A 72089-nucleotide genomic window follows, 5' to 3' on the forward strand; every position below is an offset into this window, starting at 1 on the left:
ATGCTCTTCTCTGAGAACATTGGACTCTGGCGTCTCCATCCCATGGAACTCCACCGTGGACCTTCCTCTCCTACCAACTCAGAATCTGCCTTAACCTGGGAGTATTTTTGGTTTTGTCTTCACTTTTCTTTTTTGCTAACTCATCATGACAACCTCGAGAAGTCTCCAGTCATCTTTTCCTTATTTTCAACAATGGGGTATTGTCCTCTCAGGTTTTGCCTGTAGCTTTGAGAATAATTGGTTTGACGCCCAGGGAGTCTCTTTGAGGGATCATTTTAGTAGATTACAGGGTAACGAGTTACTTGTTTCCCTTCAAAGGCCACCCAGTTTGGCTTCATTTCTGCTTAACTGATGCTTCCTTTGATGTCACACGTGTAAAAAGAGTGTTATTAAAAACAATCAAAGCATATTTGTACTCCATTTTAAATACCGTTTGATCCATTTTTCATTATCTGACTAAGAGTGTATGTCTTAGGTCAATGCAGATCTCATGATAGAGATCTTTAAGATCTATAAAGATCGCAGATCTTTCAATATAAATCAGATAACCTTAATGAGTTGGCTCTTGTCTTTCTCATCTGATCTAGTGCTTCTTGTACAAACTAATTTGTAAAGAAACTGTTTGATTAGATAAAGATGTGGTTTTCATCTGGGAAAGTACCTTTAGGAAAACGATGTTGTTCTGTCGGGATCACTAGGCGCTGGTTGGAGTATCTCCCTCGGGAGGAGGACCTCACATGGAAAGAGGTGTGAGTCACTGCGGTCAGGGAATGAATGTGTGGAGGGAATGAACGTGCGTCTGGGAGGCCGCACAGACACTGGCCACAAACAAAGTCAAGAAAATCTACTCCTTTATGTGGTTGACTATCCCTGCTCTTGAGAGGCAAGTGCTAAGGGTCATCTCTTGCGGTTGAGTGCTGGGAAGTACCTGATGACTGGGCTTGGTGGCTTTTCTGCTTCTGTTTACCCTCAGTGTGGGCTGAGAGCCTCATTAAAAAAAAAAAAAAATCAGTGTCCACATCCTTCCCATCTCATCTACCCCCGTGGTTCTTAGCAATGGCTACACATTGAAATCACCAGGGAAACTTTGAAATATACTGATATCCAGGCTCCATCCCTAGAGATTCTCATTCAGTTAGTGCCAGGTGGAGCCTGGGATTCTTTATTTTTTCAGATCCAACGAAGTACAAATGCTTCACAGTCCTGCTGTGCCCAGTGTATGAAAACACCTGTTCACCATCAAATGTCCTACAGCCACGTTTGGGTTATTTGTATTTTCATTCTTAAGAGAGGTGGTTATTTCAACCCTTTCTCCTAAGTTCTATGTAGTAGCTTTAGTGACACCTCCCTCTCCCCCTTCCCTACCCCAAACATGTCCGTGTCCCAGATCCTTTAAATGTGACCTTATTTGGAAAAAGGATTTTTGTCAATATAATTAACTAAAAGTAGGCAGCGGGAGGTCAGATCATCCAGGACTACCCAGATGGGCTTCACGTTCAGTAACCAGTGTTCGTGTAAGAGGCAGAAGAGGAGACATAGACTCAGAGAAGAGGGGATGGCTGTGGGGAGATGGAGACAGAGGTGGCGTTTATGCAGTCGTGAGCCAAGCTATGCCTGCAGCCTCCAAAAGCCGGAAGAGGCAAGGAAGGATTCTCCCCTAAAGCCATTGGAGGGAGCACAGCCCCACTGACACCTTGATTTCAGGCTTCTGCCCCCAGGAACCATGAGAAAATTCATTCCTGTTGTTTTAGGTCACCGAGTTTGTGGTCATTTTTTCCAGTGGCCACAGGAAACTAAATACATCCTATTTCCTTTTTCTTTTATTCACCCTTTCTTTGGCTTTTTTCCAAGTGTCTCTTGACTGTTTTTTCCAGAAGCAAGTTTACATATTTTCTGATTTCTCCATACCCTCTCCTGATGGTTGCTTCCTGGCGACAGCTTGTTCCATACACAGCAGCAGCCCGATGCAAACTTGTGGCTGTGGGCCCTGTTTCAGACCCTCATTTTGATGATTCTTCTTTGCAGTGGTGCACTTTTCCCCCTTCACGTGTTTATCCCTCTGCCCACGCTCCTGGATAATGTCTTCTTTACCTGTTTTCCCTGAGGTCTTCGTAGTACTGAGTTGATGCTTTGGGGTGTAGAGAGAGCTGAGGCAGTGGAGATAGGGGGACCTCTAGGATGCGAGGCTAGGGCCAGGACAAGTTTTATGGGCCATATGCATGGTTGGTTTGCAACTATTTGAAAGATATTTGCATCTAAGGACCTTGTGCATTGCCCTAAGGGAAGGTCAGGGGTCTGTTGGAATTTCAGGATCTCAGAATATTCTGGGTCTTCCTTCTTGGTAAGTCTTTCTCATTGTCTTAGGTAGAAAGTAGCTTTTCTTTCAAACAGCTTCTCCTGCTAAAGTGGGCAGAGGGGAGGGGAGGCAGTGACATTACAGGTCAGAATCTCTTAAGCGTTCAGTGGCATTGAATGAAGACTCACGTTAACCTAGCATCTTGCCTGGAATGCCTGATTTGTACCTAGAGATGATGATGCAAAGGAGAAGGGGATCCTCCGCAGGGTCTTGTGAAGTGCCAAGGATGGAGAAGAAGGGTACCACAGGTGGATCCAAGGCGCAGAGCCAAGGGACCCAAGGCAGCCAGCAGGAAGTCTGTAGAAACTATGGTGGCCAAGAATTACTGCAGAGGACCCAAGACCTCCAGAACCAGGGATTCACTGGTGATGCTCTAGAGAGAGCTGGTTCTCTGATGCGGGTATATTTTTTTAGTAAGCTTTTAATTTTATTTTAATAATCTTTTTATATTAGAACAAATCTTATTTTGAGATTGGTAGAATTATTGTAAAGATAGCACAGAGAGTTCCTTCCTACCCCACACCCAGTTTTCCCTTTCATTAACACCTAACATTCATATGGTACATTTGTCATTGATGAATCAGTATTGACGTATTGACGTACTATTTTTAACTAAAGTCCACATCTTTTCAGGCTTCCTTGGTTTTCAGTGTTCCTTTTCTGTTCTCGGATCCCAACCAGAATCAAACATTACATTTAGTCATTATGGTTTTTCAGACTCCCCCTTGGTTGTGACAGTTTCTCAGACATTGTTTTTTATGACTTTGACAGTTTTGAGAGGAACTGATCAGCTATTTCATTAGAATGTCTCTCAGTTGGGATTTGTCTGAAGCTTTTCTCATGACTGGACTGGGGCTGTGGGTTTTGGCGGGGATGACCATAGATGTAAAGTGTGAAATTGGCATCACATCACATCAAGGGTATATATTATCAACATGACTTACCCTGGTGATGTTTGTTAACTTTGATCATCTGGCTGAGGTCGTGAACACTACCATATTTCTACACTATAAAGTTATTCTTTGTCCCCCTTTCCATGCTGTCCTCTTTGGAAGGAAATTGCTGTGTACAACCCCCACTTAGGGTGTACCCCATTCTAGATAAATTATTTGAAATTCCCCTGCACAGGCAGTTTTTTTCTCCCCAATTTATTTATGTATTTAATCATTTATTTATATGATTATGGGCTGATGGATATTCATTTTATACTTGAGTTATATATTCCATTACTATTTTTTTAAATTTTGCTGCTCAAATTGCTCCAGCTTGGCCGTTGAGGGATCTTTCAGTTTTCTCTTGGGTCCCTTTGACCTAGCCCCATGAATGTGGGTTTTGTGGGGGTTTTGAGCATTTCCTTACTTTCTGGGACTACGAGATGCTCCAGGATCATCTTGTATATTTCCTGCCCCAGTTTCAGCATCAGCCATTTCTCCAAGGATCAATAGCTCCTTTGTTGGAGAATGCTCTTATGAATTAAGATCTGGATGGTCACTGCTTCTAGGCCTTCTCAGCTGATAGAGGAAGGAGATAACATGTGTGTGCTAACTTGGTGTATACACACATATAAACGTTTCTATGAGTAACCATCAATATCTGAGCTAAGCTAAACATGAGTTCATACTGATATCCCCAATTTTAACCCATTACTTCATAGATTATTCTAGCCTCTTCCCATTTCTTATCTGTAACCTCCTCCACCAACAGTGAGAAGCCTGGCTCTCACAATCTGTGGTCCATTTACTTAACTGTCCAATCCTGGGATACATATATAGTGATTTTAAAGTTGTGAACCTGTACGCTTGTGGGAAACAACTGTGTCAGCTAGTGTGCAGTGCTGTGCCTACGTACCATTCCTTTGCCCTTAGTCTTACAAGCTCCACTCACTTACAAAGTTACTTTGGTCAAGCACCATATATCCCTGCATTCTGCATTTTGTTCTGGGATCTCCGGACTTCCTAAATGATTTTATTCCAGCTTAAACAGAAAAATACCTGGGAAGGACTTACACTTGCACCAGTACTTGTGGTTAGAATGCTGGGAAGCCTTTATCGTCAGGGTCTATGTCATTTGCTCTCTCAGGTGCTAAGAGATGGTATCGGGCTGCTGGGGTTGACCGTCTATCTGTAAGTACCTGATTGGTATAAAAGAGGAGCAGCTCCTCAAAGAAAATAGGGGCGTTGGACAGATAGAAACAACAGATGTCCACAACATTCCACCCCTTAGTCCCTCAGCACATAGAGCAATCCTTCTTCTCATGTTTATAGTTGAAAATATGCCTTCTTTTAATAAAATTTATGTATCTTCTCTCCCCAAAAAGAGTCAAGATAAAGCCCACATAGCTACCATATCCAGCTGCAAGTTCAGGACCCTGGGTGACATGTTTTAATTTCTTTTCTTTTCTTTTTTTTTTTAATCTTTTTGTACCCATATATTTACTTATTTTTATTGAAGTACAGTCAGTTTACAATGTTGTGTTAATTTCTGGTGTACAGCATAGTGATTCAGTTATACGTGTGTGTGTGTGTGTGTGTGTGTGTGTGTGTGTGTGTGTGTATTCCTTCTCATACTCTTTTCCATTATAGGCTATTACAAGGTATTGAAAATAGTTACCTGTGCTCTACAGTAGGTCCTTGTTATTTAGCTATTTTATATGTAGTAGTTAGTGTCTGCAAATCCTGAATGTCCAGTTTATCCCTCTACCCCTCCTTCCCTCCTTGGTAACCATAAGCTTATTTTCTATGTCTGTGAGTTTGTCTCTGCTTTTTAAAAAGTTCATTTGTGTTACTGTTGAAGATTCCACATATAAGTGATATCATATGATATTCATCTTTCTCTTTCTGGCTTACTTCACTTAGTATGACAATCTCCAGGTCCATCCATGTTTCTGCAAATGGCATTATTTTATTCTTTTTTATGGCTGAGTAGTATTCCACTGTGTGTTATGATATGATATATGTATATATATCTCATAACTTCTTTACCCAATCATCTGTTGATAGACATTTAGGTTGCTTCTATGTCTTGGCTATTATAAATAGTGCTTCTATGAATGTTGGGGTGCATGTGTCTAACTGAATTAGAGTTTCCTCCAGATATATGCCCAGGAGTGGGATTGCTGGATCATATAGTAAGTCTATGTTTAGTTTGTTAAGGAATATTCATACTGTTTTCCATAGTGGCTGCACCAAACTACATCCCCACCAACAGTGTAGGAGGGTTCTCTTTTCTCCACTCCCTCTTCAGTATTTATTGTTTGTGGGCTTTTTAATGTCTAATTTCTTTTAGATTTGAGTGCATCTCCTCAAGTTCTGGCAAATACCCAGAAGTATTTGGATCTTAAAAAAGAAGTAAAAACAGGGTAATACCTAAGATACTAATCTTTGATGGAAAAATGGGGAGAGAGATTTTCTTAGGAATCATTTGTAGTTCTCTTCAGAAAATACCCCATAGGTGCTTAACTAGTCTGTTCCCATGTTAGTCTGGTCCTGTGGAGAAGGCAAACAATGAAGAATATGGATTCATGAGTTTTGGGGACATGAGTTCTTACTCTCAGCATTGCTTAATGCTTGTTCTTATGTCTGCCTACAGGGTTCATTTCTCAGTGCTAATTGAAATTCAAATAAGTATCTTTTATTTTCTCATGACAGTTTCATTTAGTAATCACTTTGTGTCTGTCAAGAATTTAATGTGTATTCTTCTTTAACTCCATTAATCATAGTTGAATTTCAAAGCATTGTAATTAAATTGTATCAAGTTGTTTACTTTGAAAACCTTTTTAAAATGTCAGTGGACTGGAAATAAATTCTATTAATTGGTACAGAGTGCCTGCAAAGGCAGAATGAGAAACGATATGTGACCATTGCTAATATGGTAAGACCAGAGTTGACATTAATGAAAGAACTGTAATAATTTACCCATCTGTTTGATCATCTGATGCTTCTTAGCATATCACAAAATACTCCAGAAAGAAGGCACCTATTATCAATTCATGAAAGGTAATAATGCTGTCTTTCCAAATGGAGGCTCTCAGTGGTTGAGTCTTTATCACTTCCATTCTTTTAGAGATTCGGGTCTATATCACACACACACACACACGCACACACAGTCTCCAAGTTCCCCAAATGGTAGAATATCTTAAGGTATTTACTTTTAAAAGTTAATGTTTTTAATAGAAAAATCCAAGTTTAATATAATTGTATCACTCACGAGATCATTGCAGGATTTACAAAAAGTATAATTTCAGAGGCATTACAGCTTGTGTGGACCAATATTAGAACAAAAGTTAAAAATCAGGTGGATGAACACTGTCTTCTCTCAATTTTATGCAAGTATTACTATGGCAATATGTGTAAGCTCATTTGGAGATAATGTCAAAAATTTCAATCTAAGAGGTTTTATGGATGTGAGATCCTGCCTTCTCTGCCTTCTGACTTCCTGGCCTCCCTGAGATAGACAAACTCTAATGAGTAGCCCATTTTAAAGATCAATCTTTTCATATTTGTGCTGGAAAATCTTCAGTAACTCCTTATTTTTTAGACTTTCCCCTATGGTCTTCCGTAATTTGGCTGTCACCTGCCAATTTTCCCTCATTTCTCACCTCCCCCCCATTCCTATTCTTTACTTTTCCTGGAAAACCATTTCCCAGTTTTGACAAGAAGTTCCTGAGGGCAGTGACCCTGTCATGTTCATGGCACAGATCATGAGTGGTTATAATTTCTCCATGGACATTTACCAATGAATGAATGTCTACTTGCTTAAATTCTACCCAATTTTTCAAGACCCAGCTTGAATAATTCCACATCCAAGAAGTATTCTCTGATTCCTTCATCTGGAACTAACTTCTACCTCCAAGCACTATGATCTATAACCCCCCCTTTTTTTTACAGCACTTTCTACACCCACATGTCCTCTGCTGATGAGTTGTTTATTTCTCTTTGAGAACATGGGGAACAGAGAGAGGAATTTAGAAAAAAAAAAATCACCAGCTAATTTGATGTCTACCACATATTTGCCTCTTCTTTTACAGGTGACAATTGATGTTTTCCTACCAACGTTCACTCTCTCCACTTGTGTTATGGAACCCGCCCTCTCTCCTTTTCTTTTCTCCTTCTCTCCTCTAACATTGATCTCTTTTTCTGTATGGGGTCATTTTCATCAGCACTCAAAAACGTGCTTATATTTCTCTTCTTAAAAAATGATATCTGTTGATGCCACATCCTTTTCTAATCACCACCACATTCTCTCTGCTCCCTTTTACAATAAAACTTCTTCAGTTGTCCATGGTATCTCTCTCTTCTTATTCATCTTTTATTTTTTATGTATCCCATTTAGATTGGGTTTATAACCCCACTACTTCACCATAGTTGCTCCTATCAAAGTCATCAGATTGATCTCCACATTGCCCAATCCTATGGTTATTTTTCTGTCTATATTTATTCAAACTCTGAAGGGCAACACAGTTGATTACTTTTCTTACTGAGATATTTCTTTGTTAATTTTAATGACACCATGCTCACCAGATTTTATTTATATCTCTTTGACTGCTCACTAGTAATAGAGATAAAATAAATCATAAAATACTCTCAATTAATCCAAAAAAGGAAATAAAAGAGGGGAAAAAAGTTTAAAGAACAGATAGGACAAATAGAAAACAAACAGGAAGGTGGTAGATGGAAATTCTACCACATGGATAATTAAATTAAATATAAATGGTCTAAACACCATAATTAAAAGGCAAGGCTTGTCACTGGATAAAAATGCAAGGCCACATCATGTGCTGCCTGCAAGAAACTCTCTTTATATATAAAAACACAGATCGGTTAAAAGTAAAAGGATGGATAAAGTCATACAATGCTAACACTAATGCAGTGGAAGGTGATTTGGCTATATTAAAATCATACAAAGGAGTCTTTAGAACAAAAAGTATTAACAGTGATAAAGAGGGAGAGTTTATAATAATAAATGATCAATTTATCAAGAAAACACAATAATCCTAAATGTATATTCATCAAAAACCAAGCTTCAAAATATATGAAGCAAAAACCAATATATCTAAAAGGAGAAACATAAATTCACAATTATAGGTTAAGACATCAATACTCCTTTCTTTATAATCGATAGAAGAACATCAGAAAACATATAGAAAACTTGAATAGCATATCAGCAATATGATATAATTGACATTTATTTTAAAAATCCCCATGACAATAGGATATATACTCCTTACTTGCATATGAAACATCCATTAAGATAGATCATAAGCTGGGCCATAAAACAAATTTCAATAGTTTAAAAGAAATGAAATCATATAGAATGTGTTCTCTGATGATAATGGAATTAGATTAGAAATCTATGAAAGAGGTCACCCATGGGGAGTGTTCAGAGAGAGAGGAGAGATGGACCAAGGTTAAAACTTTGGGGAATATATACCAGTATGATGGTACCACAGGAGGAGATCTTGAAGAAGATCAGTGAGAAAAGATCAGAAAATAATAAGGAAAACCAAGAAAGAGGAGTCACAGAGGCCAAGGGAGCAGAGAATTCCAAGGAACAATAATGTAAAATGTAGAAGTGTCTGATAAAATGAGGACTGAAAAAAATCCATTGGGTGTGGAGACCTGGAGATTAAGGGTGACCTCAGAGAGAGAGCAGTTGATGAGACTGAGGAAGTGGAGGCAATATCTACCCCTCCCAGGCAGAATTCTTTTCCTCTTGGGAAAGGCAAGAACATTTCAAAGCAGGCAGTAGCTGGAGGGAGACTCAGGGTCAGGGGAGAGGATTTTGTTTTTTTTAAATGTGTTAATTTGCCGTTGTTTTAAAGATAAGGAAGATTTGAGCACATTTGTAGACTGAAGTTAAGAGCTGGTAATAAAGGAGATGAGAAGGAATAGGGTATGACTAGGGGGGCCTTTTCCTTGAATACAGACATGAGAGCTAATAGTGTGAGCGTGAGTGTAAATGTTGACAAATTTGTAGGTGGGACTGGAAATTGTTACACAAAGCACTACCATGGATTCAACTTTTACCTTTGTGCCACTGTCGCTCAAACTTTCTCCCTAACCCCATCTCTTGAGCTCCAAACTCAATTTCCAAGTGCCCTCTGGTCATTTCCTGTTAAATATACCATCACTTTGCACTTCCATGTATGAAAACAACTTCGATTTCTCCCTGATAAGTCCCCTTCCTGTCTCCTTTCTCTTCCCTTTTGTTCCCTCCTGGCACAGGTAACTGGAACCTTAAGTCAACCTGGTGTATAGCATATCTTAACCTTAGGTCAGAGGAAAGCTGGGCTTCACGTGTCAAAAGTTGCAAGGCACGGTGTGTATGGGATGGCCGAGGGAGAGGGATCATAGAAAATGGGTTTTAAGATGATGACAAAACAAAGCCTGTCAGGCTATACCCCCAAATGTCACCAATTCACAGAGGTGAGACAGGAGGGAGACTCTAGATGGAAAGATAGCAAGATGAAGTTTTGCAAGGTTAGAGGAGATCAGAGGGTTTGGAGAATGGGAAGCAGATCCTGGAGAAAGGTCTGAGCTGTTGAAATGCTGATACAAACCCTTTCCGTGATGTTCCTTTGAATCTGAACATGACTGTGGAGATAGTGATTCAAAGCGCCAACCTGGTGCAGAAGCCCCAGCTCCATCAAAGGGTCCAGCATCCCGCCAGACCCCAGTCTTGAAATGTAGACTTTCCCTTGCTTGTTCCTTTTCTTTTCCTCATCCCCATCCCACTATGATTCATTCCTGAGTGCTGGGTATTCTTCTGCAATGTCTCCACTCTGGCCCCCAAAGCATGCCTCTCCTCTTTTTCTCTTTCTCTTGTCAAACCACTGTCTAAATTCCATATACCTCTGTTTCTAGTCAGTTCAAAACTGTTTTTTTTTTTTAAATTTTCCCATAGTTTTCCTACTCTTGGCTAAGTAGACCTGGCTGGCGGCCAGTAGTAGCAATATGCATGAAAATGGAAAAAATATTATATATACATAAAATAATGAAGAAAAACAGAGATCCAACCCTGGAAAAGAACTCCCCTGAAGGTTTAGGTTTATATTCTGGGCCGAGATATCGATTGCTGTTTATTTGCTCTGACCCAGACATAGTGGCTGCAAGCTGCTTGCCTTTCCAGAGGTCTCACAAGACATTACAGCCCCGCACAGCCCTGCGCAGGCCCCCTTCAGAGTAGATGCAATTAGGGTAAATGATAGTAGTATTTTGGCCTGGAAACCGCCACGGTCCATTTGCCGGACTGTGAGATGGAGTCACCACGCTGGGCCATGACTCCGCTCTGTGTCTCCATCAGTTAACTTCGAATTTTGTAAATCCTTGGACGTGCAAACCCTCAGGAAAGTGTCCTCTTTCTTCATTCATCTCGACCACCTGGGATCTCCTGTGGTTTTGGGACCAGTGTATTAATAGCACTATAAATAAAGCTCACAAGCTAGTCGTCACTTCTCTCTTCGACATCACCTTTTTCAAGGACAAACCCTCCATTTTGTGGTAGACATTGCTACTTTTGACCTAGCAGGGTCTGGCAACAGGATCTTGTCAAAATTCAATTCAGATGTGTGGCCACATTTACTCGGGCCTTGGCCCAGTGGCATCCGCATCTGTTCCACAGAGCTGAGCTACCAGTCACGTCAGCCAGCAACTATTTTAGCTTCTCTGCTCACAGAATTAAACTGTTCGTGCACCGTCACATTCAAGAAACTTAAGAATCCACTGGAGCATTTACTGATAATGGCTCTTCCTCATCCCTTGTGCAAAGGAATAGGTGTCCCCAACCATCGTGTAAGGAGAAAGGGCTGTGATGTGGGGGTTGGGTGTCAAATACTGTCATTAAGGCCCATGAGAATCGGGGGAAGGTGACAACATGGCCTGCCACCCAAGCTACCTAGGAATGCTGACCAACCCCAGTGACAAGCTGGCTAGTGAGAATGGCGTGGAGGCAGTTTAGAGGCCTGCCAGGGAAAACCATGGGTTCTACCAAAAGACCCAGATGACCTTTGGGGGATATGTCCTGGATTAATCTGGGGGGCAGGGAGGCTGGGAACAGTTTCCTGCTGACTGTCCAGGGCCCCGGTGTGACTTGGTTAGAGAGGAGACATCGTCCTGGATCCCTAACTCCTCTTGTCCTGGGGTTTTTCTCTGACAGTGTTTCTCACCAGGGCGTGGTACCACCTCCTTTAGTGGGGCCTTTGGAAATACAAGGGGGGCATTTTAGTTTTTACCACTCTGTGGGCACTGGCATGAGGGTCTGAACCAGGATGCAAAACTGGGCGAGGCCTGGGATGGTGGCCCCAAACCGAGACTTGTTCTGTTGGGATGTGTCCCAATGGGAAACACTCAGAACTCAAGGCCTTCCCAGGAGGCTCCCGCCATGTCAGACAGACCAAATGTTGGCTTTTGTGTGAGGCTCAGCCCCTCATTTGCTTGACTGAAGGGCATTACCTGCCACAGCACAGAGCTCTGAGCACCGAAGAGAAGGCCCGGCAGTTCAGCCTTTCCGGGGGCTGGCACTGTCCCAGCTTCAGCTAAGGACTCAGTGTATCTATGGAGGTTGGAAGATGATGTGAGTGCAGATCTGGCAAGCCCCCGCAGGTGGCAGCGAGACCCCGCCTTCACCAACACCATGGTGAAAAATGTAATAGAGATTGTCTTCTCTGAGAGTAGACCTGAATTCTCTGGCAGGATTCGTAAGGAGACTGACTTTAGAAGGGTGGGTGGAAAACAGTTTTAATTTACTCCACCACCTGCAGCCCTCAGAGAACAAAGGTATCCCCAGAGATGTCAGTCCATTCAGCATCTAGAAGATTCTAGAAGCTTGCACAACCAGGTTCTTCTTTCATGCCAGGCACTAACCCTCTACTTGCGCCCAGTTGTTGGTGGATCAGTGTCTTCCTTTGAACCAGAGCAATAATATTTTGACGTTGCCTAGAGCCAAGCTTAGAGATGGAGGTTGACAAGATTCTGGCTTCCCTGAGTTTGCTTTTCTCTTTCCCCCCGGTTAAGGTAAGAGCGGAGCCTACCAATGGTTTGCTAATTGTCTCCAAGTGAAAAGACTGTTGAATTCAGAAGGGATTTTAGACTCCCGGGGCATGACGCCCGTCATTTCACAATGGAGAATTATTTTGTGGTATTTATTTTATGATTCCTGACCCTTGTTCTAAATCTTGCTGGTGTGTTTTCATTTAAAATGTATTAACTGGAACTTGGCATTGTGACTTGGCTCCATTAAGCTCTACAACAGCTTAATCCAGATTTTATTATACTGGGACTTGAGTATGTGAACTGTAATATGGGAGGAAGCTTAAGGATAAATAAAGTAATTTTGATACTTACTATGCATTTAACTCTTTGGGTGCCCTCTTGGCAATTAACTGAAGTGTCTGTGGTTGGATTTCAATGTTTTAAATATGTTGCCAGAGTGACTGTTAAGCCTTCTTGAGACTGGGCCTCTGGGGGCCTCTGGGTGAATGGCAGACTCAATGGAGCATCCTGGGTCCTGTGGCTGTCATGTGTTAGTCTGTCTAGTGGATGTGGAGCCCTGCTAGGCAGCATGGAGCAAGCAGCCTCGACCTCCTTCCTGAGCCCCAGGATGCTCACATCTCTGCCTCCAGCTCCTGCTCTGCCTCCGGCTCGGCTTGGCCCTCGTGGACTCCTCAACCTCAGCACTTCCAAAGCAGCCTCCTGACCTTCCCCTTGAACCTGCTCCTTTACTGGATTCCCCTTTTGGAAATGGAGCCACCATCCACTCAGGTGCCCCTGCAACTGTCTCTCCTTTACCACAAACAGAGTCTGTTGACTCTACCTTTTAAGTGTGTCTGCAGACTATTTCTCTCCAACCCCCCTGGCCCACCCCAGGTCCAGCACCAGTAGCTCTTACCTGGAGCACCCATTAGCCACCTACCTGCCTTCCCATGACTGTTTGTGATCTTTGCAGCCTTCTCTCTGCAGTCAGAATGACCTCCTCTACATAAAAACCAAATCGCCTTACAACCCTGCCCTAAAGCCTTCAACACTTTCCTACTGTACCTGACTTAGAATCTCAGTCTTTCACATGTCCTCCAGACCCTGGGTGGTCTAGCTCCTGTTTCCTTCCCAGCTCTACCTCTCACTCCCACAGCTCTACCTATCACTAGGCTCTGTCTCACCAATCTTTCTCTTGAACCAGCCTCCATTAGGGGGGCTAGGGACCCCTCATCTTTGAGATGACTTCCTCAGAGAGGCCTTTCCTGACCCCCCTCTATCTAATTAAGGCCTCCATTATACTTTTTCATTTCACCTTGTATAAGAGTGTATACTTTTATACTTATTGTTGTATTGTGTCCCTCCTACTAGACTCTAAGTTCCATTAGGGTTAGGGCCAAATCTATTGTTAAAAACAAGACAAGAGACCCACAATAGAGTTGTTTATCACCAAACCAAGACAACTGAATTACATTTTCAGCTTTCCCAGAAGTGGAATCTTAAACGGGTCAATAAGGAATCACCTTGTCAGCATGAAGTTATGATCTGCCTGACAGACCCTTGTCATCCTCTAAAGGAAAGTAACCGGGCAATAACCAGTTCACTTTTTTGCCTAGTATAACTTCCTGTCCCTGCTCCCTCTGCCTTTCATTTCGCACAGCTCCTCGGAGCTCCTTTTTATCTGCTTGATTGGATGCTGTCTGACTCATGAGTCAATGAATAAAGTCAATAAGGTCTCTGAAATGTACTCAGTTGAATTTTGTTTTTCACTCTGTTATGCTCAACACCATAAATCAAGACTGTGCCTAATACGTAGTACACGCTCAATAAGAATTGGCTGAGTCCATAAATACTGCCTTCAAAGAGTTCATTAGCACCTTCATCAGCAAAAACCTACTGAGCCTCTGCTTGCTCACTCTAGATAGGGAGAAACAAAAAGACCTGAAAAATCTCAAGATCCATTCAAAGCATTGTTAAATAAAGTGGAAATCCATAGTTATTGAGTTTATAATCTGGTGAGTGAGCATGTAAAGGTCATGGACGGGAGGCAGGTGGGGGAAGAGTGGCCGATGGACCAAGGTACCATCCTCAACTTGGTCTTTGCCTTATAGCCTCTAGTCTCAGAGAGCTGAGCCCAGAGCCCCATGGAGAGGAAGTCCACAGAAGATGTGTGTGTTGGCCATTCTCTGGTCCCCACACTGTGTCCTGTTCTAAGTCCTCTGGTTAATCCATTAATGTCTACATGTTTGTGGTTCCAGGCACTCTACCGGGGCAGCCCCAACCACACTCTCTAAGGAGCTGCACGTCTGCTCTTGTCTCCTGTCTTCCCTGGGTTTCTGGAGACCTCAGGGTGAATGTGATGTTGGCCTTCCTCCGTGGACCCTCCTTTGTCTCAAGCTGACTGTTGGAATTAAGGTATTCTAGACTCCTTTTCTAGAAGATAAAATAAAATGAGCTCAATTGTTCTTAGTTGTAATGTGTTTAATTACTGTTTTCAAGTTTTCATGTGGGTCTAGAGTTTGTATGTGAAGGAACCTTTACCAGTAAGTCTGAAAATAGTAATTTATAGAAAATTAGGGACAAAAGGCAAAGATTGATGAGGGCTTTTTGCTCCAACACAGCTGGCACATATCAAAGGGCATCAGAAAGGTCACATTTTAAGACCCTATTCCCTTGTTTTTCACAAGAACAAATATAATGCCCCAGATTTAGGGTGGGGGGTTTGCAAACTGCTAGGGAGTGAAAAGCAGATAATCCAAAAAGTTCTACAAAGTCTTTTATCACTAACATTTTCAGTAATGGGCTGTTTAGGGTAAAGACTTGACATGCTTAAGGAGAAGCTAGGTAGGTCCCTGGAGGCCAAATGCTGGACTTAATCCACCTAAGACCCCGACTAGAAAAACAAAAGTGAACTTTTCCCAGGCCTGCACCCAGCAGGGCAGTGCCTCTCCACCAGCTTTTCGAGCATCTCTTCATTACACTGTGCTCCTGAAAACTGAAAGGGAATTTTCTCAAGAGGTCTTCTAGTTTGACTTTTTGACTTCAAGAAGGGAGCTAAGAATAATAAGCACCCAGTACACTTGGATCCAAAGAGCTGAGTGACCTTGCCCAAGGTCATACAGCTAGTAAACAGCTGAGCCAATGCAAGAATCCAGGCCAGTCTGGGCCAGACCCAAACTCTTAACTCCTACCTTGTATCCTCCCTTCCCAATCTGCCATCTCCACAGATCCATGGTTTTTCACATTTTGCTTTTATAATACGCAGTGTTTTAAGTTGTGATTTCTTCTAATATTTCTCTTCTTTTCTAATTATTCCTCATCTCCTACATCCCCCTATCCTCCTACAAGTCAATGTGAAATTTAAAAAAATAGACATTTTCTTTTTTAGAGAATCTTTTCACCTCTTGGTTGTCTGCCCCACCTTCTTTGCCCATCACAAGAATACCTAGAGACACCCTAGGCTGTGCAAGTCCATGAATTGGGAGGTCTTGACACTCAGATGGAGAAACTAAAGCATTTGGAACTTCACAACTGCTCACCACACAGAAGATGATTCTGTTTCACCTACTGTGCAAAAATGTGCCTGAAATGAGGAACATAATCCCCTCATTCCCAGAGATATTACCTTGGGCTTTTGTTAGCACCATTATTTCCTTTGGAGTCTTAAGTTCCTATACAGAAGGATTTAATTACGTTTTAGCAAATCTCAGTGAGAAAGATCTGGTACAATAAGTCAATGTCATTTCAAGTAAAAATCCTATGCAAAATTTTTATCCCCTTTTTAAGTCATACAATCTTGTTATATTTCAAGTGATTTTCTAAATTGCCTAAAATTATGTAGTAGGCTACATAAATAATAGAATACACCCCCCCCCCCAGCAAATCTGAATTCATTGAGAACAAGCATGTAAGAGATAAGTTACCGGGGTTTAAACCACCTGGAATAATATTTCCTCTTGTGCTTCGTGTACTTGTGCTCGTGATCAAAGGATATGTGCTATTTTCCCACCCAAACGAAAAGCAGTGTTAATCAGAGAGCCCCAAATAATGTGAAATGTGATCACACCAATGATCTGCCAAAGTTAGCATTCTACTTTCAAGGCAGAAGGATGAAAATTCTCAGTGCCTCCCCCCCTCCCCCCGCCCCATCTATCTGCTGCATGTGTTCTGTGAGGGACACATGTGATGTCTCAGGATTCTCGCCTTGTGGTGTTGCCCTGGGCATTTTCCTAAAAGAAAGCTACTGGCTGACTGTGTCTTGCAGCTGTGGGGGCCACCCAGCTACTTCCCTTTCCTGTGAGGTCAAGTGGGTAGATTCATGAACGGTACAGGTGGAGAAAAAGGTTAACTTTAGAACGAATGCTTAGCATCGATATTCCTGGGACTGAACGGTTTCCAAGCCAGAAATAATCCTGTACTTTCAAAATGGGAATGTCTGATGCAGTTTTATTCTCCCTGTCAGATGGCTGGGTGTGGTACAATAATCATGGGGGAAAATGGGAGCCATATGAGCTGCTTTGCTGGGAAGAGCCTGTAATGGAGGTGTGTTACTGTGTCACCAGGATTTTCTATGAAGCCATCAGAAGAATTTTTGGAATATGAAAGCCCATTTGTTTATTGATTTATTCAATAAACACTCACTGCATATATGCTAGGGGACATGGGACAAAGAGAAATAAGACACAGTCGACATGATCCCTTCCCTCATTGAGATGAAAGGAGACTCAGACACCAAATCTAACACGTGATGCTAAGTGCTGTGGCTGTCCCTCCCTGACCAAGCCTAGAAGTCCCCGTCCTCCTCATTACCCCTGCATCTTGCAGCATGCATTGCTACTTGAAATTATTTATGTGTTTGTGCTCTATTTCCTCCCTCTAGAATGCCAACCCCATGAAGGCAGGGACACAGATCTTCTATCCCCCATGCCTAGAACATAGCAGGTGCTCAGCAAAATGTCTCATGAACAAAGCACTGTGGAAATGCTAAGAAGGGAAGGATTTCCAGGGGCAAAGGATGGCGGTGAGGGTCCGAGGGGGAAGCCTTCCTTAAGCAGGAAGTGTCTGACTGTAGTGTCTCACCAAGGAGAGAAGATAAAGCAAACACATCCCTGCCAGCACAGGCTCAGCTGTGTGAAGCTAACTTCAAATGGGAAAGTAGGGCCGTGAGGCCAGCTTTCAGATGTGGTGGGGGAGGGACAGGGAAGGAGAAGTCACTGGGAAATGTTGGGCCAGACGGTGAAAGGGTCTGGTGCAAACTGACAAACAATGGGAATTCACCAAGCTGTTGGGAGGATAATAAAATCCTTTCTGTAACTATCAGAGTTAAATACACTGTGTGTGTGTGTGTGTGTGTGTGTGTGTGTGTGTGTGTGTGTGCACTGAGCACTTTACGCAAGGTAGATAACTAACAAAATGAGTTTCCTTATTTAGCAAGCAAAGGAACATATCCTACTGTTATTCAAGTAACCCCAGGTATTTAACAAGAGGAGAGGGTGATGAGAGTAGCGTTTTGGAAAGCTCCAGAAAAGTGTGAAGCATAGATCAGGCAAGAACCTGGAGCAGGGAAGCCAGGTCCCAGACTGTGGAAGTCACAGGTAATAATGACCAAATTAAGGCCAGTTTGGAGAGAAGGGACATTTCCATTCTGGGGATATTTAGCCAGTCAATGGTTGGATCTTGGTATCCAACTGGATGTGGGGAGTAAAAGAGAAAGGAATGGAGGATACTTTAAGACGCCTTGCCCTTCATCACATTTATTACTGTCTGACACTAAGAAATATATCTAGTTTTTGTTCGCTTGTTTTGTGGACTGTCTGTGTCACTCTACAGAAAGTGAGCTCCTGGAGGACTCTGCCAGTTTTGTTCTCTGTCGTACTTCCACAGCCTAAAACTGTGCCTGGCCTGTATTAAACACTCAACCAATATTTGCAAATGCCTTAATGAATGAGTTGGAATATCCTTAGTCCCAGATGAGGAAGGCATGAAAAATAGCAAGTTTGGATGAAGAGATAGGAAAGAAGGTACCGAGGTCAGGAGCAATGTGGAAATGCTCCAGGGCCCTCTTGAACCTAGGAGAAAAGTCAGAATTTGGGGCTCAAATGCTGGCATCTTTGTGGGGTCCTTAACATGCTGGTGATTAAGTGAGATCACTCCAGGAAGGTAAGAAGAACACAGATTAAAAAGGAAAACCCAGGGCTTATTAATACTCAAAGAGGGTGGGGGAAAGAGAAGGAACCAAGACAAGGTGTGCCAGAATTGTCAAAGGAAAACTGTAACAGTGTGTTGTTCTAGAGCCATGATAGGAAAAGCTTCAAGGAGGGCAGTGAAACCTTACATATGGCACCGTAGTTTCATGGTCCAAATGTCAATGGACAGATGCCCTGGCGGGCTAGATTGGTGTGCTGGAGCTGGCTTGCAAGAGCTAGGTGTTAACTTTGGGGGAATTTAGTGAGCTATTATTAAAATTTAAAGATTAAATATTGTAAAATTGCAATAAAATAGATTTTCTTAAAAACAAAGATGATAAATCTTCAAAACTCTTCACTTCCCAATTATCTTATTACATTTTATTACTATCAATGCTCTTGAGGTTACTTATGTCTGTTGTATGTATTTGGTCACTTAAACCAAATACCATTAATGGTAATAGTGTGCTAGTGTTCATCTCTTCCCGGCACTTCATTCAGTGATGCCACGCTGGTAGCTTGAATACACCACGGCAATCGGCAAAGGCTGTAGATGAAGGCTCTTCTCTCCAACTAGAGAGCTGGTTGCTACACATTTACTGGCACACCACTGCTTGAAGGGAGAAGGAAGGGTCTAGAGTTTCATTTAGATTGGGGACAGAGGGAGCAAGAAGTCACCGGAGATGGCAGTGGAGATGCTGGAGACAGATGGAACTCTGATTAAGAGTGATGGATTGAGTTCCAGAGCCTGGGTATTGGAAGAGCCCATTGTCCACTGACATGGCAGAAGTTCCATTTAAATGTGTAACAAAACAAGGAGCCTTTTTCAGCCATACACTCAAAGACACTATTTGGTCCTCCAATTAGGCTCCTTCCTTTATAGAATTCACCTTTGAGTGTTTTAAAATTTGCCTTGAGTGTGTTGTCATAGTGCCACTTCAGTGCGACAGACCATCAGCCTGTTTGTCTCATATAAACTCTCTTCCGGGGCAAACTGCTGGACAGGCAATTATGTTGTGTGATAGTTGCCCCTCAGGAGAGCCGTGGGTGGCTAGATCGCTTCAACATGGACAACATTTAAATTGGATCTGGAGATCCAATTCAAACACCATCATTAAATAGGTCAGGTAAATACCTAGAACAAATTGCAAGAGGGAACTTGCATTTCTCAACATTTTTAAGCCCTGCTTTTGATTTTTGATAAACATACAAAGCTCATATTCTTTAAAAATATTTTTGAGATTCAAATTAAGCATAATTCCTCTCTCTCTCTAGATGTAGGTGTACATGTATGTATATGTATGTATATACACACACACAAGAAAACAATAGAACAAAATACTGCATTGTTTTTAAACTATATATGCCTCCTCCTTTCCTCCATCTTCTGACATTACCACTCCCCTCTTGAGGGGAGTATGCCACCTCCCAGTTAAGAGCTGTAGAATTTAGTAAACGATGAGATCAAACAGGCTCGAGGTGACATAAAATCTAAGGAACCCCAAGAACTGAGCTTCTGTATCGCTAGTTATTTACATATACGATTTTGCATTTTACTCTTGTGCACGGATCCATTTTCTACTTTTTCCACTTAGATTGCTTTTGCATGATACTTCCCAGATTTCACAATCATCTCTATAATTGTCCTTCCTAGTGGCCATTTAATATTCCATTATATTAATAGAGCACAGTCTGCCTAAACCATTTCCTCATAGCTGGGGACTTGGGCTGTTTCCAATGATTCATTTTAATATACCGAAGGACCAGAAACATCTTTTTACAAATATGTTTGTTTCCTTGGAATTATTCCTGGGGACATTTTTCCCCAAGAGGCTTTACCAGGTCAGAGAGGAGAATCATTTTTACGACTTGTCACATATTGCAAAATTGCTCTTTAAGACTATTTGTTTTTCAGTTTATGGTGCCACCGGCGAAGTTTAGTGTGCCTGCTTCCCCAAAGCCTTGCCAACAGCCAATTTTGTCATTTTTAGTCATTCCTCCTGTTGTTCTGAGTGCAGTACAAGCCCATGTAGCTAAGGGGATGGACTCAGGAAATAATCTTCCCCTAATTAAAGCCTGGTGCAGTACTAGGGGGGAGGTTTTAATATGCATCACAAAGAATTAAGAAACTAAGAAAGATTGTATCATTCAGGTAAAAAATGAAAAAAAAAAATGACGTAGGGACATGAGTTGCCCTTTTAGAGGGTTAGAGACAAAAAGAGAGAACAAATAAGACGACACCAAAGGGAAAATCATGAAATGCATTGGAACACAAAATGAGAATGTAAATATTCTTGCTATTAATTTCAGCTCTTTATGAAGCAAAAAGAATCGCCAGAATTACTAAGTTTTGGAAATAAACCTGTAACCTTTGTTTTTGTTATTGCTGTTAAATGAAACACAATATGTGGGAGATTGTCTTTCTCTCTACTTGGCTTGAGATCTGTTTTCTCTCCCAGTAGCCATAATCCAAAATAAGAGCAATGAAAATGCTATTGAATCGGCTTTTGCATTTTTAAGAGTGCTCATTATTTATACAGTGGTCCCTAAAGGCTGTACGTCGATACCGCTGGCATCCATTACAAAGAGTGCACATATACAGTGCATTCCTTTGCACAAACTGCAACTTCATCTCCCTTAGAGAAGGCTGCCCATGTTGGGTTCATCTCTCTAGCTGCTTATTCAAGTTTTAACTTCTGTAATCTCAGCTCTGTCATCACTGAGAAGTTATCCATTATTTTTATTTGATTTTGAGTATCATCTTCTATTGAAGCACAGTCAGTTTACATTGCTGTGTTAATTTCTGATGTAGAGCATAGTGATTCAAGATACTGAACATAGTTCCCTGTGCTATATAGTAGGACCCTGTTGTTTATTTTCCGTATAGTAGTTAGTATCTACAAATCCTGAACTCCCAATTTATCCCTCCACCCCAGCTTTTCCCCTCCTCCGTTACTTTTAGAGCTTGTTTAGCACTCTGAGACTTCCTGACACACACTTCTACTGCCTGTCCAGGAACCTCCATCTTTGAAACAAATGGCCCGTGTCTACAAAGGCAAAGTGGGCTGCACTACTGAGGCCGGTTCCAGATGACCCCAGCCACGACAAGAGCTTCTGCCTGAAATAGAGGAATTTATTTCTCTCCATGAGATAGAATTAAATTCCATTACTCTTTCTCTTTCTTTCTGAAAGCTTATTTTACTGAGTCTAAGGGCTGTCGAGTAAGCTAAGGTAATAAGCTAAGACTGCATTTGATACATCCTTCCCTTTTGGAAACTGCCCCATCTTGGTATCTCTGACCTCTTTCTCTGGTTCTCCTGCTCTCCTCGGACTTTTTATCTGGAATCTTCTATAACTGTTCTTCCATCCCCCATCACCCTAGTGCCAGCAGGTGGCAACACTCGGGCCTTCGTTTCAGTGTGTATTCCCCCAGAGGGCTCAACCTTCCTGAGCTGCTTCTGCTACCTCTGAACTGAGACTCTTAAATCAGCATTTTCTAGCACATCCCTCTCCCTCAGGCTCCAGTCCCACATCTCCTCACAGTTGTCCACAGGACGTTTCCATTGCTTTGCCTTCCTGGCCATTGCCTCCTGTCTGGCAGATTCAAGAACTCACCTTCCTTCCCAGTGTGCTCAGCTCAGCTAGTTCTCCGAGCTTTAACTCCCCTCTGGGTCACCCAGACCCACCTCATGCATCTTTGACTGTCCAGCCTCCTTATCCCCAAATCTGGGCACCAAGTTATGCTTGAATTTACTTAAAATGTCTCTCACATTAGTCTCCCCATCTCGGTTCCATTTGCCATGCTTACTTCCAGCTCCCCTTCCCCCACAGCCTTTGAGCTGAGCCCCCACCTCCCACCCCTGTCTCTTCACCACGTCCCTCTGTACTGTCCATCCCCCTCAGACGTCCTCAGACATCGGGGCAGCTGCTTCCTTGCTTGAGGACCCTCAGTGCCTCCCTGTGTCCTACTCCATTCAGTCTGGACCAGGTCCATGTCTTTCCTTTTGTCATTTTAACCTGGATCCAAGAAGTGAATTCTCTTTCCCTCCAACCTCCAACATGAACCATTTCCATGGGACAGGGTTCTTTGCTTTATATACAGGCAATAGTGTGCCAACACGGTTTTGTCCTGGCTCTCGAGAGCTGATGCTGAATTTTCAGGAAGTTTTTGAGCCAGTTGCTTAACACAGCCATTACTGAAAAGTAATTATATAAACTTAAGCAAATTATGTCAAAAAGTGAATAAATACTTAAAACTCATAACTTCCTAATTATTCCACTGTTATCTGTGCTCTTGGACTATTTCTGTGTGTTGTATGGTGGAAACACTATGTGATGGTGAACTAATGCAGAGCCCTTCCCAACTCCACATTCAGTAATGCCATGCTGCTGCTTTGAAATCAACCATGTTTGGAGAAGTTACACCATGGAAATGGGTAAAGGCTACAAATAAGAGTTGGTTTGGTTTTTTCCCCAGAGAGGGATGTTGAACATTGACAAGCATGCAATCTGTACCTTGTATATTCCTTGTATATACCTTGCATATTCCTCTGTTTGGGACTTTGTTCTTTTCCCCTCTTATCTAGCATGTCTTCACTTCTTCCCGAAATAACAAAATCTTTACTGATCTATGAAGATCCAGTTAAATCTCTCCTTCTCCATGACACTTTGCCTAATGATACTCACTTTCTTTAATTTATTTTCCATCCAAACCCTGCATCTTTATATCCTGAACCACACAACCTAGCACTTAAGGTACATCTTTCATTCATTAAGTTTTAACGCTTTGATTCAGTCATCGGTCATTTCACCATGCTCCTTTAGCGCCTAGTCTGTGCCCTGCCCCACGCCAGTTTCACTTCTGGTCTGAACCATTCTTTGCTGTTTCACGAATTTGCCTCGTCTCCACTAGAAGTTTCGCACATCTGGGACATCATCAACCACTTCACTTCAACATCCTTTTGGAGTCCCAGCAAAAAGCTGAGCCCCTAACAGGGCTCAACCTAGATCTGTAAATTGATACTACAATCTGGAAGTATGAGATGTTCAAGGAACATCAATGGCAACTATTGCTGAATTTCAGGGGGACAAATGCCTTTGTTCAAGTTGCTCCAATCTCTCAGTTCAAGTGCTGAAGGTTTCAGTCCCAGATGTAGCGTGACGGGGTAGGGGAGAGAACATGGGATACTTACGAGACTTGAGTTCAATACCATGTGGCCACGGTTATACCACTTGTCAGCTCCATTCTCCAGTCTCTGTAACCAGGTGATATTATTTGTCCTGCTTATCTGCTTACTTGGGGGTTGTGAAAACCGAAAGAGAAAAGGATGTGAAAGTGCCTTAAAAAGTGTTCTTCTAATGTACAGACCAAGAACCCTAACAGCCCCCACCCTTTACCATATTTGCACCATGTCCCTTCCTCCAGTCATCTGTGAGCAAGAATAAAATGACAAATCTATATATTCCTGATTGCGCACAATCTATTCCCCTTCTCTGAAGATAAGGAAACAGAGACTCCAGGGTTGACATCCAAAATGAAATCAGAAAAAGCAAGAGCGTGGTCCTATTCCAGTTCTGTTGAGTAATCACGGCACCATCTCCAAAGGCTGGTTGCATCATAAAATATCCCTCCATAAAGACACACTCATAGATACATGTACATAGATATAGCCAATTCTTAATGCTTTCCACCATCCTGTGAGGTGAATAGAGCAGATATTATTATTATTACTATAGTTACCATCCCTTTCAAGTCAGTCCCCTAAAAGGGTCCTCCTGCCTCGTGTCATTCAAGCCGAAAGAACAAGACTGAGTTCCGTTCAGAAGCAAAGGAAAGCTTTATTCTTTGATCAAAGAGTGGAGAGGTGCCGGCTTGAGCTCTAGAGCGCATGCTCTCCCCAACAGGCTGTGGGCGGGGCTGTTTTGTGGGGATTAGGGAAGGAGTGGCGTTCTTGAGGGTCAGGCGCAGGCGTGCTGGGCACCCCCCAGATCACAGTGCCAGGCGCAGCGTCTCTGCACACGGCATGCTGCTGTCATCTTGAATCACAGTGTCGTGTGCAGCACTTCTGTGCTCAGCTGAGGTGTCGGCGCAGCCGTTTCACACCAGGAGCTCTGGCCAGAAGTGGTAGGCTTCTGCACGTGGTGCCCTATGAGCAAGGGAAACCAGACTAAGCACAAAGGTTGAACAACAAGGTTAGACTTGATTTTATTACCCAGATTCTCTTTTCATTTCCTGGGAATTGTTAATGGGTTTTGCCAGTGACACTGTTATTCCTATTTCATGGGCAGAGAAACAGAGGCTGAGAGACATTCAGTGACATCCTCAAAGTCACATGGTCACTCAGTGGCGGATCCAGGTTGAGAATCAGGATTTCTGTTAAGTCTGGCAGGAATCTGTAGCACCCAGCGTCTCTCTCAAAACTGTCCAGCCGCACCGCTCAACTCTCCGCCTCTTTATGAAGATTTCTGCCCCACTTCCCTTTGGGACCAAGGGAAAGAATGTGCCCCAGGTGGCACGGGGCTTTATCTGGAGCAGATCACCCTGAGTGTCTCAGACAACCGCTTTGTGCCTAGACGCTGACACACTGATCAAAGGCAATGGCTGTGCTCACTGCCCCCACTTCACTGGGCTTTGAGGGGATGAAAGGAGACTGTGGATGTGCCAGTCTTTTGAAAATTAAGTTGCCAGAGGAATGCAGGCCATTCTCAAAAATAACAATAGCTCTGTCCCTTTAAAGCAGCTCCTGGAGAAGTTGGTGACTGAGAATGATCCTTGTGCACACATTTGGCTCTGTTTCTCTTGGCTTTTCCCTGACTTTTTCTGACTGCATCCTTCATACAGAGGGCACCAAGGAATCCATCCAGTTGTCTCCTCTCCTTAACAGAGTGTCTGAGTTGTGGCAGTGGGTCTAGAAAGCTTCCCATCACTTGGCAAAAGAAATCAGACACAAGTTGGGAACTATGTAAAACTCGAGTCCAACTCCATCTGTCCATCTTTGCCTCCTTCTGACACTGAGAAGGCAACAACTTGTCCCTCGAGTTCCCGCAGAGTCAGAAGTGCAGGTGTTGTGGGGTCGTGTGACTGTTGTGGTCCCTCAAGTGACAGTTTGAAGAGTAGGGAAGGCAGGACATAGTGCCGACCAGACTCTGGGTCCCTGGGGGGCCCAGTCTCATCCACTGAGGTATCCGTGTTACTCTTCTGAGAATAGGAGTGATTCAGACTAAGGCCAAACATTTGATCGAGCCTCAGTAATAGGTTTATGAGATGGAGATTGGTTTTTCCCTTGGATTTTGTTTGTGTTTTGTTTTTGCAAACTGCTAATGTTCCCCGCATTTTCATGGGCAGAGCCTCTCCCCAGTTCTTCCTCCACAGTTAAGCCATCCGCTCCCCCTCGGGGGGAAGTTGGGAAAGAATCAGAACTGTTATGTCAGGAGCCAAAGAGAAACAAGTTTCTGACATCCAAATAGGATTTTGCAGCAAGACAATTGCCTTGAAAACCAGACTTTGGAGAGAGATGGAGGAATTTCAAAATTCCTTAACATATCAAGAACCCAGCCTGGAGGACTTGCATCCTGAAAATTTTCCATAATTACCAAAGAGAGAGACTTCAGCCAGTGACAACTAGACTCTGAGGCTTCCTGTTGCAGGGTAGGGGAAAGATATAATATACAGAGGAAGAGCTTGAACACACCCTACCTGCACCTGGCACTTTGGGTGCAGAGAAGAATCTGGAAGGAAAAAGACTGTCAGGCATCAGGGATAGTGCTCATATACCTTTATCCCATGGGCCTTCCAGAAACACCCAGAGAGGCCTGGGCAGCCCCAAACCCCAAGGCTAGTGGCATGTTTCCCTGTTGTATCAAAGACAGGCTTAGATCTTTGGGAGAAATCCTGCTCTTGGCCTCTTCGAAATGCCATAGAGGGATGGGTAGAAGGCTGACTGTAGCAGGGGAGGCAAGAGAGCAAACCCTAGTCCTAACATGGCCTTTCCCAGTCAAAACCCCAGGCAGTGGTGGTCAGGGGACTATTGGGAAAATGGGTGAGTCTGGGGCTCTGGGAGGACACGTCTCACAAGCTGGCCCTGCTCTAGCCGGGGGAGGACATCAGCTCAGTGGGGCAGAGGCAGAAGTGGCGATTGGCCCTGCCCAGCTGTCTTCTTTGGCTGCGCGCAATGGACCAGCAGAAGTGCCTGGATGTCCTTGAAGGGACAGGCAGAAGCTGGGGGAAATAGCTGGTTGGGGGAGCTTTCCAGTAGGGAGGCTCAGAGATGCCTTTCCAAGGCTCTTCAGAATCACGAAAACCCCACCTTTCCTCTAAACCCTTAGCTGCCATATTGGAAAATAGAGGAGCAACAGGGGAGGAAATCTGAGCTGTTCTATAAAGACTGTTAAGACCAGTCCTATAGGGAACTGAACTTTGAATAAACTCACTGAGCGTTTACATTGAAAGGAGACCGTTTAAATTGGAAAAGCCTAAACTATGGTTAATTGGCCGCTCTTAGTTGCTCCCCCTGCCCTGCAGGGTGCGGGCTCATGAGGACTATCAGATGAAGTGAGAGAGAAAATAGAGAATCGTTTCTTTGAGCCTCTGAGTTGTAATGCGAGACCATGCAGGACCTTCTTCCCTGCTTGATGTACTGGATTTCCGTGAAAGACTGTGTTCGAAGGAGGTTTCCATAGTAAAAACAATTTAAAAGTTTTAAAACCACAGACTTACATAACGTCTGAAATTCCTTTCCGTCTCTGACATGGTGTAGGTTTGCGATCTCCTGTGTCACCCCCAGCCCTGCAGCCAGGGACAGGGGTACAGAGCAGTCCTTCAGAAGAGCAAGCTAATATTATTTAGGGCTTGGGATGGCCATTTGCTGTCTAAATTCCTAAAGAGGTTTTTGTTTTGTTTTGTTTTTGTTTGTTTGTTTTTGACTGAGTTACTTTTCTGTCTCCCCCAAAGCTGCTTGCTTGGTGCTGGGGAGGCCATAACCCCAGCGCTGGCTAAACCAGGGAATGAAACAGCCTGCCGACCCTCCTTCTTACCCTCCCAGGCCTTGCCTAGGCTTCCAGAAAGGTCCAGGGTCATTTCTTGGGATGGCAGCTCACCACGGGCTCCGCCAGCAGCTGAGAATGATCTTAGGTGAGGACAAACGAAACCTTGAGTTAGTTGAAAGCTGGCAGGTCTCCAGGGAACACTGGGCTAGAACAATCTGGATTGTCTTGAGGCCTGGGATTAAAGATACAGTTTGTTGTCACTCCAAGGTTGGAGGTGGAGCCACCCTAGCGTGGGGTGTCACCACGGATGCTAAGCATAACCAGTCGCAGGTGGTTCTAATGTAGGATTTTCATTTTTTTCCTGGTAAAATCGTTCTCTTTTGGATTATATACATTTATACATATGAAACTTTCAAAACTATGCCTGCCCCACAGTCCGATAAATGTTAATAACGTATTCTCCTGCCTGAAGATGGTTTTGCCCGGGAAGTGTAGTAGCAGGCTGGTGAAATTCAGTGTTTATTTGCAGGACTGGGTTAAAATGATTTCCAGGTACAGTAATCAACAAGCCTGGAACACTCTCTCTGTAGGAAACTTACGTTTTCCTTGGTGTAATAAATGGGAATCTGAATTAATATTTTACTGTATTGATTAATTTATGTGGGGCAGGAGTCACTGAGCAGTGGAATAATTTTAAAACCCAGGCTTCAAGCAAATATTTTAGAAAGGGCCCCTTGCCCTTAATTCATGTCAAAATATACCCAGAAACAGATCCTCCCCTGTCTCTTGCCAAAAGTTGGGGGCCGCCTAGGAGATATTTATGCTCCTTGGGAGTATCTGCCAGCAGGCAGTTGTCTTTACTGGGCAGTGAAGACACCGCAGCCCCTCCGTGTCGCCAGCCCTGGTTGAGACAGACGAGCCTGTCTTCTGCCTCTGGGACTCCTGGGTCTCAGCCAGATCCTGGGGTGAGCTGGGGAGCGAAGGCAGGGTGGGGCGCGACTGCTTGGGGCTGGAAGATGCATGGTTTCATCAGTTTGACAGGGGAGGAGGGAGATGGGCTGCGGGGCTTGCAAAACATCACATCTTGGCAAAAATACTTGAAAAACAGGAGATTCCTGGAAAGCAATAATGCTGACGGCGGAGAGCGAGTTCCGGGCCTGCCAAAAAAGTGGAGCAGAGCTTTGGTTTAGATGCCGAAGAGGTGCTGAGTCTGAGAACAGGCTGGCCTCTCCTGCTGTCTGCAGGCCTGTTTCGGCCACAGGCACTGCTGTCAGCTCCCTGCTCTTCCTGGAAATTACACTGTTCATGCAGCATCCTCAGATCTGTTTGGAGATTGGCCTCTGCTCTGGTCAGAACAGGGCTCTGCCTCCCTCTCTCAGCCCTGAGCACAGCTGGCTCCTACGGGAATCTGGTCCTTGTTCAGGCTGTGCCCCTCTTCTGGGGCCTCCCTCCTGCCTGCTCTCAGCCTGCTCGGCTTCTCCCTTCCGGCATCAGCTCCAGCGCCGCCCCGCCCCCTCACCCCGCTTTCCTCGTCCAGGCCTCCCCCTCCTCCGACTGCACCACACATGGCTCCGTCTTGCGGTACTCGCTCCCAAACAGCAGTGCTTCGGTGTGGGTAAATGTCGGTGTCTTTTTTCCCTTCTAGAGTAGATTTCCTGACGTGTTGCAGCTCATCTATTGTGAGGATCAAAACCGTTCTCCAAACAGCTGCCTGGAGTCTCCCATAGGCTCTGGCGGGCGGCTTGGCCCATCTGCAGGGGGGCCTCTGTGGGGCCTCCTCTCTCCGGTGAGACCACAGGGCCGGCGTGGACCTGGTGCTTGGGTTTCCAGTAGTAACGAGAGCACCCCTGGCACCAAGGTGATGTCTGTTGCCTGGAGCCTGCAGCTCCTTTGCAAAAGAATCTTCTCTGAAGGCTGGACGGTCATGCCTACAAGCCAGAGTAGCAGGTCTGCACTCAGTTAAAGACACTTGTGACTTCCCAGGACCAAGGGAGATGGATGTCTAAATAGATGAGGACAAGGACCCACAGTTACTCATTTCAAACTCTTCCTCCAATGACCTTGCTACCAGAACTGTGACCCAGAAGCACGTGACTTGGTTGGACTTTCCTTCCTCTGCGACTCACTGTAGCTTGCAAAGAATCTGATGATGGTGTGGAGTTGGGCTAAGAGGCAAGGAAGATGAGGGGTCAGACCTGAGTGGCTGTGCTCTGTGACTGTTACAGACTGAATTGTGTCCCCTCCAAGAATCGTATGTTGAATTCCTAACTATCAGTACCTCAGAATGGGACTGTATTGCAGAGCAGGTCCGGAAAGAGAGAATTAAGGTAACGAGGTCACGTGGGTGAACCTTAGTCCAATCTGACTGGTGTCTTTATACAAAGAGACTAAAATGTAGACACACACAGAGGGAAGGCCATGTGAAGACACCAGAAGACAGCCACCTACAAGCCAAGGAAGGAGGACTCAGAGGAAACCAAGCCTGTTGACACCTTGATCTTGGATTTCTAGCCTCCAGAACCCTGAGATCAATTTCTGTTGGCGAAGCCCCCCAGGTTTGCAGTGCTGGGTTGCGGTAGCTGTAGCAGACGAAGACAGTGACATATGTGTGTGCCAACATGAATAGTCCCAAACTGTCTTAAACAACCACGTCCTGAAAGGTCTGGAAGCCATACGAGTGCCTTCCCCGGAGCTCCGCTCTCCTCCTGGCCTCTTGGGGGCCATGGCACTGGGAGGGGGATTCTAGAAAGGAGCATCCAACCCAGGAGTGTAGGCTCTAGTGTGGGAGGGAAGGTCGCTGCAGCCTTGCTCCTCCCCGCGTCCAGGGGTCCCTGCCTGGGGACAAAGACCAGCGACCAGGGCAGGCTTGGGCGTGGCAGGTGCTGGGAGCACTGTGCCACTTACTGTCCCTGAATGACCTGGACTTGGCTGACGGCAGAGGAAGGGTGTCTCGGAGGCCATGGAGCCCTGTGCAGCTCCAGAAGTCCCCCGTGGCAGACAGTCCCTGGGGGCTGACCACCAGGGTGGCTTTTCCCAGGCTTCTGCTGAGAGCTTTCTGGGGCTGAGAACTGGGCGCTTGTGGCTCATTCCTGAGGTCCAGGGTGGGGAGGGAGGGGCAGACGAGAGGAGAGGCTGTGAGTCTGCTGAGATTTCCTTCCTTGTCTGTCTGTGGCCTCCAAAGGAGTTCAGCCTGGAGCTCGCCTGAGAGTGAACAGTTTGTGGCCCTAGTATGACACCGACAGTTTCTTGCATAATTTGCAAAGATTGAGGCAATTTATTTTAATTGAAAACCTCTAGATGTATTTCCGGCAGTAATATTCTCCAGATGACCCCCTCAGCAGACTGGAAGCTAAACAAGAAAATGTGTGCATTTTCAAAAACCTGATGGTCTGAGTTCCAGACAAGGGCCCTCCTCCCTGAGACCCTCACGTGTTAACGTGCAGATGAATGGCCCCGCGTGACTGGGATCTACAGAAACTGTCAATTCTAAAAGGCCTTCTTTTGGTCTTAAAAGGTGTCCTTGAAATTAGTCCCAGGTTCTGGCCCCAACTAACTTTCCAGTCAGACGTAATTGGCCGGGTTGAGAACACAGATGTACGGATTTTGAAGCTGCCTTTGAGTTCCCACCGATGAGTGATTCCCGACGAGGACATGTGTGCAGATCCCGACCAGGGCACCAGAGTGATGGTAATGGCGTGAGTTTGGGAGGCGCTGTCATGAGATGGCCCTGTCAGGACAGGAGTCTGCAGCTGGATCTCTCAGAGCAAGGCTGGACCTGCAGGAGCCCACTCGTCCTCCTCTCCCCAGCTCTCCCCACCTTTGGTGATGGACCCCTGTGTCTGCCCATGGCCGGTGGGCAGGAGGTGCGCTCCGTGGCCATGAGTGGAGAGAGCTAGTAAACTCCCCGATGACCTGTCCCCTGGCCTAAGCCGCATCAGTGTTCCGAGGCTTCCAAACGTGCAAGTTGGCAGTAGGTTTTCAGTGCCACTTAGAGAGCTGCTGACGGCATCCTGTTACACACTCTGGGTAGGATGCTCTGCCAGTACCTCCATTTCAAAGTGACCAAACACACGCATAAATTATCTTCCTCCAAATTGCTTTTCCCCCTGCCCTCCTCGTTTCTGCTGAGGACCCCACCATCCTCCCGGCCACTCAGATCAGAAACCCAGGGCTGACTTCCCTCTCCCCTTTGCCTCCCCACCGAATCACTTGTTCCATTCCACATCCTCTCTCGCCCTCTCCCCCAGCCCCTGAGTTTCCTCTCCTCCCCTCCAGCTCTCTCCTTTGTTGCCTCCCTTCTGGAGAATCTCTGAGGCCACCCAACTGGTTTCCACATCTCCAGTCTCTCCTCCTAATCTGCTGATGCTCAAATTCAGTGCCCATTAACATCTTGGAGGTTGTTAAGATGTAGATTCTTGGATCCCATTCCAAAAGGATTCTAATTGTGGGCGGGGCCTGGGAATCTGCATTTTAACATGCTCCTGGGGGATTCTGATCCAGTGGGCAGGGGACCATGCATTGAGAAGTTCTGCTCTTATCGCTTTGGCCCCTATGCTCAGAGACATCTTCTTGTGGCATAGCTTCAGCCTGTCCTCTCCTCAGCTCAAAGCCACCTCTGGCTCCCCCTTTCTTATAGTCCCAGTACTGGGCCAGGCTTCCAGAGCCTTCCACATACCAACCCCAAACAAGACTTCAAGCCTCACTCCTACTTTCCCTAATAACAGTGCAGTTTTGCTCAGTGGATTTCAAACTCATTTAAGAGGAAAAGTCAATTGAAATAGCCATAAAATTAATATAAAGTTGGTTTTCTACACAATTCTAACCTGTGCTGTGGTAGAAGAAGCCAAAAAAATTTTTTTAAACTATAGAGGGCACATATGTAAAATTAAGAACATTTGATTATTTGCTGCAGTTTGGGAAAAGTATAGCATTGACATTTTTTTCCCATTTTTTGTGAATAATACCTTGGCTCAGTTCTTAGGGGGCTGCACTTGGGGGCGAACAGCTTGGGGACTAGAGACGGACGTACCAGGTCACGTGGTTTAGAGTTAACATGCCTGAGTGAGAGGGTACGGGCTTTGGAGTCAGTCAGTTCTGGATTCAAAATGTGATCCCACAATTTATTAGCTTGTGCCCTTTGGCCTGTGACCTGTGTCTTGACCTCTCTGAGGTTGCAAAATAAGGACAGTAACGTTCACCTTGGGGTGGGGTGGGAATTAAAGATAATGTATGTAAAAAGCCGAGCAGACAGTTAGAATTCGTGAGTAAAGAGGGAGGAAGCTGGAGACGGTGTAGGGAGGACTATGGCTCGACCCTGCAGGCAGTGAGACGCTCTCTGAGCCATGGGGGTGTGATCAGCTGTGTCGTGGGAGCTTAGCCAGCTGGCACCGTGAAGGCTACAGGAAGAGAGGCCAGTTGTTGCTATGGCACAAGTAACACCCGAGGCAACAACTGGGGCCAACCAAGATGGCGGCAACGAGCCAGGTGGGAGGAGAGGGCTTTGGAAAGACACTTCTAATTATTCTTCTCCCACAAATGCTCAGGCAACGGTAGACCTCAGGCCTGCAGTACATGATAACTATTAACACAGGGGTGCTCCACGGCTCTGAATTCTCTCAGCTTCCACTCTCTCCCAGGTCCAATCTGCTCTTTTTTTTTTTTAAAATTGAGGTATAGTCAGTTTACAATGTTGTGTCAGTTTCTGGTGTGCAGCATAATGTTTCAGTCACACATGTACATACATATATTCCTTTTCATATTCTTTTGCATTATAGGTTACTACAAGATACTGAATGTAGTTTCCTGGCTGTACAGTAGGACCTTGTTGCTTATCTATTCTATATGTAATAGTTAGTATCTGCAAATCTTGAACTCCCAATTTATCCCTTCCCACCCTCTTCCTCCCCTGGTAACTGTAAGTGTGTTTTCTATGTCTGTGAGTCTGTTTCTGCTTTGTAAATAAATTCATTTGTGTCTTTTTTTTTAGATTCCACATGTAAGTGATAATCATATTTTTCTTTCTCTTTCTGTCCTACTTCAGTTAGGATGATGATCTCCAGGTCTATGTTGCTGCAAATGGCATTATTTTATTCATTTTTATGGCTGAGTAGTATTCCACTGTTATTTATATACCACAACTTCTTTATTAGTCATCTGTTAATAAAGTCAAATTTGTTCTTCATAAAACCTAGAATGAAATTTCTGAAGCAAAAATCTTATTGGAATCCTTCCCTGTGATCATCTTCCTTTGACTCCCCACCGCCCATGGGGTAAGGTCCATCCCCCTCAGCATGACCTAGATGAGGTCCTCTATGATGTGGCCCTTTAGCTTCCTCACTGACCTTTTTCCTCACAAACATCCCGATCCTAAATACCACAGCCATGCAGAGCTATTTGTTCTTACTTTCTGATACGTTCATGCCTCTGCAAATGTTTTGTTCCCTCTGCTTGGAATGCCCTCCCACCTTTTTCTTCTTTGCAAACTTCTGTTTATCCATTAGTACTCAACTGAGATGTCATCGACTATGAGAAGCTTTTTCACTTTCTTCAAAGACATTAAAATACTTTTGGGGGGGCTCCTATGATACTCCCTGTGTACCCCCATCACAGGGTTCTATAAATATTTTTCAGAGAATTGCTTTCTTCCATGAGTTAACACTTACTCAGTGTTCAGGGTTCAGCCCAAATATTATCTCTTCAAATCCACAAGTCTAAGGTTCGATCCTTTGCTAAGCTCATTCACAGACCTGAAGCTTTCCTTCAGTGTCCTTATCTCAGTTTGTAATTACCTGCTCATGAATGAAAGTACCTGACTAATGCCCTGCTCCCCTCCAGACTGTGAGCCTCAAAAGGGCAGAGATTGAGTTTGTCATTGAATCCCCAGTATCTAGCAGAGTATGCCTGGCACATAGTAGCTGCTCAATAAATATTCAGAGCTCCTCCTTCGGGAACCAAGGAGATCAGCAAACCCCTTCTTCTGGAACTCTCTTCTTCATTAGATAGAGTTCTTTTGGCTGCAATGCGTTTTGAAGTTTAATCCTAAAGGGGACTTATTGGAAGCTTGGCATATCATGTAATTCAGAGAAAAGTTGAAAATTCAACCCAAGTTAAGATAGGAACTGGGCTGCTCTACGATGTCTGTCCACCCCAGGAGTTGATAGCTCTTTCCTCTAGAACTTGGCTATTCATGTGGTTAGTTCTCATCCTCTGGTCTCTGTTACTTTCATTCAAATTCCAAGTTCCCAGAAGAGAGAAACTGATTGGCGCATTTAGGTGAGGGGCAAGCCTTTGCCCCAGTCAGTCCTGAGGGGACAAGCTCATGCAGCACAAACATGGCTGCCAGCAGCCCAGTCCTTTGGTTCATAGGAAAAAGGGAATCACTGAGAGCAGAAGATGTAGCATTGCTGAGTCAGGTGTGCAACTCAGTCTCCTGATTCATATCTAATATTGTTTCTTCTTTCCTTCTCCCCACTCCTTTATATGCTGTATGTTGGTGGTGGTGGAGCCCACAGAGTGTGGAATTGGGAGAAAGGACTGTGATAGAATGAATGGGAGGGGCAAGCATGCAATGGAGTTTGGGACCACTGAACAGTGTGCTTCAGCATCAGCCTCTGCATTGATTACGACAACTCTAGCTGCTGTAAAACCAAAATCAAGAATATATTAGGGCTTAAACATCACAGAAGTTTCTTTCTTGCTCTCCTAAAATCTTCAGTGTGTTCCTGATCTGCTGGTACCTCTCCTCCAAGAAATGATGTGGGACTAGGCTCCTTCCGTGTTGTGGTTTTTCCACATTCAATTTACAGAGCTGTCCAGGCCACTGCGTCATCTGCATCTAGTCAGTGAAGAGAGCAGAGCAAGGAGGAGCACACCTGGAAGTGATGCCCAACACTTCTGCTCACATCCCACTGGCCAGAACTTGGTCACATGCCCCATCTAACCCCAAGGGAGGCTGGGAAATACAGTGAATCTGTGAGTCCTGGGAAGAAAAGGAATCAAGTTTGATAAGCTGCTAGCCCACCTACTAATGGTTAGCTGGATGTGACTTTTGGTTGTTTTTCCTGGGAAGTGGGTAAATGTGCTTGTGCCTCTATGTTCTGCATGGTGTTACCCAGGGGGCATATCTGGATGCACAGGAAGGTCAATGCGTGTTAGTGTTGGGCAGCGAAAGGGTGGAACTTCCTGGGAATTGGTCAGCTATGTTATGATTTCCCTCTCTTTGGAAACTGCCCCCCTAATCTGTAAGATTGGGTCCCCATTCACTTTGCTGATACTACATGCCCTCGCCACCTAGTCACAATTGTTTGCCACAGGACTAGGCACCTGACCAGCCAATTAGATCCTCTCTTCTAGGAATTTGAAATTTGATCAGAGATTCAATCTTGGAGGTTGGCTCTGGAGTCATCTTCATGGTGACCTCATGGACCAGACTCTCAATCCCCTGCAGGGGAAGGCCCTGGGGAGCTGTGGCTCTGGTCTTCCCACGGCCGGTTGCTCATGGATTCTTTGAATGGGGGCATTGTTTCCATCAAATTATTTTATGTCTAAGTCACTCAAATTTGTGAGTATTTTTTCAACCAAAATAATTTTAATCAATAAACAAATCTAATGTTTATCTGATCTTGGGCAAATCACGCCAACAGTCACAGACTTCCCATTAAAAAATAAGGATTTTTTTTTCCTGCCCTGTTTATCTCTTGGGACTATTAAATGGAATCAAGTACACGAAGTGCTTCAAAAACTGTGAAAAGCCATACAAATGTAAGTGGGGCTATTTGTCTAAAGCAAGAATAGTTTCAAGAGATTCTCCAAGTATGAAATAGAAGGTTTTCTTTCTTTTTTAACTTTAATTGCTTTGTGGTCAATTCCTCTCAAGTACAGGAAATCTCCATAGTTAGAGGGTTACTTTTCTTTTGCTGGATATTTAATACTTTGATTGTTTCTGACACTGAAATTACCCATTATGGTGTTTCCTTTGCCAAACCAAACTCAATTTTTGTATTATTGCTGTTTGGGGCCATAGTTAGCAGCTCTCTTTGAGAGTCTGAACCAAGCAGTTATTCCCAACCCCATCATACCCATTGCCTTCTTTTTGTAACAAATCTCACGCCCCCTGTACTCTTCTGGAATGTAATTGAATGAGTTTTCTAGGGCCACCATGACAAAGTACCATAGACTGGGTGGCTTCAAAACCAGAAATTCATTGTCTCACAGTTCTGGAGGCTAGAAGTCAAAAATCAAGGTGTTGGCAGGGTTGGTTTCTTCTGAAGGCTGTAAAGAAAAATGTGTTTCTTGCCTCATAACTTAGCTTGAGGAGGGCTCTCTTCTTCTTGTGTCTCTTTATATTGTCTTTCCTCTGTGTGTGTCTCCATGTCCAAATTTCCCCCTTTCAATAAGCACATCAGTCATTTTGGATTAGAGTCCATCCTAATGACCTAATATTAACTTGATTATTTCTCTAAAGACCCTAGTTCCAAATAAGATCACATTCTGAGGTATGGAGCTTAGGACTTTAACATATAAATTTGGATGGAGGGATGGAGACACAATTCGACCCTTAACAGAAATGAATCATACAATCTTCCTAACTGCATTATATTTAAAAGGTCAACATAATTGTCTGACTTAAAAATAAATAGGAAGTAATTTGATAACAAAATAGTATGTGCTTCCATAGGTAAATGCTCAGGTAGGAATAAGATAGAACATATAATGCTGGATACTTGGGGCTCAGTGCAACCTCTCTGTGAAAGCAGGAGATATGAAAGCAGCCTTTCACAGGTGAGCTGTGCTGAGACTCAGATACCATAGGCATTGCTGTTGGTGACATGGTGTCCCAAATGGTGATTCACTCTTGGTAAACTAAACACAGTCTTCCTTTGATTTACATGGGAGTCTCATTCCTGGAAACTTCAGTGTATTTTAAACCTTTCAAGAAATACTTTGCGTTTGTATTTAAAACAGAACAGAGTTTTTAGCTACACAAAGCTCTGGGGGAACACTTGAAAATCAGGGAGGATGAGAGAGAATTCTTTATTACAGGGGCATGTCCATGCATTGCAGGATGTCAACCATTCATGGCTTCTACCAAATAAATATCAGTAGGACACCCTCAGTCGTTGAGACAAAAATACCATACAAAGTTCTATGATGGTTCTGACTCACTGGGAACCATGGGAGGAGAGAGGGCTTTAAACAGCACAAGAGAAGCAACTACAAAGATGAGAATGGAGTGAGAGGCAATTGGGGGCTCCAAGCTGAAGGGACCACGTCCATCTTCCAGCCAGACATGCAGCATCCCAGATCAGAGAGGGCAGGACAAGACACAGCAACCACTGCTCTCCGGCCTGTCGTTTCCTATGCCTACATGTGACTTGGAAGTCCCACCTCTTCTTTCTTATAATGAATCGTATTCAGCATAGTGGTTGATGCCCAGCTGGCATCCAAACCATGTTTGTTGGGTATTATCTCAAACTGAGATTGGATGAGTGGAAGTGAGGAAGTTCAGTTTTTAAATTTTATGTTTGTTTGTTCATTCACATATTCCTTTGAACAGTTATTGAACTATGAGTTGGCATTGTGCTAATTCCTGGAAAAATCCACCAGCAAGAGACAGTCCCTGACTTCAAAGAGTGTACAGTCTAATGAGGGAGGGAGACACACGAGAGACACATGAGCAAGTACATTTCACTACAGTGTAAATTAAGTATTGAGTACTCAGGAACATGGAAGGATGGGCACTGCACTCAGGCTGGGGTGTGGGGTGTGTGTGATCAGGGAATTCTAGCCAAATATCAGAGGTGACCGAAGGGGTGGCCCAGGGAATCATTTGCTGCTGGGGTACTACTTTCCTTCTCAGTGGGGATAGAAGATGGTGGGGAAATGGAATGGGAGCCCCAGTTTTGCAGATAGAATACAAGTCTTGGGATGGGGAGCTGGGTGAGGTGTGTCCACTTGTGCCCCATTATAGATCCAGGTCCCACCCAAACTTCAGCCCACATCTGGAGCTTTCACAGTCTCCCTGCCTCACTTATATCCCTTTTCCTCTTCTTTTGTGACCCTTCTTAACTCTGTTTTCTGGCTGTAAACTCTTCTCTGAACAGCGGAGAACAAATATTCAGGGGTTATGGATTCTGGGGGTTCAATCTGTATTAAGCTTTGAGGAAGCTGATCCTCTGAGGGAGTAGCAACAGGCCCCTTATCCCCTAGGCCCATCTTCTGGAGCTCCTACCTACAAAGCAGCTGGTACAACGTGCCATACCCTCTGGTGTGTCCTCTGAGGAGTGGGCAGGGACCTCGCCCTCTTTGGACCTACTCCACCTCCTATCAGTCCTTCCCTCAGTGGCCCATGCTCCCAGCTGTGTTCACCGTCATGGACATTTTCATCCATGTCCAACCTTCTAACAAGGAGTTCCGCATTCCGGCTAGAATATGGGAATGGAGGCATGCTTAAATGCACTCCTAATGTCAACAAGAAGAACCAAATTAAACAGAAAAGCTTCTGAGTGGGGTCCAGAGCCTCAATAAAACATCTTTGTATTGGAGCTGGGAAGAAGGCTTTGATGAAGGGAACAAATGGGGGAAATGTGGTCCCTGCTCACCCTCCCTGAATCTGAAGGCAGTGTAAACACTTCCAGGCATTAATTCTAGCCAAGGAAAGAGGCTAAGCAGTTGTCTGGAGCCAAAGACTGCCAGGAGTAATAAGAAAACCCTTTAAGTGAGTTTTCTCCATCTGTTTAGTTTCTTATGCTGAAAAAAGGAGGAAAAATATAAATAAATGATTCAGAGAAATGTCACATGCAATTACCTCCACTGTGGAAAAATAAACAAGGCTTCACTTCATTAGCAAGGTTCTCATGTGACCAGTACCTTCTGGTGGGTACTTCTCCCGGCTGGAGATCTTCAAACTTACGAGCTTCCAAGTTGGCTTGCTCGAGCTCAACTTCAGCTGAAACTTGGCTCCAGCATCCGGGCAGGGCCATCTGTAGGGGTATCCATCCCACTGGGCATTTCCTTCTCTCCTCAGTCACGTTATCCAAAGATGAAACCAGGTTAAAGGGAGCATCTGGGTAGTCTGGAAGATGAGAAGTCAGTAAAGACCCTGGCCTGAGGGTGTGCTGGTGTAGGAAGGCGGGGCTTTCTCTATGGGTGTCCATGCCAGCCTTCCACGTTTTTTAGTACCAACTGCACTAACCAGCTTCCAGTCCCCCAGGGGCTCCCCTGGGATGGTTGAGAGCCAATTACAGCATGGCCCCAGTTGGCAAACACTTTGATGTGCCATGCCCTTGGCATTGATTCTGCCCAACATTAGAGCAAAGGAAGTCAATTTGCACCTTTAACTTAAAAATTCAGTTCTTCTAAGATGGTGAGAGTGTGTTTGTTCATGTCAGCCTCCAGCTAAACTTGTAAGTCTCCGGCAGAACCAGGGAAATTTGTCACTCAACAATCTCCATGAAAACAATGTCCTTTAAAAAAAAAAAAAAAAAAAACTCTCTGCAGAGCACTGAGCCCAGGGTCTTCCATGCCTGGGTCTTCAGTGAACAGGATTTGGAAATGGGGGGTGTTAAGTGGCAATTGCATCCTGTGCTCCCACCTCTGTCCCCACCTGCACCCCAAGCAGGTGACACACCACTGGATTTTCAGAAGAAGCCAAGGCCACGTACCATCAGCAACGTCAACTTTTCTTTTCCATACATGATAGCTTTTCTAGAGTTTTCATTCTCTTTTTCCTTCTTATTCGCTCTTATCTCAGAGGAAGGGAGAGGGGTGTATGTGTTCATCTCTCTACAGATAAGACCCTAACTGATCAGTCACATCTGCTCTTTCTCATTTGAAATCTTCCCCCAACAATTTATTCCATTAAATTTTTTTCCTCCTTTTTAAAGTACTGCCTTCTTCATCTTTGTCTACAGAAGTCTCTGGTTTTCCCTTCACACCTCAAACTTGGCTTATCTACAGATGCATTTTTTTTCCTTTTTACTGCATGAAACCAATCAGTCCTTTCAGTGGTAGAACATTCTCTCATGTAACTGAAACCAAATTTTTGAGTCATTGTGGATTTATCTGCCTTTCTTGCCTGTATCTTGAATTCAGCCCTTCTTTCTCGTCACTGTAACAAACCCAACTCGGGTCCTTAATATCTCGCATTGGGGATACAATAATCGTGACTGTTAACGTTGATTACTTGACGGGCGCTGAGCTGCATGCTTTATATGCATTATCTCATCCTTCATTTACATCATATGAAGCTCCTTCTGTTATTAACCCTTTTTTGAAATGGGGAAACTGAGACTTAGTTGATGAAGTAACTTCCTCAATGTCAGTAGAGTTGACAAGTGGGAGAGCCAGGATTCACATGCAAGTCTGTGACCCCCCGAGCCTGAGCGTCAGAGTGGTGACCCCAGGCTCACTGCTGGGGCTGTTTCTTAATCTGTCGCATAACAGGTTTTCCTGCGCTTTGTCTAGACCTTCTTCACTGTGACCAGAATCATCTACCTAACGCATCAATAAGACCGCGCCTTCCCCGACTCAAAATTTCTCTTTGGCTCTTCATCGTCTGCAGGATCAAGTTCAAACACCTTAGCTTGACACTGATAGTCCCAGTTCCACCAGGAGGCTCACAACTCTCCTCTTAGAGAAGGCTCCTTCTTAGCTCTACCGACTGAAGTCTTAACTCTCCTCCGAAGTCCAGCACAAGTGTGATCTCCTCCGCGGAATATTTTCTGGCCACACTAACTGGAAAGGTTGTTCTCTTTGCTTGAGCTCCCATTGTGCTTAATTTGGGTCTCTCTCACGGTGCCTGTGTTCTGGACTAATTCAAAATAATACAGTTACTTGCATGCATGTCTTAGTTACAGTCTTGAAGTCAGGGATGTTTATTTTTTGTGGCCCTTACAACATCTGTCAAAATGTCTCACACAAAGGAAGTGTATTCATTCAGCTAACACTGGCTGCTGTAACAGGCACCCCAAATATTGGTGGTTTGATACAATGAAAGTTTGTTTCTCACTCATGTAATGTTCTCCACTGGGGGATGCATTCCTCCTCTTGAGTTCAGGGTGATACGACAAATTGCAAATTATGTGAGCTTAGCTAAGTGGGTTTATGGTTTCTACTATCTTGTTTCAACAAAGCGAACACCCCCAAAGCTGGCAAGTGGGCTTTAAATGAACCTGTAGAGAAGGTTACAGGCAATACTAGTAATGAAAACAGTGATGAACGATTAGAAAGATGTCAGGGCCAACCCTTCTTCTGATGCAAGCTCTTTCTTGGCCGCATCATGAGGCAAAACAATGATAATCTTATCAGTTCTGGCAACAAATCACATATACACACACAAAAAACTGACATGAACAACAACAAAAAAAGCTTCTTGAAATATGAATTTATATCGTCTACCAGTAACAGTGCAACTCAAGTAAATGCATATTGCAGCTTGGGTTATCACTAAAGCTGATATGAAGCCAACACGATTTGCAAACATTTAAAAACTTACTATCCAGAATATGAAGGTACATTTCTACTTTTAAAAATGTTCAGAGCCATTTACTACTCAATCCAGTGTGTTACAAAAATCATAATAAATTTGATGATAAATGTTTAGAAGCCCCTTAAGAGCTTGTTTAAGTTTTGTATTTAATAGTAAGTTTCTTATTTAATAGTAAATGGGGGAAAGGCTACTATGAAGGAAACATTTATTATGGTGACAACAGCTCGAGAATAATGCATAGAACACAAATTGGTGACTAAACTAAAATGCATTCCTTGGTCAGCAAATACTGCTGGAAGATGCCTTGAAAACATCACTGAAGGTTTGAAGAAACAAGTACTAGGAGAAATTAGGCAGTGTGGGTGGTTTACTACACAGCTGGATTGAAGTACAGATGTTTCTGACGTTCTCAGCCTATGGAATTTGCTAATTCTATTCAGTAATGGAATATATCCAGGACTACTTTCTTTGTGAACCTCTAAAAGAAAGATAGACTGGAGAAGATATTTTTAATGCCAAATGACTTCTGTAATAAGAACAATGTTTTATAAGAAAATTATATTAGAATAACCCTTGATGTGGCAACCAATCTGACCAGAATATAAAAGGAAGCCCAGGGTAACTTTACAGAGATAGATCCAAGGGTGATTTTCATTTACTGCTCCCTTTATAGGCAACCTATCATTAGGAAGGTCATTGCCGGGGGGTACAGAGTTTTAGTGGATGACATTAATGGGGATAATTTTCAAAACACAGCATAGTACTAAACACAAAAAAAACTTTAAAATATGTAAGACTCTTTAGAATATCTTGTAGTGGAAGGGAAAGCAGTTGTGAACATGGTTTGTATCACACAGAGGTTTACTGCTTCTCTTTTGTAAAACACTTCAAAGGGTTTCCAACTTACAGATGGGACATTCAGTACTTTTACCGTAAGACTAGGCTTGCAAATTCATAGTTTCTGAGATGTATGGCTGTCAGTGGTTTGCTAGCTGGCAGATATTTTTAAAGTAATAGATCAACATCATCTGTGAAGGTAAAGTTCACATTTTAACTTTGAGTAAGGACGTGACCGATCTGATTCTCAAGAGTAAATCATGCTACGCATTACTGGTGTTGAAAATGAGGTGTTAGCTGTAAAAACTCGTATCTGTATATGAAAAAATGGACAATGTTTTTAACTGATTTAAAAAATCCTTCAGAGGAAGTATTTCAGTGAGTTTTTAACCTATTTGTTAAAAATATTAAAAAGTCAATGTCTTCTGATTAGCTTGCAAGAAAAATTCTGTTAAATCAGGAAAAAAAGAAACTGACTAGCACAATTTCAAGAAAAACTTTGTTATGGTTGGTACAAAGGATCGGATAACGAGCGTCCAGACCCAGTAAGTACAAACAGACGCTCACGTCCTCCGTTCGGTTCTCTCATATTTGGGCAGTCACATTTTTGTCCATGACAGGCAGTAAAATCACGTCTCTAAAACCAGACTTTTGCGGTTTCACGAAGTATAAAGCTAAGACTTGCAAAAATAATGAGGTATATGAATCATCCATCTTTCGTTAAAGAAATACTATAGGCACCCTTTCATCATCAGTCTCTGTTCTAAGGGACACAAGTGACAATGCTGAATTCAGTTTATAAAACTCTTCCAAGTATGGGCCACGTGTGATCTTGGCATTACTCACCAGGTGATGGCAGGAACATGAGCGAAAACAAAAGTTTCTGAGTGATTTGAGGAATTTGAATGATGGGTTTCAAACTGGGGACAAGCTTACCTGTGCTGAATTGGAAGAGAAGCTGGTTAAGAAGAAATACCTAGTAATGTGTCCTGCACCCACTCGACATTTATTGGTTCTCCACCACGTGGCAGACGCGCTGTGGGTACAGACACCCAAGACCAGGCGCTGCCCTCAAAGAACTTAAGATTCCAGATTCCACCCATGACCCAACATGATGGTCACGCCAAAGGGCTGACAAAGAATCTTTCCTCCTCTTCTCTCCTCACTTTCCTTAGTTTGGATTCTTTCGGAAAATGTCTTAACTCCGTCTCTCCTCCAAATTCCTGTCCCTGTGCTTTGGTTTCCCCGACGGGAGCTAGAGAAAGCTCTGCCATTCTAGAATCTTGACATTTTGCCCTAATTGGTTAAGAATCTCCTAACAGTTCAGTTAATCTCATCCGCTTTCAACCTGAATCTTCTTATAACATAGAGATTTATACCCCTTGGCTCTTTTTTCATTCTCCTCACAGCTTCTTATTAAAATCCCTTCTTGAAGCCGTTGACAGCTTTCTCTTATCTTCCTCTGGTAGGAAAAGAGAGTGACACGTTGTTAAATTGGCATAAAGGGACATGGCAATAAGCAACCATGACTTATGAGCATTGACTGTGTTCTAGGTAGTGGGCTGAGCACTTTACATGCATTATTTAATTTAATCTTCTCTCTGACCTTTGAATCTCACTGGGGAAAATTCAGGCTCCGGGGGTTATTTAGCTGGCCCCAAGTCACCCAGCTAGAAAGGCATAGCCCATCTTTATGCGATGCCAAAGCCCACGGTCTAACCATTATGCTGCCGCATCTTCTTTAACTGTACAGCAGCCCTAAAACAATCTCACACACAACACTTAAATTAGTTCAATCAGCCAACAAATATACATCATCTAATGATGAGATGCTCCCAGAGTCCTCCACCATCCAACCAGTGCGTCATGGTTGTGCAATTCAAATGTGCAGGAAAACAGGCTTCAGTGTTACAAATGCTGCCCTTGACATCCTTATTAGTCTCCAGGGGGCAGGGCCCCCCTCTCTGCTTTTTTCTTTTCCACTTCCCTTTTACTCTTCTTTGTGGCCACACCAAACTGTGCGCACAGCTGAGCTGGGCTAAGCCAGTCCACGATGACCAGCCTCTAGAGCTGCTGCACTTTCTGCCTCCAGCACTGCCCTCCTTCCCTGCCTGCTTCTTGACCCCTATTGATCCTCCTCAAGATCTGGCTCAAGGTTCCATCCTCCCTGAGGCTGTGCCTGAGACCAGCTGGCCAGCTCCCAGCAGAGTGGATCGCCGTCCTCAGTGACCACACATCTCTGCTAGCACACGCTGACCTCACTCTTCCTGTCCATCACCCTGCCACACAGAGACAGAGGCTGTGTCTGTTCAGTGATTCATCCCCGTACCTACCACAGCATCTGGCACTGGGAGGTGGCTAATTAGTGTCATTTGATTGAATGGAGGAAGGACTGAAGGAACCAAAAGAAAGTATGGAATGGGGGCAGGGATGAGAGGATCTGGGAAGTCTGACCACCTCTGTGGCTGGAACGGTTATGCATTCCAGAATTTTGCACAGACACTCAAATACAATTCAGCCAGCCAGTGTGGGTGGTGTCTTGGAGCAGGGGAAGAAGAGGAGAGAGATCTCCCCTAAGTATCCGCCAGTGTTGGGACCCCCCACAACTTGGCCTGATCCACCAACTTCAACCCAAAGCCAGGAATTCCAAGAAAACATCCAAGTCCCCTGTACACGGTCCCAGCCCCAAACAACAAGACCATTGTTTTTAGGATCTAGGACACTGTGGAAAAATAAAGGGGAAAAATGAGCTGATCACACACCTAAAAGTAACATTTTCCTGGGGTGAAATGTGGAGCTGGCTAGCTCATAGAACAAAAGATCATAGAGTGCACGAACTGTAGGCAGTGAGGAGAGGGCAGTGTACTAGTTTCCAATTGCTGCTATAACAAGTTACGACAAACTTAGTGGCGTAAAACAACACAAACGTATTTCCTTACAGTTCTGGAGCTCAGAAATCTGAAATCAAGGTGTTGGCAGGGCTGCCTTCCTTCCGGAGGCTCCAGGGGAGAATCTGTTTCCTTGCCTTTTCCAGCTGCTATAGACCATCTACATTCCTTAGCTCATGGCCCCTTCCTCCATCTTCAAAGTGCATCCCTCACACCCTGCTTCTATCCTCTCATTCTGATCCTTCTGCCAACCTCTTTTAGGGACCCTTGAGATTATATTGGGCCCACCAAAATTATTTGGGAGGATCTTCCCATCTCAAGATCCTTAAAGTTATCACATCTGCAAAGTCTCATTTACCATGCAGACAACATTTTTTACAGGTTCTCAGGATTAGGATGTGGACATCTTTGGGGGGCCATTATTCCACCAACGACAGAGGTAAAGAGGAAGGTTCAAGAGCCTGTGTTCCAAGAAACTTTTTTTTGTAAAGAAAAAAAGGAAGAATAGTCTAATTAACCAACTGAATACAGCCTTCAGTAGAAAAGAAAAAAATCAATTAAATATTTATTTTGGCTTACTTTTGAACAAAGCAGGGGAAATTCATTTAATGTATAAATAACCAAATTAACTCTAGTTGAACTGCATCTCTTCCTTTGACTAGCTCTGTGAGTTATTTAATTTCCCTGACCCTAGATTTTCTATCAAAACAGGAATTCTGATAACTTATCTCACCAACTGTTGAGAATGGGAGAATTTAAATAAATCATACAAAGCACAAAAAATTAATTCCATTTCTTTAACCCTAACATATCTTAATTCTACTAAATATATCTTAATTCTACTAATTAAAAAATGTGGATATGCATATCCATTTGCCTCAAAACCCAGAAGATGCACACAGAACATAAAGGGTCAACTGAGATAGAACTACAACAAGTAGATTCACTGACATTGAACACAGAATAGAATTCTCAAGAACATTTCCTGATATTTTAAATACATAGCTATATTTAAAAAATGTTTTTCTAGGTTTATTGAGATACAATTGATATATAAAACTGTGTAAGGTGTACAACATTGATTTGATACGCTTATATGTTACAAAATGATTACCACCATAGTTAGCTATCAACTCCATCGTGACACATAATTAATGTAACTTTTTTGTGGTAAGAACATTTAAGATCTGCTCACTTAGCAATTTTCAAGTATCTAATCCAATATTATTAACTGTAATCTCCGTACTACACATTAGATTCCCAGAACTTCGTCATCTTCTAACTGGAAGTTTGTATCCTTTGATTCACATCTCCCCATTTCCCTCAGCACCCAGGCCCTGGTAACCACCGTCCTACTTCTGTTTCTGTGAGTTCTGCCTTTTTAGGTTCCACGTATAAGTGATATTACACAGTATTTGTCTTTCTTTGTCTGACTTAGTTTACCCTGTTATGACTTTGGAATCAACTTGAGTATCCCTGATCAACAGAGGAAACTCAAGTGACCCCAAGATCCCCAGAAAACAGACATGTGTTTGGTAGCTGGAGAGGTTGTGGTGGATGGGCAGCCATATTTTGGCCAAGGTTATGAAATGTCTGGTGGAGGAGGGAACTCATGGCCATTTCCCACCTGGGCTTGGTGGTCATGGAAAAAGGAAATTTATCAAGGGAGGGTTGTTGCCTGGGGAAGGCCAGCTGGTCTGCAGTCTGGAGGTCTTCCAAAGAGTATCTTATTGAGGAGGTCAAGCCCAGCACAGTGGTGTGTATTCCTCACATTGTCACTCCAGTTCTGCTCTGGATCCAAAACATTTCAGATGGTGCCCATTTCCTGTGGCTTATTACCAAACAGCTCAGTCCCCAGGGAGACAGATGGGGTGACATTGTGGGTGAGGGTGGGACTGGTGCAGCTCCTCCTGAACAGGTGAGAGCGCAGGCATCCACCAGCGGGCTCTGAACATTTCTCCTCCCCACTCCTGTCATCTCCTGTCACTTTGAGCCTCTCCCTTGGAGACCAGTACTTTTTACATAGTGATTAGTCATTGTTAATAAGTAAAAGACTTCTTTTAAAGTTTCCATTTTATAATTTAGTGGAAAAATGATAAATAAACCCAATGATTATTATTTGTTCAAGAGATGGTATGAGTAAAAACTCAGAGATGGTCAGACACCAGACATTCACAGGATGGCGTTTCCATAGAAGGAGAAAGGAGAGAATGGGTAACAAGGGCAGAGATGGTCATCTATTTCCTGTCCCATGTTCCTCTAACCCAGTCTTGACTGAGCCTTGGAATCACCCAGAGAATGTTTCAAAAATACCAGTGCCACAGACCCTCCCCAGACCAATTAAGTCAGAATCTCTGGGCATGGGACCAGGGCACTGCAATGTTGTTTTTTTTTTTAAACTTCCCTTAATCATTCTAATGCCAAGCCAGAGTGAGAACATTGAATCCTGACAGTGTTCCATTCCCAGGGAATGAACTTCTGAAAGTGAGTTCCCAGTCCAAAGTGGCCACATCTCCATGGTGTCCATTGCTTGGTCTGACCCACCCCCAGTCTGCACCTGTCTTCTTCTCCATCAGGTATTTATCAAATACCTTGAGGATGTACCAGTGCTTGAGAAACAGTCTAAGAGAACTCCAGGTCTTTGACCATGGACCCCAGAGAAAACGGACTCCTGGTGGAGTTGTCAGGAGAAGTACCTAGTCTCCCAGGGACAGGTCACCCGGCAACTGGCCTCCCCTGGCAGCAATGATCCTTGGGGATCAGTCCCCACTTCTGCCTGACAAGGCCTTGTGCAAGGAGGCTTCTTACTCACAACCAAGCTCTCTCTTTTCACCTTGTTCCCCATACTGGCCATTTCTCAACCCTGACCCCATGAGTGGTCACCTTGCATGACCCATGTAACCTCCTGCAGCTTTCCTGAACTCTGCCTTAGACCAAAAGACTCAATTTCATATCAGCTCTCTAGACTCAGTTTTGCTGGCCTCCTGGACTTGAGTTTGACTCCTGGTGTGGAAACCCCAAGTGGAGACTGTGCCATGGCTTCCCCTGGCCCTGGGGGTCTGCTTACCTTCTGCTTCTGGTTTTCTCCCAGTCCTTTCATTCCCCCTGCTGCCCGAGCCTTACTCACGAAAACCATTTTTCTTAATTGCCTCATCCAAGGTTTCCATGGGGAAGCAAATCTGGTCCCCATAAATGTGTGGTGAGCTTTAAACAAATACTCATAGTGGCATTACAATAATGTCCACCAGATATAGCTCCAAGGGAATAGGTGGAAACAGAGTAGATGAGAATGTGGTTTCTAGCATTAGTCTTTTAAGTGCATAAGTGTCTTGGTGAGTGGTTAAAAGAACCCTAGCTGTTGATTTTACTTCTCCCTCAACTCAACTTGAAGACTTCTTGCCTATAAACCATGAAGATGCAAATTGCTGTGGCCATTTTGTGGGCTTTCCTATTATAAAAACCACTTGTTTTCCGTTCAACATTATGCTATTTTGAAATTCTAGGTGAAATTTTTGCTAAACTCTCCGCATTCCTTTTTCTGCAAGTGGAAGTTTGCCAGGCTTGGGAATGTCAGTCCTTTTATTCCTGTCTGAATTTCACTGTCCTCTGTCAAAGAAGCAGTTGATCCAAAAAGCTCCTTTCACCTAAAGCTAAAAAGATAGTGGTGATTTGACATCACCTAGTTCTTAGATTGTGGCCTTGCCTGCCGGAAGGGCTACCCTTGCTGGGACACTATAAAGAGGGTAGGTGCAGGTGGGGCAGGTCTTCAGTAGACATCACGACCAGAAACTGTATCCTTCAGCAGAGGTCAAGGTCGTTGGGGGTGAATAGAGAGGAAGATGTCATTCCAGCCCCCACATCTGTGAGAACTTTAGCATAAATGCTCTGTCTCCCCACCATCCCACATACCTACACTGCAAAAGACTCTTTGGTCTGAGGTTTCTTAACTCATCAAATCTCAGTTCCTTCTTCTCAGTTCTTTCTTCCCTGGTACAAATAGTTGAGCATTACCTTCATTATCCTAAAATTATTTACAACAGAATTGACTGTTGTAATTGGATTGAATGTGGACATGAAGCTTCCATCTCCGTCCATTCAAATGGCTTGACATTCGGTTATTTCACTTTTCAATAGTTCCACTTCCAGGAGAGAGATGAGGGGGGTGGAAGGAAGGGAGGGTACAACTTAACTTTGGCTTATCTGGGTGGTTGAAGAAAGACAGCAAAACGGTCCTCCCCACCCCAAGTGCCCTTTTCTTGCTCAGTCTGCATAGTGAAGAATACCGTAGACTACAAGGACAAAGCTTTGGGACTTCCTCAGATTTTTCCCGTGTCTACTTCACCAGTGATAAAACAAGGAATGCAGCAATCTGTAATGCATGGTTCTTACCTGAATAAAGATTGGACTCATCTGAGGAGCTTTAAAAAATGCCAATGCCCAGGCTCCATTCTAGACCTTCTAGGTAGAAATCTTTGGGGCTGAAGCCGGGCAGCGATAATTTTCACAAGTTCCCAGGTGATTCTAAAGTACATCCAGATTTGGGAACCTCTGGCCTAGTAAATTGGTCAAGAGCAGTAGTTCTCAACCTTAGCATGCATGGGAATCTTTCAGGCAACTTGTGGTGCTCAATAAGTTGCATTTTTAACAAGTTCCCAGGTGATGGTGATGTTGCTGGTCTTTGCTCTAGGACCAGCTTTGAGAATCATTGGTCAAGAAATCTGAGATAAAATCCTAGTTGTGCTAATTCTCCAGAAATTTGAACAGTAAGTTGATAACTTCTCTTTCTTTTAATGTTCTACAACAGAGGAAGGCAAACTTTTGTAGGAAAGGGTCATATAATAAATAGTTCCAGCTTTGCTGTCCATACAGTTTCTATTGCAACTACTCAACTCCGCCATTGTAGCAGGAAAGCAGCCATTAACAATATGTAAACAAATGGAGGGGCTGTGTTCCAATAAAACTTTATTTAGATAGCAGACAGGATTTGGTCCATGGGACATAATTTGCTGAATCCTGTTGCTCAGTTTCACTACCAATGTATCAAGTGAGGATTTCTTTTTATTTATCTAATTTGGTGTTCAGGTTTTCAGGATCTGAGGCTTGATATCTTTCATTGGTTCTACAAAGTTTGTGGTTATTGTCTTTTGAAACATTGCCTCTTAGCCACTGTTTCTGTTATCTGCTCATGAAACTCTGATCTGGTAATGTATTAGATCTTCTCACTTTAACCCCATGTCTCTTAACAATTTTCATACTTTTTACCTCTGTTTCTCTGTGCTGCATTTACATCTATTTTTCATTTCAAAAATAGTACTTTTTGGCTCCTTATCAAATCTGTCTGGTGTATTTTGATAGTCTCTTATATCTTCATGAAATATTCAATTACCTCATTTATTGCTGTAAGTATTTTTATGTAAACTCATATTCTGTGTTAATATTTTTAGTGTCTGTGATCTTTGCAGATCTGATGCGACAGTTTATGATTTCTTTTGATTTTCATTAATGGCAGCTAATTTCTTCACGAGTTTGGTGAGTTTTGAGGCTGAGCTCATATTCCTTAGAACTTTATCTGTGATAATTCTTTGAGACCTAGGTTCAAATAAGGAGTTGCGTTTGTTTCTGTTGGGTGCCTGGGAGTACTCCCAAGCTGGTGTCACTTTAAGTACATTGCTGGCTTTGGAGCTTCCCACCTAGTGTGAATTTTGGCTTGCTAGCAGAAATTCTCAGGGGACAATTCTTTCCAGCTCCACCCAGAGCCAAGGTGGAGGCAGACAGTCCCCTCCCCAGCCCCCCTGAGGGACAGGACCTTTCACCCTGGTTCAGTTTTCAGAGGGTTGGCTTCGATGGTCTTGGCTTACGTGAGGGTGTCCCGGTCATCTTCTCACCCTGCCTGTCCCTGGCTCCTGCATGACCCCTTATAACCTGAGTTAGGCCAGCAAGAACTGGCCTGTGACCTCCACTTTGGTTCTCCTTCCTGGATTTGTGCTTTCTCAAGGCTTCTGGCCTCCTAGGGATCCCTTGTTCTGATGCCAGTTCAATCGTGCTTTACAAAAATTATTTTAATTGATGTCCTCTCCAGCATCGTAAGTCGTCTTAGGAGAGCTATTATAATAACTGCCAAGGACACCGGTAGGTAACTGCTTCCTATTTCCGCTTCCTCTTCTCTCAGTGGAGAAGCCAACAGAACTGGGACTTAATTCATTTCTTAAAATAAATGGATCAATGATTTTTATCTTGTTCTCAGCATTCTTCGTGTTATACTGTCATTATGCTACTGTGTACTCTGAGGGCAGACTAATGTAACACTCCTCAGATTAGACCGGGTTACTAACATAAGTCTGTTTCATAAGACCTTTTAAAAAATGTGGAATTTGTGGGCCTATTGGGAGTTTTCAGTTTCCCTGTGTGATTCAGAAAGCCCATAGTAAGTTGCAGCTTGTCATTTTGCTGAGGCACCAATATGAACGGACTCCGCAGGGAGGCTTATATTGGGAACGAATCATTTGGCTTCATGAATGTGCCTAGCCCGCCACCATCATCCTCGTCCCAGGGCACTGTGTTGATCTCCTCTTCTTGACATATGCTACAAAGTAAGCCTTTTGAAATTATAGTACAGAAAGTAATTTTCTTGTGTGTAAAAAATGATCAGCAAGTAAAAACGATAAATTTTGCAAAAAGTCAAGGAGGCGCTTAGGTTGTGGTGTACGTAGACGTGCAGGAAACATAGCTCCCAGTGGAAATGTGATTCGGGAAGACGCCAGGAGCCTGCACAAATTTTCCACATTCTTGAGTAGGGGAATTCTGGAAGAATCAAGAGTGCCCTCCCATGAGGTTTTCAAGCGCCTACTACATATTAATAAATAGCTTTGTAAAAAATAAAGTTAGGCAGAAATGCTAAATTTAAAAAGAGTCTGGACACTTCGGCAGTTGTTTACAAAACTAAACATACTCTTATCATATAGTCCAGCAGTTGAGTTCCATAGCATTTACCCAAAGGAGCTGAAGCCATATCTACACAAAACCCCCGCACATGGATGTTTATAGTAGCTTTATTCATAATGGCCCAAACTTGGAAGCAACCAAGATGTCCTTCAGTAGGCGAACGGATAAACAAACTGGTACATCCAGACAATGGAATATTATTCAGTAATAAAAATCAATGAGCTATCAAGCCATGGAAAGACAGGAAGGAATCTTAAATGCATCATACTAAGTGAAAGAAGCCAATCTGAAAAGGCTAGTACCATGCGATTCCAACTATATGATTTGGTGGAAGAGGGAAAACTGTGGAGACAGTAAAAAGATCAGGAGATGCTGGGGCTAGTGGGGAGGGAGAAACGAACAAGCAGAGCACAAAATACTTTTAGGGCAGTGAAAATATTCTGTATACAATGGGCACTGATATGTTATGGTGGATACATGTCATTATGTATTTGTCCAAACCCATAGAACGTACAGCACCAAGAGTGAACCTTATGTAAACTATGGATGTTGGAGGATGATGTGTCAATTTAGTTTCATTGATTGTAACAAACACACCACGTGGGCGGGGCTTATTAATTTAAAAAAGGAAAAAGAGACTCTAGAATGTAATGAGCTGGTACCTTAGCTGCTTCTTCGGAGTAGCTGTTACCTACTAAGAAAAACAATTCACCCAAAGTCCCACATGGGACAGAGGCCAAAGTACGGCTCCTCCGGGTGACCCTGCCTGGCTGCAGAGTGAGCGGAGGCCCTGGGAGGGAGACATCTCGGGGCTCGGGGAGTTTGGAATGACGCGAGGGCCTTCTCCCACAGGCCTGGGACATCAGGACATCTCCCCTGCAGAGGGGCAAAAGGGGAACAGGAAAGGGGTTCAGGCCATCTGGCATTTCCTCCTTCCCAAGGGTGGCAGGGGCAGCTTCCTGGGAAGGCCGGTGTGCCTGGCAAATGGCTGCACCTCCGGAAGCATCCCAGCGAGATGGAGAGGCTGGACGGGCAGTGAGAAGACTCCACCTCTGGCAGCTCTTGCTTCTTAGTAAAAAGCAGGACCTACACATAGGGACACACTAGCATATACAAGAGCAAGTACCCAGATATGGACGGATGGACAGACGTGCACAGATGCGCACATGAGGTAACCTCCCCCGCACGGAGTCCACATCCAGGACAGGGACACACGAATGATCAGGGCAGCTGCCATTCTGGAAAACAAGCTGCTGAAAAACACACACTGTCAATGGCCTGGGGAGTGAACTGTTCTAACATGTGTCCCCCTGGGAATGCCCCAGCCTTCCGGAGCAATCAGCCCTCCCCCATCTCTGTCCGCTGCACGTGGTGGAGCGCTGCCTGCCCCTGACACTCTGGCAGATGCATGTGTGCTCCCCTCACTCTGCCCGAGGGCCTTCCCCCTACCCAAGGCAGGCTGCAGTCCATCGCTGTCAGTGGATGACACTCAAGTCCCCCATGTGACACTGGAGGGCTTTGGTGGCAGGAAGGTGCTGCCGGTCGCTGCCCGAGAGGGGCAGTAATAACAGGAGGCCTGAAGGAGTGGAACCATGTTGCACCAGAGCAGCCTTTGTATCTCTCCAGCCCCACAGCTTTGCCCTCTGGACTTGGCACCTGGCTCAGTGTTGCACAAGCCGCCTGGAGAAACGGGCGGCAGGGCGGGCTTTTCAGTAGTCTGGGACACTTCTGCCTCGAGGCTGCACATGGAAGAGTATCTTCTAAGTAGAAACAGGCCTGTGTTGACAGATGGAATCCAACTGGATGTGGGAAAAAGCTCAACAGAGGGCTCCAAGCAAACAAAAAAATCAACCCAAACAACACCTTTTTAGTGTAACAAGGACTTAAAAATGATTTTGAAAGACGTCTGGTACTAATAGTTTAAAAAGTTAGTTTAAAAACTCCTCTGTTGCTTGTGTTAAGAAGCAGGAAGTCTTTCTATACTCCCATTCTTTTAAAATCCCCTACTTTTGTAATTCTTTTTTATTTTTTTTTAATTGAAGTATAGTCAGTTACAATGTGTCAGTTTCTGGTGTGCAGCACAATGTCCCAGTCATACATATATGTACGTATATTCGTTTTCATATTCTTTATTCATTAAAGGTTATTACAAGATATTGAATATAGTGCTATTCAGAAGAACTTTGTTTTGTATCCATTTTTATATATAGTAGCAGTTCATATTTGCAAATCTTGAACTCCCAAATTTGTCCCTTCCTACCTTCTTCCCCCCGATAACCGTAAGATTGTTTACTATGTCTGAGAGTCTGTTTCTGTAAAATCCTCTACTTTTGAACATAATAGAATTATTTTCTTTTAAAATTATTTTACTGAACTGTTTTACAACTGTGGTAGACAGAATAATGGCCCCCAAAGATGTTCACATCCTAATCGCTGGAACCTGTGAATATGGTACCTCACATGGCAAAAGAGACTCTACAGATGTGACCAAGTTAAGGATTTTGAGAGGAAGAGATTATCCTGGATTAGCCAAGTGGGTCTGGTGTAATTACAGTAGTCCTTATAAGAGAGAGGCAGGAGGGTCAAAGTCAGAAGAGGAGATGTGAGGACAGAGCAAAAGTTGGACTGAGGTATTGAAGATGGAGGAAGGGGCTACAAGCCAAGGAATCTAGGTGGCCTCTAGAAGCTGAAAAAGGTCAGGACATGTGTTATCTTCTGCAGTCTCCAGAAGGAATGAAGGCTTATTTTGATTTTAGGATTTCTGACCCCCAGAACTGTTAGATAATAGATTTGTTCTAAGCCACTAAGTTTGTGTTAAATTTGTTTCAGCAGCAATAAAAATTAATCCAACCTATTGTGATGAGTCAGATCCTGTGGGCTAGCTTGAAGAAGGACTGATTTATTGACTAATAAATTAATGGCTCCATATGGACCTTCATAGAGTTTCTTTGGCCCTGCTTCTTTGTTTGGGTGAGCTTATGGTATGAATTGTGCACATACTTTTCACTTTGCTAAATGCAAACTCCATGCTGAGAAGTTTAAATCTATCTGTATCTAATTACAGGGATCTTCACCCATATTTGCCGGGGATTATCCTACTGTATTGGTTTTCCAGGACTGCCAAAAACAAAGAACCACAGACTGGGTGGCTCAAACAGCAGAAATGTATTTTGTCACAATTCTGGAGTCTGGACGTCCAAGAGCAAGGTGTTGGCAGGTTTGGTTTCTCCTGATCTTGGCTTGCAAGCAGCCACCTTTTTGCTGTGTTCGCATGTGGTCTTTTCTCTGTGCACACACCTGCCATGGTCTCTTTGTGTCCAAATTTCCTCTTCTTGTGAGAACACCAGTCGGGTTAGATTAGGGCTCACCCTAAAATTACCTGAAAGTTAGTTTTACCTTAACCTTTACTTTTAAATTTTATTAAAATTTAATGAAAAACTTAACTCAATTACCTTTTTAAAAGCTCCATTTCTAGTCATATTCTGAGTTACTAAGGATTAAGTCTTCAACATATGAATTTGGTGGTGGTGGGGACACATTTCAGCCCATAATATCTATACTGGGTACATGTAGGGGAGGGTCTGTGCCAGCCAAGCAAGTAAGTCTGTGCACACTACTTGAGTGACATGTCAGGACTACTCTCTATAATTCCATGCTTCAGTCCATTTTGGTACGCTCAAGAGTACCACACTGTGAGCCAGCTGGAACTGTATCACTTTGTCACCCTTTAGGCCACAAGAAAATGTGTTTCAGAGACCATTATGCTAAGACAAGGTCAGGCCAGCTCTGGAGTGACAGAATCTATCTCAGAAACATCTCATGAGGTTGGGAAGGGAAGGGGGATGAGGGAAGACCAATATACGTGCAACTTAGATCCCTACCTCAAACCGTACTCTTTACATATACACTACACGGGTTACAGACCTAAATGTGAAAAATTATTAAAGAAAATAAAGGACAATGTCTACATGATCTTAGAGTAGAGAAAACCTAAAAGAAGAATTTATAAAGCCCAAACAATAAAGAAAAAGGTAGACATATTCAAATACTTCAAAATTTAAAACTGTACAGAAAAATCTACAAATTTCTGTTGGCAAAAGATTTAAAAACAGACTGGGAGATTCGTTTTATACTAGGAATTATTATTCAAAACACACAATAAGGAAAGTAAAAATTAAAAAAAAAAATGAATTAATTGTCCAAGAAGGAAATGTGAATGGTCAACAAGTAAGAAAGCAAACAAACAAAAAGATGCTCAAACTCAGAGAAAGCAAATAAAAAGAACAAAGAGAGGCCATTTCCTATCCATTGTTTTCATAAAATTAAGTGGTCAGTTCTCTCAACTGTTGACAAGGTTGTAGGGGAACCGGTAAATTTTTGCTGGAAATGTGAATTGATGAAGGCAACTTGGAGAGAGTTTGGTGCATTTAGGACAATGTGTTTTCCCTGTGTCCTAGAATTTATGCTTCAGGATACACAATGGATAATCCGCGTAGTTTCAAAAGCATCTTATGCACAAAGGTGTCTGTTACACCACTGTTTGTAACAGCAGGAAAAAAGGAAATGACCGAAACATCCCTCAGTATAGGGATAAACAAACTGTGGTGTTCTCCTGTGATGGAATAGCACACAACAATTTGAAACAATAAATAAATCTGATACATATCGGCATTAATAGTCATTAAAAACATAAGGTAAAGTGTAAAAAGCAAGATGCAGATTGATGGGATATATACACATAATGTACTTGAATATTTAAAAAACAAAACCTTACAAAGTGTATGTGTGTGTATCTGTGTTTTAACAGATGCATATCTACCTAGAAAAAAATTTTTTAGAGAAATAGAATGATACACGATACATGGTCATTTCAGTCTCTGGGGGAGTGTGGGGAGGAATGGTTTGAGAGTTGGTGGTTTAAGGGATGTTAGCTAATATTTATCCTTGACTCACCCCTTCCCTTTCCCCCCCTCCTTCCCTCCCTCCTTCCTTCCTTCCTTTCTTCTTTTTTTCTTCCAAAAAAATAGACAAGAAATAGATATGACCAAAAAAGTTCACCTTTATTCATTCTAAATTATAGGAATATAGAAGTCTAAGTTATTCCTTTATTTTACCATAATTTTTAAATCTCAGAAAGCAGAAACCAAACCAAACAAAAAGCCAATTATTTCTACAAAGAAAATAATAAACTATAAAACTAAAGGGAGTAAAGGAAGGCTTGAACAAACGAAGGAGGATGTGATACTGAGTCTGTTGTGTTCCAGAGAGTGGGCTGACTCCCGGTGGGGGAAACGAACGCCTCACAGCTGGGAGTTCCCACTGGCTTTTGCGTTGGAAGGGACCATGTTAGACACTTGGTGCACTTTTACTTCCTGCGTGAATGGCCTCCATTCTCTTGAAATACGGTGTTAGGGATGTCTTCTTCCAGTGCCAGTAACTGGTTCCACTAGCCTAAAGCAAGTAGTTCCATTTTTCAGTCGCTCAAACTATTAAGGAAAATTCTTCCTTATTTTTAAAAAGAATTACCTTCCTGTGGACTCTGCTCTTTGGTTCCATTTCTTTTTTTTTCTGGAGCAGGAGAGATTAAATCCAGTGCTCCTTTAATAGGAAAGTCTTTCAAAATGTAAAGACAGCTACCCTTCATTTGTAAGTTTTTATATCTAGAAAAATAAAGGGCTTTGTACACAAATACAAACATATGAACATCACATGGGGACATCACCATAAAATACGAAGTGGCTGTGAAACTGAACTTTCAAAGTTCTCTTGGAGACCATGGGAGAAACTAACCTGATGACACAGAGATCTCGGCTCATCTCAGGTAGTGCATTTTCCTCTGGGCTCGGAGGCACAGGAGTCACCCCACCACCACCCCCGGGAGGGAGAGTACATAATTGATGAGCAATCTTTATCACACTTGAAGGGACAATGATATAAAGGGGAACCGGATGCCTAGTTAAGAACTGATACCTCAACAGACATAAGAGGAAGCTACATTATCTCCTTATTAGTGACATTGTATATTTTATAAGAGTAGCAATGCCTTGCCAACTTGAATGCCAAGATGTAGACCAACCAAGGGATCTAAATGCTGATTTAAGTTAGTTTATCTTAAAGGGAAAGGCCCCTGGAGACATGTCCCCCACTGGGTTGATGTTTCTTGGTTGGTTTCCTTTTCACCTGCTTGCAAAGTGACCAGTGGACAAGAGATGCTGTTGCACCCAGTTCGAGAGGTTAATATTGTTCACATTACCTGAGATGTTTTGTATCACTGTGGGTGAGAGGGAAGGGGAAGAAAGGAAACTGAAGCTTAAGTTCCCACTGTTAGTAGTGGAATGGAGCTTCCAAATCGACCTCCTGAAACTCATGTCCTTCATTTTGTTGTCTTGTTTTAAGCCTTGCCGTCCTCAAAGAGACAGGGAAGCCATCAACAGCAATAATACAAATATTTCATGACTGATTTCAACCAATCAAAATGGACTATGGCTGCTGTGCCTTATGGGTGTATCCTGGTGGGCACCTGCCCTGCCCTCAGCTCTAACCACTCAGACTCCGAGAAGGCCTTTTGAGGTTGAAACAGAGGAAGTGTTGCTCAAGTAAAGCTAATTGTGTTGTCTTTGTCTCCTTTGATAAGTGGCTTTGTTTCACATTAGATCTCTCTGAAGTTATATTCTATGCATTAAACCACTTCTTTTTAAAACTTCTCTTTATAAATTACTTCAATCTGTCTTTGAACACAGAAGAAAATAAAGGAGAAAGGATATGGGGAAGGGATGGCTTAATGTGTCTACATTTTGGAATGACTGACGAAGCTTGCTGCTTCTCCAAGTTCTCTGGGTGGCCTGAATGAAGAGAAGGGGTGTAAGCATCCCTTAAGACTCAGCTTTCAGTCCCCGATCCCTATTCTTTGCAGAATGTTCTCTTATTAAAACCCCACCCCCCATCCCCATCTGCTGCCATCTTACTGGAAAGTCATTTCTAATACGGCTCCCAGCAGGCAGCTTTCCTTGTCTCCTTACACCCCTCCCTCCAGTTGTGAGTCCATTCACTAATTCTGACATCTCCCAAGTGGGTGAATCTTTAAGTGGCAGTTCCTAGACATCATCCCTAAATTTTGGGGGTGTCACGACCACCTAGGCTGGAAAACAGTTATTTATTTCACAACCTTTCCCTCAATAGCCCCCTGCACCCCCACCCCTGCCGCCAATTGCTGTATGTGTATTTGTTTTTGACGCCAGAGAATTAAAATCAGTTTTGTTTGGAGGATTTCACAACACTCTGACATTTTTGGAGATGCAATGGAGGAAAGCTGAAGACGGAATGGAAACCTACGGACCATGCAGCATCTCACGAGTTTGTGGGGCTTTTTCTCTTTGTTGTGCAAACTCAGTCCAGGGGGATGGAGACATGAGTGCTGCAGGAAAGCATTTTTCTGTTTGCCAAAAAGCAGTGGTGTTGAATGGCTCGAGAGACCACAAAATTACATTTCTCCACTCAGCACTGAGAAAAAATGTCCTGGGAAAATACATTACCACTTCGCATCACCTGGGGCCACCTTAGCCAGAGGAAAAGAGTTCCAACCCGGTCCCTCGTTTGTACTGAATTCACGTGCTGTGAGAGTTTTCCTGGGTCTTTGTGCTGTCTTTTGATTCAGCCACGTAACTGATTAAGTTAAGCACTGGCGATTGCCTGGCTCCTTAGTTTGGCGGCTGCTACCCCACGAATTTGCATGGTTCAGATTAAGGGAGAGATTAAGACAAGTAGGAAGGTTCTGGATTGAGTTTGCCGTGGACATAACTTGTAGTGTCAGACCAACTCTGCCCCCCAGTATTTTAGGTGCGTGAAGACTGCCTGCTTTCTCAAGAAGTTCCATGGTCTGATGCCCACTTGAGAAGTTGGCTCTCCAAAACTCAAACCTCAATAATTATAAAAACTTATTGGAAATGTTTTCAATATTTTCAAGCTGAAAATATGCCCGTATATTTTAAACAACCCCAAAGGGATGAAGAATGGGGGACTGGCAGGGCCGCGTAAGAAGGAGCCTCGTGCTGAAGGCCCGGGGGGAGAGTGCCAATGCCAAATTATTGGATGAGATTTCTGAGCAAGAATCAAATATTTTGGTCCTCCAGCATTTGTGGAAATTATTTTAGCAGAGAACAGTGGTGGCACCAAGACAATGATTTGTTTTTTCAAAATCCAAATTAAGAAATTATATGGCTCTGTGTTTGGCCTTCTAATTAAGAACTTAAACTTTTCTTTAAAACACTGTCTGTGAACCAGGAGAGCCCAAGAGACAGAACTCGGTATTTTTAAATGGTTTGGGGTTCTTGAGGACCCGAAGAATTGTTTAGTAATAGATCAGTGATCTCCAGCCTCAAATGACTTCCACATATATAAATTGCAAGCCAGAAGGAGGCTCTAAGAAGAAGAACAGAAGGGTTTGTTTGGAGAGCACCACAAATAATTGTAAGTTATGGGAACAGAGAAGAAAATAAGACATGTTGATTAGAAACATCAGGATGAACTGGCGTTGATTCTGCTGTACAATAGAAAATTGGTTGCAAAGTTGCTTCCAGCAGATGCATAGCTTGGTGAGTGAGGAATTGAATTTTATTCCAGGTTCAAATTTAAGTTTGGAAATGAAATTTGGGAAGGTACGCCTCATTTCACCGAAACTAAGCAACTTTCTGAATACTCTTACATAAGGTGCCCAAGAAAGAACTGATTTGATTATCCAGTACCTGTAGGCTCAGGAAAAAAAAAAAAAAAGTTTTCGTGCTTTTGAGTTTTAGTATATGGTGAATCCTTTTTTATTCACTTAGTGATGCTCTGTAATGGTCTTCCCTGTGAATCTTTGCTTCCTCTGTGACAGCCTGGTTCTAACTGCTCAGCTCTTAGAAAAATGGGAGTTTCAACAAAGCCCTTGCTTGTTATACAGCTGCAGAATGTGTCAAAGCCTACATTCTGCTCAGTTAAGTTGCAGCTGTTAATTTTCCTTCAGGTCCTTAATAATTGGAACAAATATTAAAGTCACATGAATATTTTGTTTCTCCTTTTAAATGAAGAGTTGGTTAGCATCATTAATTCTGTATCTTAAAGTGTAATTTGACTACCGGGGGCTAACTTTCTTCTCAGAGGTACAGGCCGACATTATCCCATGGCCAGGCAGACCGCCACTCGGGCAGCCAGGGCCGCGGGCACGATGCTGGCTCTTGGCCGAACCAGCAGGTGGGCGTGGTCTTGGGGCTCAGTCGTAGCCGTTTCCTCTGGTCTCCTGCGAGGAGCCGTGCCCCGGAGCATCTGTCCCCATCCTGGGCTCCACTGGCTGACCCCTGACGCCACACCACTTAAAGGTTTCTCATCCCTCACCCCACTGGCCTTCCTCTGCTCTAATTAACAGGATCACGGTAAGTGTTCCGGTGTCCCGGCTCCCGGACCTTGGAAGGTCCCTGTTCACGGGTCCTTGCTTGTGAGGTTGAGCTCGGGAATCTCTGCAGGGCTGGTAATCCGCTCCAGAGAGCTCCTGGCCCTCTGCCCACAGTGGCGGCTCCTACCCTTGGGCTCCTCTGGGCCCTCAGTGCCCTCACCAGCTCCCATCTCATCCTCAGCACACACCCGGCCCCCCTGAGAAGACAGGGCAGCCCACGAGAAGATAAGCACCACGAAGGCTCACGACTGGGCTCACGGATGCCCCCAGTCCTGAAAGACGGCCTGGACAATGCCCGGGACACCATCTGCACGCAGCAAAGTGCTGTTTCCCAGGGGATGAGCCTTCCTTCACCCTCTTTTCTCCTCCCTTCCTTCCTTTTGGGTAAGAAGACATAGCCTCTTTTCTAGTCAAGGGTGACCTCCACCTGCTTTGTTATTCTCTCCTCTAGAACCCTCGTCCTTCTTTGGTTTCCTTGCTAGAATCACCAACTTCGTCTTCCTCTTGACTTCATCATCGCCCCTCTCTAAGTGACATTCTATTTCTCACCTTTCCCCCCAGCCCATACTAAAGGTCAGAAACTTGTTTTTTTTATCAGTGTAAATGAAAATGCTACCACTTAAAGAAGGGTCAAGCACTCTCATAAGGAGATGAGGGGAAACTTTATGGATGAAGTGACATTGGACTATGGCTTTGAAGTGTTCAGAATTAGTTGCCAACATTAAAAAAATGAGAGACTTTAGATTTTAAAAAAGTAAGATTTTTGCAGGCTGCTCCTGAAAAATTAGAAGATCTGGTAACTCCAGGCCTATGTATCCAAATCTCCTTTCCAGACAGCCTTGCACCAAAGACAGATGCAACACATGTCACTTCCTGCCTACTCTCCTGCAACATGACCTTGCCCCTCTGCCACCAAGAGACGGGGTCTGATTCCTCTTGCCTTGAATCTGGAGAGAATCTTGTCCTGGGAGATTCTCTTGTAACCGATAGAAGACAGGAGAAGAGAGGCTGCTTGAGCTCTGAAGCAAGGAACACGGACAATCTGCTAGAGAGGGGAACTCCTTCCATGGTTGGCATGTGGAAGTAATGCTTTGTAATTCTGTGTACAAAGACCCCAGCAGTTACATAATGCTCATGGGCAGACACCCTCTCTGGTCCCTGTTTGTAGAGCTGGAAGTTTTTGTGCTGAACTTGGATGTGGGCTGTTTGCATTACAGGTGGAGAGGACAGGCTGAGCTGCTGCTGACCTCTCTGCACGCTGTCCTTCAGTCAAGTGCAACTACCTTCAGACTCTCACCTGTCCCCGCAAAACCGCCACGATCGTCCGAACAAAACCCACCTAAATTTCCCCACCGTCCATGAAATCCGCACTCCAGAAGACTGAGAGACAGGCAGAGATTAAAGACCCTTTGCTGATGAAATATTTACTGCCATATTTCTGAGAGATTAATTGACATCAGACTATGAAGAGGGGGTAGGCGCAAAATGCCCCCTATAAAAATATATTTAAAAATCTAATTACAAGCATAGTTCACATTGATTGCAGAAAACACAGAGAACCACAAAGAGGAAAATGAAAATGACCTCTGTCCTCACACCCAGAAAACAGCCTGGTAAGTATTTAGGCTACATCCCTCTCCTGTATTTTTTATTCATAAAAAAGGGACAATATATTCCAAAGATCAGATCTTATTGTAACCACCTGTCCTGCTTTATGGCATTGTACACATTTTCCCATGCTTCTAAATATTCACCTACAGTATAATTCTATGTGTAATTTTGTACATAGTATTCTATTGCATGCATGTATCATAATTCATGTAATCATCTCCTATTATTTGATATTTAGGTTGTTTCCAGTTTTCTCTTATTTTCCATAACAGAGCAACGAACATCCCTCCTGGCCTACGTGTCTTTTCACTTGTTTGTGATGATTTCCTGGGTAAATGTCTAGAAATGAGATCACTGAGTCAAAGGTACAATATTTTCAAGGCTTTTGACACTTATTGCCAAATTGTCCCCTAGAATCACATTCTCACCAACTACATATAGGAGTTCACCAAACCTACACCAACTGGAGAACATTTTTTATGATTTGGTAAACCAACAGTGCGAGTACTTTGGATTCAACAATAATATGCCTCAGGATTTCAAAACTGTAGACTAGATAAACAAGATTATACTGTATAGCACAGGGAAATATATACAAGATCTTGTGGTAGCTCACAGAGAAAGGAATGTGACAATGAATATATAGATGTTCATGTATAACTGAAAAATTGTGCTCTACACTGGAATTTGACACAACATTGTAAAATGATTATAAATCAACAAAAAAATGTTAAAACAACAACAAAAAAAACAAACAAAAAAACACAATAATATGCCGAGAGATGATGACAAAGCACTGAAATGGCTGGGAGAGCAGAGGAAATCTCCAAGAATGCAGGACGGCCCCGCTGCAGAGGAGGAAAGTGATTTGCCCAAAATTCTACAGGTAATCAGTGGGTATCTCATTGACACTGGACTTGCATGTAGTCTCTGGCTTGCAACACAGTGACCAAGTCTGGTCACCACGTGGGTCAACGAGTTGATGGTTATCCTAGGCTTCCTTGACCTCCCCTTGCACCTTCCGTTTTACAGACTTGTACTTAGGCAGCTGCCCGTACTGGATTTGAAGGATCATGATGGCAAAATTTCTCCAGGACCCCCAAACAGCGCCAAATCTTCTCCATGTTGGCTTTTCAATATATATTCTGAGTCTGGTCAAATTGCCGACAATGAGCCTGGTTTTAGACTCTGAGAAGGACTAAACTAAGGTCTGTGAGCTGGAGCAGCGGTCCTGGCAGAGCAGAGCCCTGGCTCCCTGAGGAAGCATGCTCCTCGAGCTCAGGATGCAGGAATGCCGCAGACACAGGCAGCTGGGAAAGCTAAGAGATGCGCTGGATGCGTGGTCCCTTGAAAGCTCACCGCCTCACCTCTCACAGCATCCTTATGCAAACTGTGGCTCATCGCTAGTTCTTTAGGCACTGGTGTCCACACCACCGCCCACAGCCCGTGGACCTCCGTTCTCCCCCGGTTTCTGTGACACCCATCTCTCTCTCGCTCGTGATTTTTGTCCTACCTTCTTGTGTCTACTTCAAAGTCTTTACTTTTCCTAAAGCCTTAAATATATGGCACAAGTCTCAAATCGTGAACTCAGAAATGTTCATTATTTTTAATTTTTTTAAAGAAAGCTAATTTTACATTCTGTTTCAAGATCTTGTTTTGCCAGATAGTGGGAACTGAAATGTCAGCAAACTCAGGGTCATCTCAAATCCTTCCCCACTGCGCTGCTCACCCCCTGCCCCGGGATCCTCGTTCCTTCTGAGGGGAGGGGGCTGGCCTCTGGTGACCAGTCATCACCTTCGGTGCACAGGGGCACACCCTGAGGCTCCTGTCATTCCTGTCAGGTCCCTGTCCTCAGCAGTGTATGTCACGGGAGTGTCCTCCTGGGACCCTGAGCTCTTGTCAGAGCTGGCTCTCTGTCTGTAGGCTCTGTGCTACCCTGGGAAACCACTAGTTACTCTCAGAACTCATGTGGGTGCAGGGGACTGGTGCCCCAGGACTGGGCCATCTGCTTGGTGACATGCCACCCCGTTTTTGTTTCTCCAGCACTCATGCTTGCCATGGAGACCCCCTTATAGGCTCACCCCCTTTCAGGAATCCTCGTGAAAAGAACCCTGAAGAAGAACAGCGCCTCACACATGGACTCCCCTGGCCTCTGGGGCATTTCTGTCATTCCCGTTCCCTCTCTTGCCCCACCCCACTGTCCCATAGCTCCCCACTACTTCCCACCTTGGCTGGATCGAATGAAAAAAACCTAACTTTAGAATGCCTCAATTTATAGAATATGAGAAGTCAGTGGTGGGCAGAAAAGAATGTCTGGAACTAAAAACACTACTTTTAACACATCACACTATTGTGCTTCCCATGGACGTAGTCTCAACCCTTGACGCTTTGAAATTATGAGATTGCCCTTCTGTAGGTCCAGTCTACTCCCATCATCTCTGTATAGTTTTACTCCCGGCAGCTACCCCTGATGGGATGGGGCCACACACATTACATGGCCAAGACAGAGATCAATTTCTACCTCTCTTATTATGTTGTTCATCCCAATAGAATAAGAATACATCCCTCACCTCCACCCACCTTGACTCCCCGAGACCTACCCTGCCCTCTGCCCCTTCTTTCATGGAACTCTACTGGACCACTCGGTCGCTTGATAATTGCATTCTTGTTAAGTCCCAGAGCGCTCCCTGTCATCCCCTCGCTTCCCACTGAGCAGGGGCTACACATCATCCCTGTCCTGCACTGAAGTGCCCCGCTGCCCCTTTCATTGCTGTATCCCAGGACCTAGTACACTGCAGGGCACACAGTAGGTCCTCATCAGACATTTTCTTAACAGTTGAATTCTGTTAACAAGGTTTGAGCTTCATCAAAACAAAAGGCTATGTCTTAACCCCTGTAGAGAATCATGGCCTGAAAAGTTCACAGCTGCTCTGAACGAGCCTCTGCGTGACGACGAGGGTGAAGGGATCCAAGGGTACTGCGGTCATCCTGGAATGGAGAGAGTATTTTGAAGCTAGGAAAGTGCTGATAAAACATTCCCATCACTAAATGCTCAAGCAGACGGTATCTGGGTCCTCTACAGTAATTCCTTCATTGGTGAGAATTTTTTTTAATAGGAAAATACTTTTTAATATTGATCATGATAACATTTCCTTTGTTCTTTTTTTTTTAAACTTTTTAAATTGAGTTATAGTCATATTACTATGTTGTGTCAAATTCCAGTGTAGAGCACAATTTTTCAGTTATACATGAACATCCATATTTTCATTGTCACTTTTTTTTCGCTTGAGCTACCACAAGGTCTTGTATATATTTCCCTGTGCTATACAGTATAATCTTCTTTATCTTTGATTTTGTTTATTGGGTTATCTGTAGTGTAACAGAACCATCCCACATGTGTCTGAAACCAATCAACCAAATAATGAGCATATATTGAGTACCTAATGTATGCCTAGCACTGGGCATGGAGAAATGGAGAACGGAAAAGAAATGAAGAGTGCATCAAGAGAAGTGCTTGTCTCCCAAAGAGTCTACAGTCTAGCTGGGGGGTCAAGGCATACGTACCCCAGGGGAAAAACTAGGTTACACTGTAGAGACTCAAAAAGAAATTCTCACAGCTAAAGAACTAGGAGAGGAGAACTTCCTGGAGGGATCAATGAAAGCCTCACAGACAGGATGGGGCTTTTGCTGGAGCTTACATTCCTAGGTCCTTGGTAACAGGAGGATGCTCTTGCTAACGTCAAAGAGCTTTGAGCATAAAGAGCAATAACTCTGGGTGTTTTATCAAATGCAAAATGTATTAACCACATAAGCCTATTAAATATTGTTCTTCAAACACCACTTGTCCAACCAAGGACACAGAACTTAGCAGGTGAGGGTGTAGCTCAAGTGGTAGGGTGCCTGCTAAGCACGCACAAGGACCTGGGCTCAATCCCCAGTACCTCCTCCAAAAGTAAATGAGCCTAATTATCTCCTCTCCAACCCCCAAAACTAAGCAAAAAGCAAGACATAGAACTTAGGAATTTACTTACAAATTTAAAAATTCCCTGATGTTTAAACATTGGTTACAAACTTCTTTAATCAAATTTTCCTAATTATCCACTTGAAATCGCAAGTCTATTATACAGGGTTCTTTTATATGCTTCAAAAAATTATTATCACAATGATGATGAAACTTTGTTATAATTACACTTAAAATAATAAAGTACTACTATAAAGGTACTAGAATTGTGGACCTGATACGTTTTCTGTATTATCTTTCTACTTATTTTTACTTTATCTGCTCCTGAGATGACACTGATTACATAAGGGTTATGATAACGTGTCAGACCAGAAGTCCAAGCGCTACCTCAGCCCAGTCTGAGCAGCAGGTTCTAGGCTCTGTGCTGACTGATTCTTGTTGAGATGTAGGATGTGGTTACAACACCCAAGGAAATGCAATTCTGAGCTTAGAAACTGGGTCCCTTTTATAGTTGAATTTGGATTGCTGTGTTTGGTGGATACCTTCCCTTTATCTTGCTGTATCCACTCTTCCCCATCCTCACCCTGATCTCTGCCTCGGGGGCCTGACCCTATGGCTCAGGATTGTGCAGATGCCTTTAACCAAACCCAGGCCGTGGCTGCAGCTGGTGATCAGCAGAGCGTAGCTTTTCCTTTATTAAAATTGGCATCATTAGTATCACTGCCTGACTTCGTGTATGCTTGCTCAGGCGAGCTGGCGATTTGCGAGGTCGTGTCTGCGCGGACACACTGGAGAACTAAGGCAATTATGCAGATAATTCAAGCAAGAGCCTGGCTTTGCCTAAGCTCCGTAATCACCTGAAGAGCCTGTTTTTCAGAGCATCTCCAATGGCACATTCAGACAAAAACAATTTTGTTTTCTGGATGATTGCCTCACTCTTCTGGCCGTGTGACGTTAGCCCCAGTGGAAAAGTGATATTCATCACGCTCTGGTCCTGGAGCCTGTGGAATCAATAAACAAGATGTCGCGATTGGGACCGGTAACAGCTCCAACTGTGCACAGCAAGAAAAGAAAGAAAAGAAAAAGGAAAAGAGCCCAGAGCTCTTCGCTCTCCATGTGCACAGCTCCCTTCTCCCCCTGCTCCCACCTCATGGCCGGGATTCATGCAAGGCCTAGCAAGCCAGCCGGGACCCTGTCGCTCCCTCGTCACTCTTCTGGCTGATGGTCACCAGGGCAGAGGCACATCTTCCACGGAGCTCCTTTAAGTAACACAGGAACCTCCCTGCTCATACCTGGCTGATGAAAATCTTAAGTCAGTGTTAGCAGAACAATTGGCCACTTTGTGCCAACCGGCTTGGTGGTTCTTACTTGGGCCACGAGCATAGTCAGGACACATGGGCAGCTGTCTTGATGATTTGATTTGGAAGGTGCGAAGGACTCTTGGCCTTCCAGGGTGCCTGGAATTCTGCTGTTAGAGATATATTTGTTTAGCTGTCCAAGTGTTGTCTACCTCTAAGAGCCTCCTATTGAGAAGGGGTAGCTCCTTAGGCCATATAAATACAAATGAAAAGAGTTAATGCTCATTCAATGTTTGTACTATGTTACTTCATCCTCACAACATTCACAGGAGGGAGGTACTGCTATTATCCCCATTTCACAGGTGTGGGGTCCAAGGCACAGGGAGGTTCAGTAACTTGCCTCAAACCACACAGCAAATAAGTGGAGGAGCCAGCATTGAACCCGGGGAGTCCACTTGGAGTCCACGGCATCACTACTCCTCTCTTCTTCCTCTTGGGGTCGAAGTCAGTTCTCTCTCCAGTGGTGACAATTCAGCAGGGTAAGCGGGTGCACTGCAGCGGGCTTTGGTGGGAGGGGGGAAATGCAGATGAAGCAGAATCCAGGACAGAGATGAGGGGTCAGGGGCCTCAGCAGCGCATGTCAAGGTCTTCTGGAGACTGCTCAGGGATCTCTGGAAGAGGACAGGCCCCTCCCATTCTGGGTGGCCTTGAGTGGACCCAGCTGGGAGAAGGGAGTGTCTCACTTTGCCCACGGGCCACACCGTTGAGTGAACAGACTGCAAGAGGGGACCAGATACCCACATGAAGCAGGATACGCTCAGTGGAGCCCAATTCCTTCGATCAGTTTCTGGCTCTGCTGCTTTTTAAAAGGGAGACCCTGGGAAAGTAAAGTTTATCCTCTCTGGGACTCAGTTTCCTCTCCTGTGAAAGGGGAATGAGGATGGCAAAGGTACCTAACCCTTCGGGTGGTTGTGAGGACAGAATAACTGAGTGGTGTCCTGCCCCGAGCTGGGTGTTCAGTGGTGCTTGTCAGCGTGTGGGACAGTGCAGAGGGGCTGGGTGCAGGGAGGGGTGTCTCTGATGGATGTGGGAAGATGCTAGGGAGGGGTCTGTTTAAACTAGGGGAAGATTGGGGAAGACTCGGAGGAGATGGAGATGGGCTAGGTGGGCTGGCACACTTGGCGGGGCAGTGGGGTGGTGTGGAGGGCAGAAGTCGTGGATCACAGAGGGAAAGGAGGTGACACCTCCAGCAAGCTGGTGATTGACTTCTTGGTGCCATCTGGACTACCTGGAGATTCACTCCACGATTCTATCATTCCCCACGAGGCCAGGGCCTCCGCCAGGCCCTGCCACTCGTCCTCCTGACTGTAGCCTTGTGCTGCTTCTGCCCCTCCCCAGAGTGGGTCTTTGCCCAGGGGCTCTGTCTTTGGCCTTGGGACTGAGAGCTTTGTTTGGTGGAGCGGTGGGATGACAAGCAGACTTCAGATGTTCGGAAGTGAGCAAGTGACTGCAAGATGTGGTGGTGGGTGAAGAACTTGTGATCAAGAATCTTGGCTGTGAAGATGATGTGGTACATAACTGCAGAAGAGTATTATTCAGGCATGAAAAATAAAGAGATCCTGCCATTTGGGGCAACAGAAATGGACATTGAGGGCATTATGCTAAGTAAGATAAATCAGGCAGAGAAAGACAAATACTCTATGCTACCACTTCTATGTGGAACCTAAAAAAGCCAAAACTGTAAAAACAGAGAATAGAATGGTGGTTATCGGGGGCCAGGGGTTGGGGTGAGGCATTGACGGGGGAGTCGTTATTTAAGGGTACAAACTTGCAGCTAGTAGTTTAAAAAGCTGGGGAGATCTAACGCACAGCATAGAGACTGCAGTTAACATCGCTGTACTGGGCAGCTTAAAGTTGCTGGGAGTCTAGACCTTCATTGGTCTCCCCACAGAAAAGGAGCGCTAATTACGTGATGTGATACAGATGCTGGCAATACTACTGTGATAATCATTTTGCAATACATAAATGTATCAAATCAGCAGGTTGCACACTTTGACAGGATGTTATATGGTGATTATATCTCAGTAAAAGTTTTAAAATTTAATTTAATTTTTTTAAACAAGAATCTTGGCCATGAGTGATGGTCGGCTGGGGAGAGCTTGGGCTCAGGAGAAGGTGGTTTTGTAACATCAGGAGGAAGCCTGTGTGTTGAGGGGAGGCAGAGAAAGGCGTGAGAGGAAGGTTCTCTGGGGTGAGGGCAGACACGGGACAAGAGCTTAGCAGAAAGCTGTTGGCCCAGAGAGAGTGGGCACGCTGCTTTCCTGAAGCTGGGTGGAAGGAAAAGACGACAGGCTTGGGGAGAAGTAGTTATCAAAGACGGAGAGTGATCGTTGGTGTCAATGAAGATGACTCACTTTTCACGACCAGCTTTCTCCACAGTCCTGGGGGGGAGTCATCAGCCAGGAATGAGAGAACATACTAAAAGTTGCAAAACAGTAATTCCGCGTAAAACCGTACATTTACCTCTGACGTCACGGTTCATGGAGCGCTCGTCGCGTGCCATGTCATTTAAATAGAGAGGAGACACCTGAAACAGCTACCGAGGTGAGCCGGCTTTGCAGGGCCCGGGTGTTCACAGAAAGTTTTGTCCACAAGGAGAGACTCCGGCAGGGAATCAGTGGGCAGCAGGCACGAGGGCTACGAGGGTCCCTCCATTTAGAGAGATTACGGTAGAGAAGCAGCTGTGGCCAGGACCCAAGCCAGGGCTGTTTGGGAGAACTTTTAAGGAGAGTCTAATTTATCAGGTTGGAGGTTTAAATTCAGAGGTGGTCCAAGTCCAGCGTTTTCAAGGACAAGCAAACGAAATGTACCACCTTGGCCAGGACTGTTGGGTGAAGGAGGGGGGTAACCTGTCATTATGTGTGGTCTCAGTGTCCCCAGAAACCCCGCTGCATCAAAGAAGACTCAGTGTGCCGACCTCACTTCTCTTGCGTGTCACCTGGCACATTTATGCAAGAAGACAGAATCACCAATCCTTTTACAAAATTATCTCTTTAGGGGAAAGAAAACAGATTATATCAGAGCAAAATCAGGCCTGGCCAATTTATTAGAGTTTGACATGAAGGTAAATCCCCCTGTGGGTA

Source organism: Camelus dromedarius, chromosome 2 (assembly GCF_036321535.1).
Source record: "Camelus dromedarius isolate mCamDro1 chromosome 2, mCamDro1.pat, whole genome shotgun sequence".
NCBI classification, from domain to species: Eukaryota; Metazoa; Chordata; class Mammalia; order Artiodactyla; family Camelidae; genus Camelus; species Camelus dromedarius.